The following is a 72089-nucleotide window of genomic DNA, read 5'->3' on the forward strand; positions in this document are numbered from 1 at the left end:
ATCTCATAGCAGTACGACAGAGGTAAGTTAATACACTGGCACACTGAAATGTGGCAAAATAACCCAACTTGTTATACTGTAGTTACCCTTTACCCTTTATTATTGGGTTAAAATGAGCTGCCTGAAAAACTATTACCTGACAGCTTTTTGGTACCAGCAACTGAGTAATTTCCTCCCCAGTCTTGAGTGTCACGATTCACACTGTACAGCCTGTCCCTAATCAAAGAAAACCAAATGACCATAAATCTTTATAACTTGGTCGAAGGCAGAGCGTAGTTTTGTCTGGCACTCGCGACGGCAGTGTCCGTGCTGCCTGCACCTCCAGCATTCCTGCCCCGGCGTCTGAGGAGCCCCCTGCGGGTCGTGAGCAGCGCCTGCAGTGGCTGGATCCTGGGACGGAGAGAGAACAGAGGGCGGGTTAGTGTGGCACAGGGAGAGGGAGAGAAGGTGTTGGTTGCTGTGGGCTGATGTCTTTCTTCTGCGGAGCCGGCGTTGGACGAGTGGCCGCCAGGGGTCGGCCCTTGGGCATTTGATCCCGGGAGTGGATGGCGAGGTAGTTCTCCGCCAGGGTCGAGAGCCCCTCCGCAAACTGCTCTCCAATATTTGCCCCTTGTCGGTGGCCTCTGTTTCTCTGTAGCCACGTTGTTGCTGTGTCCTTCAGCTGCTGCCCAAAGACAAAGGGCCGGTCGGCAAGGACCCAGCCTTGCGTTCCTGAACCAGCAACGGTGATCTTCAGTGGAGCAGCCTATGCGATCCAGCACAGCCCTCTTTACGTCGGGGAAGCTTCCCCGTGCAGCAGCTGGTGGGCCTTTGCAGATGGTGCCAGTAAGAAAGATAAACTGGAAGACCTCATATTCATGTTTCATGATTGGCATGCTGTCAGAAACTTATATGAAGTGTGTTGTAGAAAATAAGGATACAGTGTAGGAAATAAGCGAGGGCAAAGGACAAAATGCCTCTAAAAAATGTAATGATAATAATAATGATGATGATGATTTTTTTGTAATAAAAAAAGCAAAAAAAGGCCTGTTGCATGCTGCATTCTAGCCTGTTTGATTCTTCAGAATCAAATGGGATATTCTTCAAAGAAGGATCTGCTCGGGACCATGGTACACTAAGCCCCAACATGAACAAGATTAAATGCAGTAATGCCACGGCAGGACCACATAAAGACTACAATCCCTATGAGGAGTTGGTCAATACAGATACAGCAGCACTCCTTCTGGCAGCTACAATGGAGCAGTTGGGCCTGAAAGACGCTGATAGTAAGGAAAATATCAAAGGCTTTGTCGTTATCTAAACAAAAAACAATAAATGCATACACAGCGAGCAGTGTCAATATTCAATATTGGATTAACTGTTAAACATTACAGAATGTTTTGTACATAGGGAAATCAATTACACAGAAGGCTGGGACAAAATACAGTTCAAATGTATTATGGGTGAAATGCCCCTTTAATTAAATGAAATGATGTCATGCAAACCAATGTTTGTCTATGGAATACCCACAAACATGCACAAGATCTATGACACAATGTTGTTTACATATTTCCACATATGGTCTGATGCCTGACGAGGTGATACAGGGCACAGAGGAAGAGAAAAGGACATGGCTGCACAGGACAGTTGTGGAGGTCACAGAATCTGTTGCTATGTTTAAAGACCTTGATTTAGCAGATGGTCTTAGGGAGCCATCAGAGAAGGCAATGTTTCCATATAGGGGAGCAGGTTGTGAGAAGGTGTACACATATTACATGTCACGGTCAAAGCATGAGAAGAATATGCATGTCTTAGCACATGATGCCCCTAAGACAGAGTCAAGTACTCAGAGTGCCTGAGACCATGTGAAAGAACAAGCAAAAGCCAGGCTCAGATTTGGGTTATTCTTAGCTGACATGCAGGATGCTATAAAAGAGGGGGGTGGGGAAAGGCTCATGCACCTATACAAGGTGGCTTTGTTGTACTACAAGACCTATGGGCACACTCACTCTGCATACAGTACACTGCTTCTCACGGTGCAGCTCAAAGCCACCTTGTCACCTAGGATGGCTCATTCACTAACCTGGAACAGGTTTTTCAATGGAAAGGGAGGAAAAGGCATGAACATTCCACTAGATCTTCACCTAGAGCAGCTTAATCATTTCTTAAAATCATTCTTAAAAGGTGTAGGTCCAAACCTGACAACACTGTCCTAAGAATCAGTAAGACCCATGGGGTCCTTAGAAACCTAATGGACAAAGTTGACCAAGAAATAGGGATGTCTGGTCCATCTGGATTTCACAAAAATAGCAGAGAAAATGGGGACATCTTAGGACTGGTTGAAGTAGTGAGTCAGGAATTGTCCTGGTAGAGAGCACACAGCTTTCCCAGCCTTCAAGAGAAGGCTCTTCAAACTTAATTACAGGGAGGTTTGGCAATGGTACACATCTAAGATAATGAAAAGGCATCGTGTGAGGTAGACTTGTCAGTTGGTCACTTTTTTCCAAAGTAGAATGTAGGGAGATAATAAAACAGTATGAGAAACTGTAGTTGTAAAATAACAGTCTCAGTGAGGGATACAGTTTCCCTGTGTCCAGACCTTTGAATCCACCCACTCGTGAAACAAGTTGATAATTCTGTCCGAATATCAGTTTATCCAACATTCTGACAATTAAAAAATCAGTCACACTGTTTTAGTGTACATCCTTTCATTTCACTTTTCTCATGCGTCAGAGTTGTCACTGAGCATCTCAGGAACATCGTCATCATCGCCATTATAATCATCATTATCAAAGTAACCCATAAAATCTGACTCCAAGAATCTCTCTTCCAGGAAGCTGAACTGATCTATGTCAATGTCATCAAATGTCTCACGAATGATCTCTGTAGTATCTCCTTGGCATGGTGCAGTTAAAAACCGGAATGTTGTCCATATGTAACCAATATTAAATATATACTGACTATGTTCTAAAACAGCCTCAGTTTATACTAAAACCAGTGCATGTTGACTTTTCAGTATATAGACATGTAGCGTCTTTGGCCAATTTTGACCTGAATTCCACCAACATGTCCCTGATTAAGATTCTGTCAGATGGCTCTACCTGTCTACATTTTGTGGGAGCGGAAGCCACTTCCTCAAATATTTCATACATGGGTAGACGCTCGGCACAGTCTCCTGAGTCACAGGTACAAGTTGAATGACAATACGTACAACATAAATGGCCCGGCTCAGTGTTGAAAGTTACTTTGAAAGCAACCTCAGTAGGGTTGCTTTCAAAGTAGCCATAGAGTTTTTTTCTAATGCATCCCTGTTTATGATGGTTTACAAGTTCTCTGACCAATTTGTCCACATGAACGTACTGTGTTGTGTGATAAAGTACTGCATGCCATTTCTGCGTGCCCTGCTTGGACAAGCTCCTCTGCATCTTCTGGGGCACCAAACATCACACCATGTGAAATATTTGGAAAGTTCAAACCCATCCATAAAGAAGTTGTGGCAACAACCACTCTACAGTTTTCATTACCATTCAAAGAGGATACCACTTCTATGTACTACTATGAAATATTCCTATTAGTATGAGTTCCTTGTCACATTCCTAATCTGATATTTGGTCAATTGGGGCTAACTGTCACTTCTGTTACTCTCTTCAGTGGAATTTCTCATGGCGCTGGGACTCCAAATCAGCCGATGCCATTAATACCAGCATAGGTGTACCTGACAACATATCACAAAAGAAATCATTATGTTTTAGCCTATAAACCAAGTACACCTAATTGTCTTTATAATCCCGACATCTTGGTCCACAGAGCCTGTAGAGTAGATTTGGATTTGTCCAGTAATCCCATGCACATGCAATTTGCGTGCACAGGGAGCCTATGACACTTGGGCAGAGAAAGCGAGTAAGCAGCAGCAACTAGCACAACTTTTAGACAGACAGCTATGGAACTGACCACATCTGGTGAAGCTACCTACTGTTGATTCCGCTCCTAATGTTTTCCATGCTGTCAACATACCTTCTTTGGTAAGAGACTGGAGCTCTTCAAGTCTTCCAAAGCTCACTCAGAATGCTGGATCTCCATCCTTGCCCTCTCCTCTTTAGCACATAAAACAACTTTACTTAAACACTTGAACTCTTTAACTCTCTCTCTGTAGATTTTGGAGTTCAGCATGTTCCTCCATTTGTTGTTCAGTAGCCATGCCTTCGGGGTGCCGAAAACAAGCTAGCATTGGCTGTTTAAAATATCGCACACCGAGCCGCATCACCATCAAATCAAGCTTCGCAGCTTCCTTGATTTGGTCCTCCATTAGCGCGAGTAATGGAGAAATAAAAATCACTATTTGCTTCTCCCAACCCATTTCCTCAAGAACCAGAGGGGCAAGTAGATGAGACTCTTCTCAGATCCAGCGGGGAGAACGCAAAAAACATCTCACCTTTGAATAAATAGCTTCAAAGCAGAGTGCTCTTCGGATTTCAAAGTAATTGGTACTTAATTGATTTAGAACCACCTCGATAGCAGAGTCTAGCTTGTCGGTTGCTATTGTTGTTATTACTCTGGTTCCAGCGCACAGCTTGACAACGCTTCACAACAGCTTGACAACGGCATTAGTCCCACCCCTGGCGCTGATTGGCTAATCATTAGTCCTCCTGCGGCGCTCATTGGATCAATCGTTTTTAACTGAGAAACCGTTGTTTCATGTCACGATGCCAGACCAAAACAATGAGTCAGCTTAATGGAGTGGGTGGATTTGAAGGTCAGGACCCAGGCAATGTTCTTACTTTACTCAGCTGTACTCCCCTTACTGCACATCCGCTCTCACTAACAGCCATTCACCAAAATACCCAACTGGCGCAGAAAAGGTAAAACCTCAATGTACCAGTGAAAATGTTTACACAAAGTGCCAGACTAGAGCCCTGTATATCCAAAAGGTTTTAATAGGGCTTTTAGTAGAGAAGTTTAATATCAGGCTGTTTCAGAGAGTTTTCTAAATTTCTACATTTTCAACAGGAAAACACCACTTTTTATATTTATTTTGGCATAAAAATGCTAGAATGTACAGATATTTAGTATTGTTACAACATATCAGCTGTTGGCCTTTTCATTCCAAAAATTTAACTATCAGCCAGTTATTAACAGGTTATGTATCACTGCCTCTCCTCAGGAAGCTGCGGTGAAGGAGAGCTGTCCTATGCTTTCACAATTCCCAGAGGGATTTTTGGGTAAACTGCAGATCAGGAAGTCAGGAAAGGTGGAGCTGAAGCTGGGTGACATTGTCATGGACGTCTCTGAGGGAGCTGCATTCTCTTTCCTGCAGGTACTGAGTGTGTGTGTGTGCCATATAATGTATTATACTTGCATTACAACAGGCAGAGTAATCAGTTAGGTTCACCCAAAGTCCCTTACTATGAGCCAAACTGTCAATCACAGGGTGCTTTTCTAAATGCATTTCTCTTAACATGTCATGTCACTTTGCTTGTGCAAAAGAGCAAACTTCAGGAGGTCACACATAGAGTGGCAGGAGTATGTGGAGTTTTAATAAAAATCTATTATTTACATGGCTTGTTCATGAAACAATTTTTAAAAATAACCAGTTTTGACAGTTTCTATGTTGAAATAAATAGGAAATATCAAATACTAATACAAATAATAATCACTAAAATATCTAGCTACTAACTGGCAGCAGGAAGAAAGTCCTGCTGCCAGTTAGTAGCTAGATATTTTAGTGATTAGTTAGATGAGTTACTAACTAGATATCCAGCAAGAGGTTCAATATACTACTTAAGATTAAGATGAATTCATGTTCATTACTTTTTGAAATAATGCTGCAGTGGATTAATTTATCACTAACTCACCTCTCTAACCAACTACTGACCAATCAGTACTTTTTAAATGTTTTTGTATTGTATTTTGTATTGATAAAAATAACACACACAATATACAATTTATATAATTTGCATAGCCCGCACACCCAAAAGCAAACAAACAACACACACTTATAATAATAGACACAAAAACCCACAAAAAAATACTTGAACTTGAATTCCATCAAAATAAATGCATCAGATCCTCCTTTTCTAATCCCCATCTGAAAAGCATTTGTCTTGTTGGGAGGATCTTGTATAAAAATTTTCATTGAAAACACTGAGTCCTGGTATCAGACACACAATGAAAAATTAAGTTAATTAAAATTTAAATTAAGCTACACCATTCTCCAAAGAAGTGGTATATCAAACATACATATCTTCCCAGTAGAGTTCAAATGTAGGCAATTTCAGTTAAATCATATTCTTTTTAAAAATAAATTATTATTATTACCAATGTGTCAAACTGTATTCTATTCTATTAATACAGAAGCCATCTCTCCTTCCTTCTGCAGCAACTGGTATCTGTGCGTCTGTCTGATGGTCTGACTGGAGAGATAATGGTGTTAGGAAATGTCCACCACAAACTGGTCTTATCTCCTGACTTCCAGACTTTACTGAGACATGCTGCAACACAGCAGCAGCAAGGACCCTGATAATCTCTCATCTACTGCACAGAAACCCAACAGGGCTGAAAGTTACAGACTCTTTGACACAAGTAATGATTTGTTTGAATTCTGTAGTATTCCTGATCTGATGGGAGGCGTTTTGTTACCACACTGTGGAGTAAAAATGACTGGTAGCATAATGTCTATTCTCCATACCTCTGCTCTGAGATTTTTAAGGCAGCTATGTACGTTGCCCTTGGTAGCCTGTTTTTATTATTTGTATTCTATGAATTTGAGATGAATTTTGAGAATCCTGTGATAGCAAAACAATCTGTCAAAATATGAATGATTTTGTTTTTCTCTGGTGTGAAGACACTGCTAGAGACATGTTTTTTGGAAAGATACACATTGTGATGTGGTAAATACATGCTATCGTACTCAATCTACTGATCCACAAGGATCAGTACAGTATCAAGACAGTATCATCATTGTGATATACTTGGTAAATATAAAATGTATTGTATTAATGTAATGTAATATTAAGCTTTGACATCTCATTTTTGTATTCAGATGGCCGTTAGTGCATAAAATAATCCATAATGCTGCTCCTCCACCGTTGAAGAGCTATGACCAACTCCGCTCTGACCAAATGAGTAGAGCTTCAAAGTCTGCTTCAAGGGGAGATTGTAGCGTCCCTAAACGAGGCTCCCCCTTTGCACAATCTGCTTTTTCTTTTACAGCCATTAAGGAATGGAATAAGCTCCCCATCAATCTGAAAACCTGCACAGATTTCCATATTTTCTCCTGTGAAGTAAAAAAATGGATTTTAAGCAACCAGTCAGCATAAATTTGACATTTTGACTATCTACTTATAACTTTCGATATATGTATGTAATATTTTGATATTTGTATTCTGTTTTGTGTTCATTCCTATGAAATGTGTTATTGTGTGTGTGTGTGTGTGTACGTGTGTGTGTGTGTGTGTGCATACGCCTGTGTGGGTATCAGTAGGTTGTTGGTCCATTAGTAGTGGAGATGATAGGTTTTACTCTGTTTTATTGTTTCCTTTCACCTGCCCAGGGACCACAGATGGAAATGAGCTAATAGCTCAATCTGGTACAAACGATCTTTTCTAATTTTTGAGATTAATGTATTTTGTACATGGTCCCTGACATATATTTAATAAACTAAACTAAACTAAGCAACTTAACAGCAGCTATAAATCCAGATGTTGCTGACCTCCAGTGGGTGAAGATGTCACAGTAAAACAGTGATGTAAACGTTTTCATATTAACTACAGACCAGATTCCAAACTTCCTTCTATTTCCAAAATCTTTTCATTACAGTTTCTGGAAGCCCTTTCTATTTTTGAAACATTTCAGTCAGGCTTTCAAAGCAATACAGTACAGAAATTAAATCAGATGCAAGAGACTTTTCTATTTTTATTTTGCTAGACATAACGTGCAGCTTTTGATACAGTAGATCATGTCATCCTGATAAACAGACTTCAGCAGTGGGTTGGTATATAAAGATTACTTTTAAGGCTATTCATTGCTCCAGATCATATCTATGTGCTGTGCGCAGCCACAGGTCCTCAGACACGAACGTGTTGGGTGTTCCTGTGTCTAGATTATAGAGGGGACTGTGTCTTTGCTGTCAGGACACCGTGGCTTCTTAAAATGAATTTTTATTGACTAGTATACCAATAATAGTCTTTTATACTAATATGTAATTATGTTTTATGTGCTGTACATTTTAGCTTTTTATCTAATATCTGTTTTATTGTTTATTTGCAAAGCACTTTTTAAGATTGGTTTTGAGAGATGCTACACAAATAAACTATTATAGAATAAGTGTGCTCAGGGTATGGTCAGTACACCCTATTGTGATTGTAAATAATGGTGCAACAGATGTAAAATTCCACCCAAAAGAGGTTAGTGAAACAAGACTTTGCTACATATATGGTACAATATACAGTGCATTCAGAAAGAATTTAGACTTTTGTTATGTTGCAGCCTTATGCTATAATTGTTTAAATTACATTTTTTCACTCAACAATCATTTTTTCACTCAACAATCAACACTCAATGACAAAGCAAAAACAGGATTTAAGAAATCTATACAAATTTATTAAAAAGGAAAAAAGTGAAATATCACATTGACTTAAATATTCAGACCCTTAACTCTTGAAGCACCTTTGGCAGCGATTACAGTCTCGAGTCTTGGCTGTGACGTGACAAGCTTTGCACGCCGGGATTTGGGGATTTGCCATTCGTCTCTACAGATCCTCTCAAGCTCTGTCAGGTTGGATGGCAACCGTCAGTGGACAGCCATTTTCAGCTCTCTCCAGAGATGTTTGCTCTGGCTGGGCCACTCTAGGAAATTCACATTGTCCTGTTGGATGGTGAACCTTCAGCCCAGTCTGAGGTCCTAAGTGCTCTAGACCAGGTTTTCATTAAGGATATCTCTGTACTTCACTCCATTCAGCTTTCCCTCAACCCTGACCAGTCCCCCAGTCCCAGCCGCTGAAAAACACCCCCACAGCATGATGCTGCCACCACCATGCTTCACTGTAGGGATGGTATTGCGCAGGTGATGAGCAGTGCCTGATTTCCTCCAGACATCACGCTTAGAATTGAGGCCAAACAATTCAATCTTGGATTCATCAGACCAGAGAATATTGTTTCTCACAGTGTCACAGAGTCCTTTAGATGCTTTTTTGCAAACTCCAAGCAGGTATCATGTGTCTTTCACTGAGGAGAGGTTTCCGTCTGGCCACTCTGCCATAAAGCCCAGATCAGTGGAGTGTTGCAGTGATGGTTGTTCTTCTGGAAGCCCCTCCCTTCTCCACACAGGATCTCTGGAACTCAGCCAGAGTGACCATCAGGTTCTTCGTCATCTCTCTTTCCAAGGCCTTTCTCCCCCCAATTGCTCAGTTTGGGGCGTGTGGCCAGCTCTAGGAAGAGTCCTGGTTGTTCCAAACTTATTCCATTTAAAAATTATGGAGGACACTGTGCTCTTGGGAAACTTCAATACAGCAGAACATCTTTTGTAGTCTTCCCCCGATCTGTGCCTCGACACAATCTTGTCTCTGAGCTCTGCAGGCAGTTCCTTCGACCTCATGGCTTGGTTTTGCGTTGTTATAGGCAGATGTGTGCCTTTCCAAATCATGTCCAATCAATTTAATTTACCACAAGTGGACTCCAATCAAGGTGTAGAAACATCTCATCTCAGTGTCATAGCAAAGGGTCTGAATACTAATGTCAATGTGATATTTCAGTTTTTTCTTTTTAATACGTTTGCAAAAATTTCAAAAATCCTGGTTTCACTTTGTCAGTATTGGGTACTGAGTGTAGATTGATGAGGGGAAAAAATGATTTTAGCATAAGGCTGCAACATAATAAATGTGAAAAAGTGAAGGGGTCTGTATTCTTTCTGAATGCACTGTAAATTTACTCTTTTTGGGTATTTAACATTTATAACCCATATACAAACATTTAATATATGGTTTATAACAGACTATAATGTAGTTGAAAGCAGATATAAGGACAGTTTATTTATATAGTTGTGTCTCCTATGAAAATGTTATATTATTAGTTTTAATATATTGTCATTCATTATCTGCTTATACAGCAGCCTCCTTAACCCACTTATGGGTGCCCACAGGAGGACTTACAGTTGTTGACAAATACCAGAATGTTGTTGAAAAATAATACACTTAGACCTGCTCACAACTACATTAAAGTCTGTTATAAACCATTTATCAAAAGTTTATATTCTGCTAAATGGGGGGACTTAAAAGTGTTGCAACAAAAATCATAAAAGGTCACTTTGTAGAAAGGTGTATGTAAATGTTTATTCAGTAAACACTATACAAAGAAAACAAGCCGTAGTTAATGCTGTCTGAATACGGTAGCACTAAATACATTCTACAAGCAAAATAAACTGTCAAAACTGAAAGTGTGTCCTTCGTAATTAACAGGTATGTGACTTTACACATAAAATCTGGATTATAGGATTAACTATCATTGACTGCATGGAATGTTGTTTCATGAAACATAACTGAGCTGCTCATGGCAAACTTTGTAGAGTGAAGTCAGGACAAACAAGTATTTTTCACTTGGCATCTAAGGGGGGAATGACCCTTTATTGCCAATTGCCCTCATTTGGATGAAGGCGGTGTGAGAAAAAAGCAAATTTTATAGTCAACCATAACATGATTTTTATAGCTTTTAACAGAACAAAAAATCTCATATGAAGCTTAACTGGAACAATGCATAATTTGGAACTTTTGGTGTTTAAAAAAACTGAATGTCAGTTGATAATGTTACTTACGCCTTAAAAGACTAATAGCGGGATTTTTCACAGTTTGAGGTTGCGACTGTACAAGCTTATGCTTCACTAATATCAGCGATGAGACAAATTCAATCAGGTTGCATACATGGAACATGGTACTGTCTGATCTTTAGAAGAGGTGCTGTCTGTAAATTTGCAACCAATGGCACTTTTCTCAGAGTAGAAACTTACTGAGAACTGACCAACAAGCTGCACTGTGGAGTGGCATATACTCTGTAAAGGATAAGGCTGCTGTTGTTATAGATTTTTCTTATTGTCATCAAAACCCATGAGAATATCAAAACTAACATTGTATTAGTCTGTGGTACTTCATGTGATAGAGCTCCAATGTTGTCCAAAAAGTATTAAAAACACATAAGTGAGCCACACCGTTGCACTGGGTGACATGTTCCTTAATTACCATGAACACACACTGTAGTTTATTCTGACTTTGTCCCACATACACTGTCCTGCTGCCCCAAATACTCACTTGAACACCTAATGTGGATTAATCCACCGCTGAAAATAGTCCCCAACAAATGCAGTTTCCACCTGTTTGCTAAAACCTGCTGTGACCAGCTGTTTTAGGAAATTACTGAGCCTTTTTAAAAATGAAACTATATATTTGTGAGGTGTTTTAAAGATGTAAGTCTTAGAAAGACACACTAACACATTGTGGGTTTTGGACTTTGCTGACTTACTAATAATCTTAATGAAATACCAAAAATAGAAAAGTGTGGTTGTTTTCGGATGACACCAGTAACCTTTATATCCCCCTCAAGTAGACTGTGGTTACACTCGGGTATAGTAGGGGTTTCTGGCACAACTTCACCTACTTCCAAGGTGCATGGAGAAGGGAAAAATTCTAAAGAGGTCAAAACTGGTACTATATAGAACAACTTTAATGTTAGACCAACGCTTTTCAGCTTGAAGGCCACAAGCCGAAACGTGTTGGTCTAACATTAAAGTTGTTTTATATACTACAAGTGTTGTTGGAGTTTCACCTCTTTACACTCGGGTATGAAACCTTTTAAACATTGCAGACAAGAAAGTATAAACATTGTCTGTGCCCCACATAATCACTTTAACGCTTCATTCATATGTTTAAGCTTCTGAAATCATTAAATTTCATCAAGTAACTCACTTTCTTAGCCTGGAACAATCCCACTGTACATCATTCGGAGGGATTCTACCAACCAGTCAAAGCCAGGATGTGTATTTGTACAGAGGGTCGCATTGTGCCCTATAAAAATCCTGCTTTCAGGGTTTATTTGGTGTAATTTGCACTGAACAAAGGCATTAATGGGGTGTTGTAAAATGATCTTAATCTATCTGAATGCTGTAAAAGCTTTGCGCAGTTGAACCATAAGAAGCATTCGTGTCAACTGGGAACTTTCAAGTTAGAGGAAAAAACCAAGCAGAGCACAGCCCTGGGGCATCAGAACTTGTCATGAACACACTTTTCCCCTCCAGACTCAGTAGATAAACACATTTTATGTCTTCTTAGTAGTCCTGACAGTCTTTACGGAGCTGCTTTTTGTCATCTTCTTGGTTGTTTTTGACTTTCCTGTGGCAGTGGCTTTCTTCACTGCTTTAGCCCTCTTTGTTCCTTTCTTGGTTGCTGGAGTTGTAGCAGTAGGTTTTTTCTTGGAAGACATTGTCTGCTCTCGGATCAGGTCTTCTCGTCCAATCTCCATCATGTGGTCCTCCCACGACTTCATCTCATTCTTGTAGCGAATTTTGTCGTCCTCAGCCAGCTGTGTGTAGACCTGAGATGTAGAACAAACAGATGAGATCTGAATACTGAACAACTCTGAATTTCTTGATTCACATATGCACAGTGGCATGCAAGGCCTTATAACTACAATAAAGGATATGTAATGATTGTGTGGCCAACCTGTTTCTGATGATTGAACAGATTCCTCCAATCCTCCAACAGTGACTTCATCTTTGCCTGAATGAACAACATCAGCAGAAACATTATATCAATGACTATAAGCCATGGAAATTCTTTTTTGAAATATAAGGACAGGATTCAGTGCAGGTAATTGGACTTGAAGTAGCAGAACACTAAGTTCAACACTAAGTTCTGAATTGCAAAGAGAAGAAGTATGCAGAGGAAAGAAAATTTAGCTTTTCTGCACTGTCGTGGACAGTTGGAACACACTGGGCCTCATGCACGAACATTTTTGTATTTTCATTCGTAACCTTTCACTTTTTTCCACTGAGGTTTCCTAGAACGACTTTCCAACTCATCAAACTCTCTTAACTGCACAAACTTGTCATAAATCACTTGTTTCAACTAAATGAAAACCACCTTTTCATGAGGAGGTGCGTGTTCATGAGATTTGATGATTAGCATAATCTATACTCAAACCTGTTCTGCTCCTTTTGTTGACACATTTTTGTGAATTACTAAAATGTTACCCAAGAGTAAAAAGAACTTCCCAGTACAGAGCTTGATGTCCTGCTGTCAGAAATCAGCAGACGAAAACAGAACAAATTTAGTATCAGTGGTGGTATTAGGGGACCCAAAGAAAGGAGAAATTATGACTACAGTTGTCAACACCATGTCATCACAGAGCCATACTGTGACAGATATAAAGAGGGAATGGTTTCATTTAAGGTTAGATGCCTAAAACCTTGCTCAAGGGGAAATGACAGTCGCAGAGATGGATGAAAGAATACATTCTATTGGTGACGTGGTGATGCAGCTTAGGATGTTCCTCTAGACAGCAACCTACACTTAAGATCCTGGGGCAGCTGTTAGAGCATTTTCCTAAAAACCACCAAAATGTATTGTTCAGCCAATATACTGCCAATAAAATCAAACCTCTCAGTAAATTGGCAGCGATGATATTGATAAAGTAAATATTACTGATACTTTTTTATGTTGTGTCACAGTTTTTGTTCTGTGACCCCATGTGCAACTCATTTTGGTCTGACCAGTCACTGACAGACCAGTCCATGCATCAATCTTACCACCAGTGAGTATCTCATACCACCTTCTATCAAAAAATCTGAACTGTCCCTTTAAATGTTATGTCATGGTGCTGTGGTTACTGACCTGTGTGGTGGTTCCTCTGGCATCCTCAAAGTGCTCTGACATGAAAATGTTGAATGGAGAGCGAGGACGTTTAGGCTTCCCCAGGTTGGTTAACTCCTGTATATCACACACACACACACACACACACAGGGAGGAGGCATTTTTTTGTTTAATAATGTAACAGTTGATGTGATGGGGTTTAGCACTTAGATTGCTGATTGGAGCTTCAACAATTCAAAAATGAATTTTTTCACTCCCATAGTAAGCCCTAAACTTAAACCTCTGGTTGTGGTTGTGTGCACCCTGCAGTGTTCTGTCCTGACACACTGCTTGCTACAGTGTGGGGACTGGTGTGAAAATACTGTCAGCAAAGTCAAACGTCTAGATAGTTTGGATATCAAGCCTAAGATGTGTTTCTAAGAGCACAGAAATTAAAATCTATTTTGAAGCTCTTGACAAAAGAGAACCCCAAACTATCCCTGTTCCCTGTCTCCTACTATCTCTTACCCTCTTTTTGCGGATGGCCTTCCTTTTGGCCAACCTCTGCCTCTTCTCCAAGGCTTGTTGTTGGACCTGTGCTGGGGTCAGCTGGGCCTGGTAGCGCTGGAGGTCCACCTTAAATTGCTCCCTGGCCCGCAGAGAGGCTTCCTCAAATGGCTACAAGGGAGAGAGAGACCAACAAAAACTCTGATCACAACAGACAAAACCCATATTTGGAGAGACTGTATGGCAACAGAAGATAAAGTGTATGTGTTTAACACTTAATGAGTACCACAGAGATGATTTGTCACAACCACTGCCTTACCCTACAATGTATGCACTCAAGGCACAGTTAAAACTTAAATAAAAAGCATACAGTTTATACTGTTTAACAAATAAAGGACTGAAATACTTGTTTCTGTTCTGGGCTCATCGTTCTCCACTGCTGGGCGATCTTTCTGATGATATCCACAGATTTGATTTCTGGGTTTTGTCCAGTCATGATTGGCTGCTGTTGCAGAACATATCTCATGTATCCGTTCAGAGGTCTCTTTGGAGGGCCACTGGCCTGAGAGGTCAGACATTTCACTGGGTTGACGTATGCTGCTGGGAGGACACTGGTACACCTACAGCGTGTGTGCATACACACACAAACATGATATTATACAGAGAACACCTTAGTATCCATTCTTTCTAATGGAGAGCATGTGACACAAATCTGGCAATTTAATGATGCCTACTCAACAGAAAACATTCGTTTGAACATCTCTAAAGATTAAACAATTGGCTGATTAATCGATCAGTTGATTGACAAAAAAACAATTTTGACAGTCAAGTAAATCAATTCTATCTTTTTTTCAAGCAAAAATTGTGAAAAATGCTAAACATTCTCTGGTTCCAGCTCCTCAAATGAGACAATTTGTTTTTATATCTGAAGACGTCTCCTTGGGCTGTGGGAAGTTGTGACGGACATTTTTTTTTTGTTTTACTGTTTCTTGACATTTCATAAACTACACAATTAATTATTGATCAAAAAAAAAATCAGCATATCAATTGAAAATGAAAATAATTGTTAGTTGCAGCCCTAAACATCTCTTACTAAATGTATTCAGTATATATCCCACATACCAAAGCAGCACTTCTTTTAATCAATGTTTGAGTTTAAGTTTAAGTTTTCCACTTGCTCATGAAATGCACTGTGGAGATGTACAGTATATCGGTTTTATTCACGTAGAGTACTGCTTACTGGATCATCTGTGTTATGACCTTAAGTCATGCTCTATTACAAAAAAGCCAGACAGCATTAAACTTCAGACTAAAAACTGCTGCACCTGTTAAAGGAAATTATTATTCTATCTCTAGCCCTAACCTCTTAACACTTGCATTACTTTCAAAGTAATGAGTCCATTTTGAATATGGCTTAACTAGCCGTTTTTACTATTAATGCACAAACACCCTACATTTCCTGTTAGATATTAACATCCTAAAAGCTCTTCACAACTGTTCAAAGCCATGGTCAAATAAATGTCAATTGTTATTTAAGTTAACGCGTCAAGATGTGGCTGTAACTGACTGACTGGTTATTCAACAATATTAAGTGAGAGTCATAGAGTAACTCACCATTTTATTTAACTTACGACTAACCTATCCTAATGCTACCCTTTAAAAACACATTTCTATTAAAGTATCAAATTTCTAATGATAAAAATATGTGCTAACGTAAAGTATGCGGAATGCCAAGAGAGCCGAGCTAAAGCTAGCTTGCTAACTTAGCTCTACCACAACTCAAGCTAAGTTAGCTAATACAGTAAATTAACTTTAGGTTAGCTACCTTGCCAGACTGCTTGTGCAGGAGAAGACACTGAAGGACTTAGCCAACCAGCTCACACTTGCTGTCATTAAGTTGAACGGAGCCATGTCGGTGTTAATAAATGTTATAGTCCGTTAGGCAGAGTGATGAAAGATAAACGTATTGTCCCAAAACCAGCGTGTTATAATATGCATGCATTAGATGTCTTTAATTGAAGCTGGGCCTCCTCAAATACGGCTTGTTGACATGCAGACGCTTCGAAAGGCGCCTTCAGTCTCTCCCGGTGGATTGCGGGAAAAGAAAACAGCAGCTTCATGTAAGGCCTCAGGAAATGCTCCGGCCTTTGATCATGTATTGTAAGAACTGGATACCGAACCCCAAAATGGCGCGTATTCAATCCAATGAGAATTGCACGCCTGGCGCATATGCCAAAAAAGTTTTGTAGATTCCGGGTTTACTTCCGGGGTATGCGGCCCACTGAATATGCGCAGTAGGGTTTCTGCTTTACATTGTGATGACGTCACGGATTTTAAAATCGTATTGTATGGATCCAGGACAGTGACATTAGCATTTGGCATTGAAAAAGTTGTATTGGCACTGAAACAAGTATTGGCACTGAAACAGACTTATTGTTTGAGAGTTCCCGGTGAACTCGTAAAAGCCATTGGCTTAGGTTTGCGGTGATGCCAGGGGTTTAGTGGCTCTCCTTAGTTTGCAGATTATATGTAAATCACGCTCTCCTTGCACCTCCCCTCAGACTCAGTTTAAACTGAAGACCTGTAACACTGAAAAAAAAAACTGACAGCATAAAAAAAAACATTGAAAAATGCATCGGAATGCAAAAAAGAATCCAAATAAATTTTCATGTCTGTGTTTTATTTTTCAGTGAAACTGTGTCATTACTTGTTTCAGTGCCAATCCAACTTTTTCCAATACCAATGTTTCAATGCCAATGTTTTCCTTTTCCTTTTTTCCTTTCCTTTTTCAGTTCTGTTTTTTCTGGCATTTTCAATGCCAAATATTATTTTCGATGCCAGATGTTAAAGTCACTGTCCTGGCTCCATAGTTTTGTCAGTGCCCAATCCATACCGGCTACCTGATCTGTTCTACATGCGCACAATAGTGGTCCTGTTAGTCAACAGAGGTTACCACAAATGTGCCTGTTCAAATTTACCCGTGATGTGAATGACTGCTGATCATAAAACAATCCTACTCACACTCAAGATAACAAAATGGTTTTTAATCATTCAAAATGTAATATTTCGCTCCATGTATCATTGGATAATCTGTACTTCATTTGTAATTAAAAACAAAGAAAACGTAATTCTGTTTTGTTTTAATTCTGTGTTCATTCAATACAATTCATTCAATATATGAAAATGTTCCAGATAGTATGTCATTATGAAAGTTGTTGGAAATATACAGCAGAGTATATAAAATAAAAAATAAAAAATAATTTTGAAATCACAGTGTAATCCTCTGTTATAGAGTTCTCTATTTTTAACTTAGACTACTATAATATTATGTTGTTAATAAAGTAAAAAAAAAATAACTTGCTGGTACACCATGGATGTATAAAGAGAACTGGATACAGTTCATCAGGATTGGGGTTGATCATGCTACACCTAATATATAAGATTTAGGCTACTACATACAGAATATATGAAGACTTTGTTGTTTTCACTTGACATATGACGTTTTAAAATTAATCTATAATTTGACTAAATTCAGGAAGAAGAGCAGTGTTGAGATACAGGGTGCCTGCTGGTTTTAATAAAAGCAATCAAATAAAAAATAAATAAAATTGAAATCAATTTCAGCTCTAATGAGTAAAAGTGACAATATACTGTCATTAATTATAAGAAGAATCTTTAATACAAGAAACAACATCAACTTCAAGAGAAGCAGAGGATGTTCTGTGTGTGCCTTAAAGCAAAATGGGAAATAAATAAGAGGTGGCAGAAAAGAACTAAAGACATGATTACACAGTGGCCAGAGGGAGGCACTTATGACATCGCAAAGGGTGAAGAACTGGAAATCCTCCTAAAAATCCCAAACCCAAAGGAAAATCAACAGGGGGGAGGCACCGGCAGGTAGTGAGGGCAGGTAGTGAGGCCAAAGGTTAAAGAAAGTGATAAAAGGAAACAGAGGGCAGAAGTGGCTACACCATTAGGGGAAGGAGCCTATGCAGAGGTTAATAAGGAATTGAGGAGAGCAGAACAAGGCGTGAGAGGGAAAAAGAGGAAGGGCAGCTTATAAGGAGGAACAGATACATTTGGGAGAGATAGAGAGAAGCCTGGTGGAACTAAGACAATATGAAACAGGCAGGGAAGACCCTGGGCACCTGGGGGCTAGGTCCACAAAAAAAACAACATCTGCACCTCTGGCACGATGACCTCCCCCCTGAGATTGGAAAGAAGACTGAACAAACATATGTAATGGATGACAAGGGGTCTGGAGCTCTGTCTGCTGAAATGGGTCCATTGTTGGTAAAGGGGGCCAACCTGCTTTATGTGCCATGGACCATCATGGGCATGGAAGGATTGGTGCAGAGATTACCAAATATGCATGAGGGGGCTAACAAGACTTAAAAGGGTTTCCCCTCGGGGATCAATAAAGTATTTCTGATTCTGATTCTGATACATGCCTTTGAGGAAGAGATAGTGGGACATTTGCTTGCTGTGGGAGGCACAAACCACTATGTTGTGTGACAGTGGAGACACAGGCAACAGCTGGGAATCTGTTTAATCAATACAAATCAGGGTTACTAGGGGTGCCCAGAGGATCTGATGGGGGACACTCAGCTGCCTATGATTTCCAAGGGGGCTGATAAAGAACCTATGCTGCTTTTTCAAAAGCAAGACAACCTCAATGGTGGATTCAGGTGCAACATACACCTGTGTTAACCCACGAGATGCCTCTCATCTCCCCCGGACTGAACAATTTGTCAAGACAATCGGATTTTTAGGAAAAACGCAGCTGACTCCCACCAGTAACTCTCAAAATAGAAAAACAACAAACAAAATACCAATCTCAACAGACACTCCCATTAACTTATTAATTAACTATGTAAATTAAATTGTTGAATATGGTGTACTCCGGATGGCATTTATTTAGATTCACTCCAAATGCCTCTCATTGCATCACAATCATCTACAGTGTTCTAGTTGGGAAACAAGCAGCAGACTATACAAGACAGCGTGAAACGATGGTTGCCTTTTGTTAAAGCACAAATACCAGAACAAAGCCTCCATTGCTAGATTATCGTTGCACCCTACAGTTCTTTCATACCAGTGATGAGACTAGAAAAAGCACATGGCTGAATGAACAGCCTCCAGAGATCCAGATATCAGCAACATCAATTGTAATTGAGAAACAAGGTGCAGCTCTGAAAGTATCAATATTTAAAAGAATACTTTAAAGTCCCTCATGCTGCACCCCACATAACACTATTGATCAATCCTGATTATGAATCCAAAGATTTAGGATCTATGATGATGGAGGCACATTTTGTCAAATGAGATAAAACTGAAAACCCCAACATATGGCATAGCCAAGATAAAAACTTTATCAAAATTCTGATGTTCATAACAACCATTACTAACTCACAGTTAATAATATTACCTGAAACACAGCAGCAAGTGGTGACCACCAAAGAAAACAATAAGCTGATGGAGGAAATGTTAAAACAAGTCCCTCCACAGTTATGGTCACGATACGATATTGATGTGGGTTTGATCACCATAGCTCATCCTATTGAAATAATAATAAATATATTATGATCCAGGCACCTGTGCTCGCTCTCCCCGACTATGATAAGTCGTTTTATTGTTTGTCTCTCACAGACAGAATCACGCCACTGATGTTTTGACACAGGCCACAGGAGTAGGAACGAAAAAACAACCAATTGCCTACTACTCTACTGCTTTGTCATCTGTAGAGCAGGGATTGCCTCCCTGTTATCAGGGCTTGGTTGCAGCTCATTTGCTGTATGAGAAGGCATCTGCCATAACGATGGGTTATGATGTTTGCATTTATACCCATCATAAGCTAGCCAACCTGATAGAGCAGGGTAATTTTGTCCTCACTGGGCAGAGAATAATACTAAATTGAGGTCAGGGTACTAAAATATAATCCAGGTATCCATTTTAAACCAAAACGAAAAAACGAGAAAACAGGCCCATTTTTCCAATGTCCATGAACATTGAAAATCAAGTGGAACAAAGTGGAAAAAACTGCTTGTTTTTTGGTTTCCATTTTTCAATTTTCCCTTCTGAGACCACAGGTGACTGAAATAACTGGAGAGGGAGAACCAGAAGTAAAATTAAACCGTCAAAATAAAAGTGAAGTGTGTGAAAACTTTACTGTCAGGAGAACGAGGCACTTTGCAAATGAACTGGTTGCCTGTTGCCTAAGTTAGCTAGTTTGTGTGATATATAGTGATATTATTTTAGTTGAGTGGCATTAATTAATACTGTGGAAACTGTCACTATTACATATTCCCTACCCCAAATAAAGAGCATCTATAAAGTTACCAGCAGAAGTCCCCATGACCCACCGTGAAGGTTATAACATTGACATGGTTTTAAATACTGTAATAATAATAATAATTTAAAAATTACATTTTAAATTAAATATACATTCCTCTATTGTTATATGTGGTTTTACTGACTAATTTTACTCTAATGGCATGCTAGTAATAATAGGAAAGACCTGATTAGGTAATTTACCATACTGAAACTCCAGTACAACAACATGAGAGAGGTCTGGAGCAGCATGAAGACCATCACTGGCTTCAGACCGACTGGCAGCAGAGGAGTTGAAAGCAGCATGGACAGGGCCAACAAACTAAATCTGTTCTTTAACAGATTAGACACACCAGCTCCTGCTCATCCCCCCTCTAACTCAGCTGCTGTCTGGACTCCTCTGAGTCCACTGCTCCCCCCTCCACCATCTTCCTGGGAGAGTTCTACTACCCCCTCAACTGGCTCTCAGGCTAACGGCCCTCTCCAGACTGACGACTCCCCCCCTCCCCCACCTGTTACCTCTGCTGTGTGCCTGACTGCTAACCAGGTGAGAGGACAGCTGATGAAACTCCACTCAAACAAGGCTGCAGGCCTCAGTGGTGTTTGCCCCAGGGTGCTAAAAGCCTGTGCCCCCCAGCTATGTGGAGTCCTTCAACATGTCTTCAACCTGAGCCTGAGTCTTCAAAGGGTCCCTGTTCTGTGGAAGACATCTTGCCTCGTTCCTGTGCCGAAGACGGCGCGTCCCAGTGGCTCCAAGGACTACAGACAGGCACTGACCTCCCACATAATGAAGACCCTGGAGAGACTGGTTCTGGAACAGCTGCGGCCCATGGTCAGACCCCTCCTGGGTGAGAAGCTGGATTGTTGACTACCTGACAGCAAGACCACAGCATGTGCGCAGTACTGTGTGTTGGGCAGCATGGTCAGCAACACTGGGGCCCCTCAGGGGACTGTCCTCCCTCCCTTCCTCTTCACCATCTATACCACAGACTTCAGCTACCACACGGAGTCCTGCCACCCTCAAAAGTTTTCTGATGACTCTGCTGTGGTGGGATGTGTCAGCGGTGGTGATGAGACTGAGTACAGGGCTGTGGTGGGTAACTTTGTCTCATGGGGTGAGCAGAACCATCTGCAGCTCAATGCGACAAAGTCAAAGGAGCTGGTTGTAGACTTACGTAGGGCCAAGGCACCAGTGAGTCCTGTCTCCATCCAGGGGGTCAGTGTGGGCATTGTTTAGGACTACAAGTACCTTGGACTACATATGGACCATAAACTCTATAGGAAGGGCCAGAGCCGCCTCTATTTCCTGTGGAGGCTGAGGTCCTTCAACATCTGCCGGACAATGCTGAAGATGTTTTATGAGTCTGTGGTGGCCAGTGCTATCCTGTATACTGCTGCATGCTGGGGCAGCAGGTTGAGGATAGCGGACACCAACAGGCTCAACAAACTGATCTGTAAGGCCAGTGACATTGTGGGGGTGGAGCTGGACTCTCTGTCAGTGGTGTCAGAGAGGAGGATGCTGGCCAAACTACATGCCATCTTGGACAATTTCTCCCACCCACTCCATGACGTGCTGGCTAAACTAAGGAGTACCTTCAGCGGAAGACTCATCCGCCCAAAAGGAAGTCATTCCTGCCTGTGGCCATCAAACTCTTTAACTCTTCCCTCTAAGTGTCAGTGAAACTGACACTGATGTTACTCAACTGGACACTGGATCATTACCATTACTGCAATACCTGAAATATTGTGCAATATTCTCAATATTCTCTTACTCCTGTGCAATATACTCTGTTCTCAGTTTGTTGATATTTATTAAACTATATTACTGCTGTGCAATATCCACCGCCTAATAAGCTGGTTAAATCTGCTACACTCAACTTGATAGTTGATTGCATTGATTGCATTACTATTACTTATATTATTACATTGTACTATTATAGTGTATCATATTTTAATTTGCTTGCAGACTTATTTATTATTATGTCTATTTCTATTCTCTTAGTACTTCTTCTCCTGTGTGACGTGATAGTGAGCAGCTGTAACAAAGAGTTTCCCCTCGGGGATCAATAAAGTATTTCTGATTCTGAAACTAATACTTCTGAGGGGCATAGCATAGACTTTTCCCTAGATAAAATAACAAGTGTTATTTTAACTGATATTCTTTCATTTAAAATAATTTTGCCTATTTTGTTATCTTATACAGTTCTCTAACCCTTTGTTTTTCTCGATGGCAAACACATGGTTTAAGAATGAGTGTAACATGTTTATTGAGTAAAGTTATGGTTATGAATACATGATTTGCTGAGAAGCAAATGTTACATGAACAAGGGGTTAAATTTCGTTAAATTGAGTTGCATCCCCTCTGTATATATATATAAGGATTTAAGATATATATTTATATTTGTATTATTATACATTATCAATGTCAGTAGTGTCACTATAGTTTTGCGAGTGGGACTCACTGTGAAGCTAGCATCCAATCACAAGGAGGCGTCAAAGTAACGAGCTAGGAATGAAACCTCATCTGTATGCTGCTTCATTGTTGTTAGAAATTAGAGCTACCAATGTGGTATCATCTGCAAACTTAAACAACTTAACAGACTGGGTGTGGGAAATACATTCATACATTCATTTGTGTAGAGTGAGTATAACAGTGGAGACAGAACACATCCCTGTGGGACTCCAGTGTTAATAACCAGAGACTTGGAGAACTTATTAACTCTGAAAACCTGCTTCCTCCCCTGCAAGAAGTCCAAGATCCACTAATACAGGGATGTTTGGACTCCCAATTGGAAAAGTTTATCATACAACCTGGATGGTAGAATCATATTCAATGCTGAGCTGTAATCAACAAACAGAACACTTGCATAAGTGGCAGGTGCCTCAAGATGTTGAAGAACTGAGTGCAAACATAATGACACTGCATCATAGACAGACCTGTTTGACCTACATGCAAACTGATAAGGTTCAAGGGCAACACTGGACAAGGTGTGTAATCATTCAGTTTGGGGTTAATTTTTGTTTTTTAGGCACAGGAACAATAACACAGACTTAAAACATGCCAGGACCCTTTACTCTGAAAGAGATTGGTTAAAAATCTGAGTTAGAATAGGGGCAAGCCCATCTGCACACCATTTCAGGTGGCAGCTGAGATTAAGTCAGGGCCTGCATCCTTTCTGCTGTTTGCCTTACACGGAAGGTTCCTAACCTCATGTTCAGTAATTAAAAATAGAGGCATAGCAGGGTCTGATGAGGAAGGAGAGTGAGACTATGGGACCAAGCTGGTGAAAATTGGATTTTTATCCTTTCTACAGCATAGATATATAGACAGACTGGATGTCAAACAGAAAAACATATTGAACCCTTAGATGGGATTAAAAATCTGATCTTTGTGCTTGTGTAAATCCAACCAAAAAGCCAACATCACAGCTATTCTCAGGGGGAAAAGAGTACATTGTCAATATTTATTTGTTTTACAGACGTGTCAGAATGAGGAAGTTCCATATTTGGCATTCACCATTCCACATTTCCATGCTTCAGTGTTTCTTGCTGGCTGTTGATGGACACAGCAGGTGCTGAACCTGGGATTTTCAAGTTATGGAGCAGCTTGTCTAACATGTATGCTATCCTGCTGCACTATTACTCAGCTCCACTGAAAACAGTTGCTTGTTGCTGAATGGTATATGGTGGGATTTATGTCCTACGATCCACTAGTTTTACTTAAGAAATTAAGAATTAAGCACTTACCAAGTTACCCAAGATCACTTCATGATTCCATACTATAATTTACAGTGTGTTGTGACTTTAAAAAAGGAAGGAAAAAGAAAATTTCCTAAATTGTTTTTTATCTTTGATGGGTTTCTTTCTTTACATGGCATACTTTTGGGTCCATTCTTTTGCTACTCTGTTGTATCTGAGGAGAGAAAAGAAGAGAGTGAAGTGAGTGGATGATAACCACTGACAACATCAGGTACACACGTCACCTGCAGTAAAATCTATTCAACTCATCCGGCAGGTTGGAATCAGAATCTGTGATGGCAGGTCGCAGGTATGTGGGTAATAAAGTGTTTGTAATTGTGCAGCCACATTGTGTTCATAAAGCTCTGTTCTGGCAACCCAGTCTACACATTTGTTTCCTGTTCTAACAGAGTCTATATGTCATGCATGCTTATGTATTATTTTTCCCTGTGTTTTGAGCAAAGGCTTTGCCTGAATATTGCCAACCAGGAAAAGCAGGCAACTAACCCAGGGCCCCAAAACCCCAGGGGCCCTGAATTGACCAGGCTTAGCGTAAGTGATATGTGCTAATCTAACTGGAAATTTATTTCAGAATATGCACAACTAAGACACAATATCACCTGACATCATATGGTCTTAATGTGGATCCTGATTTATTATCTGATCTTGAGACCCTGCCAAAATCAAAGTCTAAGACCAACATTATTTCAGATTTGTGCTTATATGTTACATATTCTTGAATTTATTTGGTTTTAATCAAAGCACCATGCAGCAAATGTGGAGCCAGGTAGTTTTCTATATGACCCTATGTCATTAAACTGGACATTGGACCATTAAAATCAATGCAATACTTGAAATAATTAGGAAATATATTTATACTTATATCCACTTTGTACTTAATTGATGTTGCCTGTATTATAGTGTATTATATTTTGATTTGCTTAGAACTTCTATTTCTGTGTGCACTGAGGTGATAGTGAGCAGCTGTAACAAAAGAGTAAAGTGTTTCTGATTCTGATTTTCTACCATAGAGAAACTGGAGGGGCAATGGGTTATGCCCAGGACCTTATTTTTGCCCCATAGACCCCCCAGCAGGTTAATCCAGCTATGGTTAAATTTTCTGCCACTAAAAGCTCTTTGTCTGTTATGTATAAATTTATTTATTTTTTTGTTTGAAACATTTGTTGTTAATATTTTAACATATTAAATTACTACCATAGTGTTGTTTAGTGATCTGACATTTCTTCAATTTCTCCGTAAAACATTTCAAACATTTGTTTTAAAAGTTTAAAACGGTTATCATTCTTTGTTTGTAAGTGATAGTTATTGTTTACTATCCTCGTTTTCCTTAGCGTTTATGGATATGCTTTTGTACCATTTAATGCTAGCTACCATAGGCTATTTAATGATCACAACTGAATTAGACCATATTAATAGCAAATAATATGATCACTTAATTAGAACATGTCAACAGAACAAGATCACAAAAGATACAAACTGCCTTTCCACACATCAAAATTAAGCTCTGTGATAAATACTGAGCTAGACCATAAAGTCATGATAAAAACCGTACCATTCTTTAATTCAGTACAAAAGGTGCCACACAGGCCTCAGACACGAGAGACTGTTTACAAAGGAACAGAAAATTGGATTTTTATCCTTTCTACAGCATAGATATATAGACAGACTGGATGTCAAACAGAAGAACATATTGAACCCTTAGATGGGATTAAAAATCTGATCTTTGTGCTTGTGTAAATCCAACCAAAAAGCCAACATCACAGCTATTCTCAGGGGGAAAAGAGTACATTGTTTTACATTCTGATGACGAATTTAAACGAAACTGAGTAAAACAATAATATAGTTCCAGAGGACTTTTAATACTCTACAATTAATAATAATAGTAAGAGATGAAGAACACAGTAATACATGACTTAACTTGTAATTGCTACCATTTTCAGGGCAACTACAACAGTACATTGTTTCATTCAACTTTGTCTGCTACAAGATGCAAAAGAACTCAACAAAAACCTCCATCACCCACTACATGAAGATGAGGTGAAGTTTAATGTTAAAAGGGATATTATGACATTGTCAGTATTCATTTGTTTTACAGATGTGTCAGAATGAGGAAGTTCCATATTTGGCATTCACCATTCCACATTTCCATGCTTCAGTGTTTCTTGCTGGCTGTTGATGGACACAGCAGGTGCTGAACCTGGGATTTTCAAGTTATGGAGCAGCTTGTCTAACATGTATGCTATCCTGCTGCACTATTACTCAGCTCCACTGAAAACAGTTGCTTGTTGCTGAATGGTATATGGTGGGATTTATGTCCTACGATCCATTAGTTTTACTTAAGAAATTAAGAATTAAGCACTTTGTAATAAACTTGTGAGTTATAAATACAATTTCCTTGATGCAAAAACAACATGCCAAACTTTAAAAAGTCAATTTATCCATTAAAGGACCATAGGCTAATCTTTCTCATCTGCTCAAAGTAGAACCCTCTGCCTCCTTTCAAAAACAAATAATGTATATGTCATGGTCTCAGATTAATAATAATGTTGATTCAATTCAATTTATATATATAGTGCCAATTCATGACAGAAGTTATCTCATTGCAATTTTCCTATAGAGCAGGTCTAGACCATACTCTTTATAATATTGATGTTGATGACAGTTCAGTTTGATAAAGGTTACCCAAGATTATTTCATGATTCCATACTATAATTTACAGTGTGTTGTGACTTTAAAAAAGGAAGGAAAAAGAAAATTTCCTAAATTGTTTTTTATCTTTGATGGGTTTCTTTCTTTACATGGCATACTTTTGGGTCCATTCTTTTGCTACTCTGTTGTATCTGAGGAGAGAAAAGAAGAGAGTGAAGTGAGTGGATGATAACCACTGACAACATCAGGTACACACGTCACCTGATATTGATATTAGTGGACAATAGAGCACCACCTGAGCCTGTGTGTATACTCACTTTTCTTTGTCGTTCTTGTAGATGTGTGCTATGTCTGGAACTAAGGGGTCGTCTGGGTTTGGATCACAAAGCAATGAACATATGGACAATAAAACTGGAATGCAGAGGAATTAAAAAGATCTCATTAGTTACCATGTAGATGAAGGATGTTTAAAATGAGTCTACTCCTGATAGACCCCTACATGTAGTCACCAGGAGTGATGGCTTCTGTGTCCTATGCACCCTGTCAGCATTGACTGGTAGGTGGGAGGGAAGGGTATGCGTAACGAAATTAAAAATTTAAATGCTGAACAGCACTGTATTCATTACCTATGTAAGAGCAAAGTTATTCCCACAAGAAAAACAAGAATCAAATGCTGACATTTGTGGATTGAAGCATCTATGAAAAGTATTATGTTGATCAAATAACAGTAGTTTTCAAATTCAAAAACCAGGAAGGCTACATTTCCAAAATGGCTGTAAAATGTTCCATTTTCAGTTTTAAATGTCACATTACTGCTGGCACAGTACCTCTATTACTGCACATTACAGTGGCACAGTACCTCTATTGCTGCTGTTTACTGCTATGCAATATCCTCCGTCTCATTATAACCTTAATAAGCTACACTTAACTTGACAGTTCATGCACTATTACCTTATACCGTATTATTATCATCAACCGGTAAACCTACTTGGTACTTCACACTTATTTTATACTTGGTACTTACTTGGTACCCACTTGGTACTTAATGTATTTTCTGACCTGTATTACAGTGTATTATATTTTTTGCTAGTATTTCTATTCCTGTGTGCACGGATGTAAAGGTGAGCTGCTGTAACAAAAGAGTTTCCCCTCGGGGATCAATAAAGTATTTCTGATTCTGACATCTTAATTTCCTGTCTGGATAGAAGGATGTTGGTCAGTATAGTATAGTATAGTATAGTATAGTATAGTATAGTATAGTATAGCATAGTATGTATATCCATCCATCCATCCATCCATCCATCCATCATTGCCAGTTTATTTGGTTGCACCTGGCTAAAACTAATGCAGTGTATATATACAGTATATATGGAATTGCTACCACTGCCTGATCTATATCATACAGCCATAATAACACAGAAAAGAGCTTTACACAGTGGTAATGACATAAATCTGGGTATTTGAAAACTATGGTAAAAAACAAACAAAAAAGCACAACAAACCCATATATATAGTTTCCCCAAAATAAATACATGCTTTAACATTTTGGAAAAAACTCTAAACATGCAGGTAAATAAGGATTCCAGTGTATTATTGAATTGATTTTACCGTAGACTGCGGGAAAGCACCACAACAGTTTCTTCAAGTATACTGAAATTTGACCGAATTTCATTCAAAACCGAGATAAGATCAAAATAATGACATAGTGGAGTTGTTTCAGTTAAATTTGACAGTGATAGCAACAGGAGAGTGGAGTTACCTTTAGACACTGTTAGTGCTGGAGACCACTGTGACCGTAGAATATCCAAACAGATACTCCCATTGCTGTTTATATTTGGGTGATAGATCTTTGTTGTAAATGCTACCTGTAAAAAATCGTAGAAAAGGTTTCAATTGTAGTCATCTGGACATTGTTTTCAGAATCAAGACGTTTCGGCTCCCATCCAGAAGTCATTCTCAATTGTGAAAAATGGTCTGAGAACTCAGAACACCCATCTTACCTGTAAAAAACACATTTTACAGATTTCACATTTTATTCACACAGGTCTGACTGAGCAGAGAAGATGCACTTCCACAGTTATTGTACTAGTGTTTGCATTGTAGCAAACAAGCCTTTATTATGGACATGTCAATTTCAAACAGCAATCTTAATCTACTTCAGTAAAGTATACTGCTTAGTGTTTTTCTTTTCCACTTTTTCTCTGGTGGTAATCTGTAGTGGTACCACTGCTGAACAAAGAAAGGAAACCTGGGTGCAGAATTGATTGCTGTGAACGCAAACTAGTAAAACCCTGCAGTCAGAATGACTTCAAGTTCACTTTTTAAAACTTTTTTCATTGCAGTTTGAATGAAATATGAAATTAAACAAATGTGTAAATGACAACAGTCAACGACTGCAACAAACATTATGTATCATGTATTCCTATAGCCCTCAGTGATGTCTATTTAGTAAATTACGGCCCCATTTAGAGTAAAATAGATGATAAACCAGGGAATGCTCTAGGGCGCACTATCTTGTGATTGACAAATCGCTACCACGGCAACCTGTAAATCAGGATAGAGGCGTAGCAAAGCATATCCACAATTAAATAGCCGTGAACTTGTTTTTTGGGTGTTGTCCATGTTTTCATCTTAGAAGTTTGACCCTTTCACAGTGTGTTTTCAGTTCATGAAAGTTAATTTTAATATTTTGGTCACCTAAAAATGTCTTGTTCAGTGTTTGGTTGTACTAAAAGGCACTAAGGAGTTGGCTATTCATTTTTTCCGGTAAATACATTTTGTTTTAAGCCTTTTTTTCCCAAGCCAAAATTAGCATCCCAGTTAATATCACAGTTAATGTGAATTACGACTGATAATTTAGTGTTTCCCTTGCTCTTCCTCAGCTCCACCCTCTAGTCCAAATATGGCTCACTATGTCACTTCTGACTCCAAAAAACCAAGATGGCGACGGCTTCAAAACAGTTGTCCACAAACCATTGGGTGACGTCACGGTGGTTATGTCAACTTCTTTTATACAGTCTATGGTATAACCAGACACCTGTGACACAGGTGTTTGTTTGCAGTTCTAAATTAATGCATCAATATTAAACTATAAGCAAAGGCAGCAATAGTGAGGCTGAGCTAAAGATCTCAGAGCTAAAAACAACCCCAGGTTTCTTTTCAGCACTGTAGCCAGGCTGACAGAATCATAGCGCTATTGAGCCATGTATTCCTATAGCCCTCAGTAGTAATGACTTCATGAGCTTCTTTAATGATAAAATTGTAACAGAACCAGACTCAATGGTGGGCGGCAATCCGCTGCTGCCGTGTTAGGTTTTAAGCAGCCTACTACTCATCATTAATAGAGGAAAATAAGAACAATCCCAGGTTTCTTTTCAGCACAGCTGACAGAGAGTCACATCTCTATTGAGCCCTGTATTCCTATAGCCCTCAGTAGTAACGACTTCATGCTTCTTTAATGATAAAATTGTAATTATTAGAGACAAAATTAATCACGTCCTGCACTCAACCGGCAACAATTTATCCTTAAAGAATAAAGCTGTAAAACCTGATATATATTTAGTTTGCTTTTCTCCCATTGAGCTTCTTCAATTAACTTCAACGATTTCATCATCTAAGCCATCGGCCTGTCTCTTAGACCCCATCCCAACTAGGCTGCTTAAAGATGTTTTACCCTTAGCACTTCTTTACTAGATATGATCAATCTGTCTTTATTAACCGGCTATGTACCACAGTCCTTTAAAAGTAGCTGTAATTAAACCTCTCCGTAAAAAGCCCACTCTTGATCCAGGGGTTTTAGCCAACTATAGACCTATATCAAACCTTCCCTTTCTCTCTAAGATCCTTGAGAAAGCAGTCGCCAATCAGTAGTGTGACTTTCTAAATAATAGTTTATTTGAGGACTTTTAGTCAGGATTTAGAGAGTGCATCATAGCACAGAGACAGCACTAGTGAAAATTACAAATGACCTTTTAATTGCATCAGACAATGGACTTGTCTCTGTACTTGTCTTGTTAGATTTTAGTGCTGCCCAAATTGCTTCCGAGGGCTGTGCCTTCGGTGTGTGTGTGTGTAAATGATTAGTTAGTTTCTTTGGACTGATGAGCAGTTAGGATCTGGCATCAGTGGGTGAATGTGATATGTAGTGTGAAGCACTTTGAGTGGTTGGAAGACTAGAAAGTCGCTATACAAGTACAGTCCATTTACATGCAATTTTCTGATGTTAAACTCTGACAAAACTGAAGTTATTGTACTTGGCCCCAAACACCTCAGAGACACATTATCTAAAGATATAGTTACTCTAGATGGCATTGCCCTGGCCTCCAGCACCACTGTAAGGAACCTCGGAGTTATCTTTGTTATCTTTATCATGTTTCCCACATTAAACAAACTTCAATGACTGCCTTCTTTCACCTACATAAAATTGCAAACATCAGGCACATCCTGCCTCAAAATGATGCTGAAAAACTAGTCCAAGCATTTGTTACTTCTAGACTGGATTGTTGCAAATCCTTATTATCAGGCTGCCCGAATAAGTCCTTTAAGACACTCCAGTTGATCCAGAATGCTACGGCACATGTACTGACAAGAACTAGGAAAAGAGATCATATTTCTCCAATATTAGTTTCTTTGCACTGGCTCCCTGTAAAATCCAGAATAAAATTTAAAATCCTTCTACTCACCTACAAAGCTCTTAATGGTCAGGCACCATTGTATCTTAAAGAGCTCAAGAGCCTATTACCTCACTAGAATACTGTGCTCCCAGAATGCAGGGTTACTTGTGGTTCCTAGAGTTTCCAAAAGTAGAATGGGAGCCAGAGCCTTCAGTTATCAAGTTCCTCTCCTGTGGAATCAGGTCACAGTTTGGGCTCGGGAGGCAGACACCATCTCCACATTTAAGAGTAGGCTTAAGACTTTCCTCTTTGATAAAGCTTATAGCTAGGGCTGGCTCGGGTGAGTCCTGAACCATCCCTTAGTTATGCTGCTATAGGCCTAGACTGCCGGGAAACTTCCCATGATAATCAGAGCTAGATTGGGTGACATCATTGCTAGAGTGAGGGGGCAGCTGTAAAACCTTAAAAATTTCTGTTCTACCTCTCAGGCCCACAACTTTTCAGTTTTATATGTGTTTTACATTAGTGAACCTGGACATCAAAATGAACTAACAGTAGGAGGAGAAAAGAAAGGACTTTTGAAAGAAGGTTTGCTGTGGTGAAGCTGGTAGTCTGAGTCTGAGGGACAGCTGCAGGGAGAGGACCAGAGAGAAAATGTGACCAAAACTGAACAGAAAAGAGATGTAGAGAAGTCTCAGGTAAGAGTGAGAGAAGGAACGAGAGGCAGCAATAGAGACCTAACACGCACGTGTGAGAGAGCGCTATGTAACGTTATCTCCACTGGAAAGACAAGCTGTGTCTCAAATCCATACTACATACTAACTCTGTACAGTACGTAGTACATTATAATTGTCATAGTATACCATTTTACTAGTGACTATACAAAAATATCCACATACTTTCAATTTATACTAACAGGAAATGATACAATACGTGTGACATTGGATGTCAAACTGCAACTTTGGAAAGCTACTGCCAATTAAACTTCACAAACATTTAATACTTATTTTTTGTTTTCCAAGATTTTTTTGGACCAAAACCCACTATTTATTTATTTTTTTTCAAGCGTGAGCAGGTCCTCCATTTCCTTTGTGCACTGCATTGTAGGAGAGTAGTGTACATACTCAAAATGTGCTACGAATCAGTATGTAGTATGGAATTGGGACACGGCAACAGTTTTAATAATATCTTGTAGATATAGTGGATGCAATGCTATTCTATAGTCTTACAGGCTGCATATGTTCAAGATTTGAGAGCACCTACTTTATCTATTTCTCTCCCAACTCTGAGCTGAACCATGTGAACCCCTTCCTGTTTAGGTAGATGTTGTCTAGCAACGCAAATGGCAGGAATTCTGAGGCTCAGGAACTATATTTTATGATGTTTTAAACAGAAAAGCGAGATCAAAATTAGTTATATATGAACAAATGATATTTATAATTTGATGACATGGTTCCTACTACTGCTATGGCAACGGCTGTGCATGTAGATGCAGCGGCAGATAGCTTCTTCAAACTTCGCTACATTTTTGTTCTAATCTATTTTTTCCAGCTTTAATTCTGAAACATTGAATGATTTGATTTGGTTTAAAGAGCTAAGCCAAAATTGTTCAACTCAACTGGAACAACTTTGCCCAGCCAGATCAACCTTACCAGGCACAACAGCAGGTAATGTGATCGCCCCAGGAGGAGAGAAAGAGAGCCGGGACAGGAGCCATGCTTGCCCAGCTTGGACTTAAGCCTGCTCCTGGCTAATGTCTGGTCTGGACGAAATGGGACTCAGTCTGGCCAAGCAAGAGGAAATCAGATACTGTTGTCCCCACATCTTTACAGAGACTTGCTCCATCAATGTCCCAGATCATGCACTCGACAAGCAGACCATGTTCCAAGCTGGCAGAGCGCAAGACTCCAGCAAGATGAAAGGAGGAGGACTCTGTGTTTACATCAATGATGCTTGGTGCTCAAACGCTAACAAAGTGGACAGACACTGTTTCCCAAATGTCAAGCCTGTGAGGAGAGAGAAGCTACTTGTACATGAACTTCTAAAAGAGGGTATCATGAGGGGATCTTCATGGCTTCACGTAGACATGACGGTGTTAGGAGAGACAAATAAATCTGATTGACAAGAGCTGTGACACTGTTTACAAAAAAGGTTTGTCAACTTTTTTTTTCTCCCAGGTTAATCGACCCATCACACAGATCATAACATCCTCAGGGGCCATTGGTTTGCAGTCCAACAGTGCTTGTTTGGTGGGTCATTTTCATTTGGCCCATATGTCCACCAGCCACAGTCACTCAGCAGTTCCTTAGGATTTTGATTACCTCTCAGAGAAAAGTAAGATGTTAAGATGAAAAACCATATTATCATCACTATCTCTATCTGCTGTTTATTTCCATCAGATGCAAATTAAAAAAATGCACTGCAGAATTATTTCCTGGGTGTAATACGTATATGTATGTATGTATGTATGTATGTATGTATGTAAATAACTGTATATATTGTTTTATTTTATATGTTACCCTATTCTAATATAAATTAAATGATCTGTTATGTTCTATGTGTGTAGCATAAAAGGACTACAGACTCATTTCGTTGTAAAGCCTTGTGTTGTAAAATGATAAATAAATTATCTTGTACTTGTATATGACATTTTCTTAGCAAGATTCCTGACTGCACAATGACCATGATAAATTCCACAATATGACAGGACAAAACTTTGAGTAACCAAACCAGCTCTTACCTTTGGTGGCTTGAATGGGTAGTCAGTGGGGAAGTGGATTGTGAGAAAGAAAACTCCTCCTTGGTAAGGACTGTCACCCTGACATAAAGACATGTGCAACATTGCTGTCAGTAAAACATTTCACACCGAAAAGTATTAAGCTAAAACCAAATGACATAGCACATTACAGTTACCTTGAGTGAAAACAGGGGCCTGTGTCACAATAGAATAATGTGAACAAGAAATACTAGAAACAATACATATCCTATAAGTAATAGGTGTCACAGGTTGTCATTTGTGTTTTCATTGGTTGCCAAGCTTCAAGAGAGCAGATCTTATCTAATATGAGTGCCGACGAGTTCTGATGAGTGCTGCTCCTGCGGAAAGCCAGTTGAACTGACCAGGATTCAGGTAAAGCCTGCATCCACAGAGCGCCACAGGAAGTCATTCCTGCCTGTGGCCATCAAACTCTTTAACTCCTCCCTCTAAGTGTTAGTCTGTATGACCCTAAGTCATTAAACTGGACATTGATCATTACATCTCTGCAATACTTGACAAAATTGTGCAATATTCTGTGTTAATACTCCTGTGCAATATACTCTAAAATTCCCTATTTATTGATATTTATATTTATTCATACCTCTATTACTGCTGTGCAATATCCTCCGTCTCATTGTAATCTTAATAAGTTACACTTAACTTGGCAGTTCGTGCAGTATTACCTTATACCGTATTATTATCAACCGGTAAACCCACTTTGTACTTCACACTTATTTTATTTTATACTTATAAGTATAAAAGGGTGGTACTGGTACTTAATGTATTTTCTGACCTGTATTATAGTGTATTATATTTTTTTTTGCTTAGTACTTCTATTCCTGTGTGCACTGACGTGATAGTGAGCTGCTGTAGCAAAAGAGTTTCCCCTCGGGGATCAATAAAGTATTTCTGATTCTTTCTTGTTGTTACCAATCAAAGTATTCAGTGTATGTTGTGGCCTGTTAGTAGCTAGTAGTTAGAAAATGCTGAAGAAAGGAAACTTTGATTATTATGATCAGTTCTGTCTTACCAAAATCATGTTGTGAATCATATTGAAAATAAAAGAATTTCAGCTTAATTAATGGAAAACTACAGTTTTTAACTTAGGTTTTATTTTTGTTGCTCAGGCCATTTATTCTATTTGTTATGATAATGTTGTACTCACCGAGTTAATTGCTGAAATCTCAGAATGTAGCAGCATCACTATAAAAATTGGTCCAAGGGGGCAACCGACATGAGTTGATCATAGAGGTTATGCTCACTTTTAGTTTGACTCCTAAATAAAGTGATTTAGATAATCTGGATAAACTGTTGGTTTGTTTCCAAAATGTTTGATCATGTCTGACTGCTCGTACTTGCCTCATCAGACATTCGTTCAGACGTTCGTTCTCAAGATCTCAGTAATTACTGTGGTGACTAAAATGTATTGATGGAACCAGTGACCCAAGTTCTTTTATTAACCATAGATTTCTTTTAATATTCACCTCTAAATGTAATTCATTATTAGTAACTATATGGTTAACTACTGTAAAAAAAAAACTACTGTAATAAAAGTCCTGTTTTAAGAATCAGCTACATCATCTGCTACAAATCTGCCATTTATCTTTATATTATAATGGACAGCAAAGTGATTCTGTTGGTCTGTTAACATGTTGCTGTATGTAAATGCATTAATTTAGACCATGTATGTGTATCTGGTCACAAATATTCCAGATTACATTTCACCTTTTTTAAGTCTCCTTTATCTTTATAGTTTATACTCACCTAATGATGAATATGCAAACATATGCAAGTATACTTTTAAGCTCAAAATCAATTCAATAGCTTGATCCCGTGTCACACTTTGTGTTACACAATGTAACTGCATAGAGCCAAAGTAATATGAGGGGATGCAAAACTATTGAAAGGAAATGCAAAAGTAGAACAAACAAATCCACTGTGGTCTTAAAGGCATATGTAATGGTAAACAATGTAAGTGCACATAGATACTAAGAGACCATTTCTAATGTAGCACAAGCATAGGAGTCTGTGTGAGAGGACTGAAAGCCTTAAGTGATGGCGTGATACTCACTGGACCCATTATGGTTGCCTGCCAATGAAACACTAGAAGCAATTATGGGAGAAAGAGAAAGACACAGGAGAATGTAAGCTGTACGTCAAAGACACAATGTTCATCACTCATCATCAGTTACAACCATAGACTGTATATAACGATAAAAGACATGACAGCTCCCCAAAAGTAAAGCCAAAACATCTCGATTGCCACCTGGTGGCTGGCTGCAGTATAGGTCATAAACCCCGCCCCCTCTATGTTAGCGGATTGGGACATGGTCCAAACTAAAAAAATCAAAGTACATGTCAAATAAATTTCTGTTATTTTAGGTAGTTCTGATCACGCTGATTATGTTCAAGTTTGGTTCTAATTAGTTATTTAATGCTATAAAAAGGGGGTTTCACATCATGATTGACAGCTGAGCCCTGCTCACGCCTGAGTTGGCCGGGTGTATGGGCAGGACCTCGATACCGCTCCAGCTCCAACTCTGATCACTACTGCGCAGACCCTGGCGCCAAATGACGTCACCAGCGCAAGATAGCAGCACCTGTATCCGGGATGTTTTGGCTTAATTTTTGTACATCTTTAACACACTGTGTCCAGAGAAGCTCATAGTTCTGCCCAGCATTCTCTATGTTACAGGTAAAGCTAACCATCCATCCATCCATCCATCTTCTTCCGCTTATCCGGGGCCGGGTCGCGGGGGCAGCAGTCTAAGCAGAGACTCCCAGACTTCCTTCGCCCCAGACACTTCCTCCAGCTCCTCCGGGGGGATCCCGAGGCGTTCCCAGGCCAGCCGAGAGACATAGTCCCTCCAGCGTGTCCTGGGTCTTCCCGGGGCCGCCTCCGGTGGGACATGCCCAGAACACCTCCCGAGGAGGCGTCCAGGAGGCATCCGGATCAGATGCCCTAGCCACCTCAGCTGGCTCCTCTCGACGTGGAGGAGCAGCGGCTCTACTCGAGCTCCCCGTGTGACTGAGCTCCTCACCCTATCTCTAAGGGAGCGCCCAGCCACTCGGGCGGAGGAAGCCCATTTCGGCCGCTTGTATCCGCGATCTTGTCCTTTCGGTCACTACCCAAAGCTCATGACCATAGGTGAGGGCAGGAGCGTAGATTGACCGATAAATCGAGAGCTTTGTCTTTCGACTCAGCTCCTTCTTTACCACAACGGTCCGATACAGCGCCCGCATCACTGCAGGCGCTGCACCGATCCGCCTGTCAATCTCACGCTCCATCCGTCCCTCACTCGTGAACAAGACCCGAAATACTTAAACTCCTCCACTTGGGGCAAGGACTCCCCACCCACGCCAAGAGAGCAAACCACCTTTTTCCGGTCAAGAACCATGGCCTCAGATTTGGAAGAGCTGATTCTCATCCCAGCTGCTTCACACTCGGCTGCAAACCGTCCCAGTGCATGCTGCAGGTCCTGGTTTGAAGAAGCCATCAGAACGACATCATCTGCAAACAGCAGAGATGAGATCCTGTGGTTCCCAAACCGGACACCCTCCGGCCCCTGACTGCGCCTAGAAATTCTGTCCATATAAATTATGAACAGAACCGGTGACAAAGGGCAGCCCTGGCGGAGTCCAACATGCACCGGGAACAGGTCTGACTTACTGCCGGCAATGCGAACACAGCTCCTGCTCCGGTTATACAGGGACCGGACAGCCCTTAGCAAAGGGCCCCGGACCCCATACTCCCAGAGCACTCCCCCAAAGCGCCCGGGGCACACGGTCGAATGCCTTCTCAAGATCCACAAAGCACATGTGGACTGGTTGGGCAAACTCCCATGAACCCTCGAGCACCCGATGGAGAGTATAGAGCTGGTCCAGTGTTCCACGACCGGGGCGAAAACCACTCTGCTCCTCCTGAATCCGAGGTTCGACTATCGGACAATTCTCCTCTCCAGTACCCTGGAATAGACCTTACCGGGAGGCTGAGAAGTGTGATCCCTCTGTGATTGGAACACACCCTCCGGTCCCCTTCTTATACAGAGGGACCACCACCCCGGTCTGCCAGTCCAGAGGCACTGTCCCAGACCGCCACGCGATGTTGCAGAGACGTGTCAGCCAAGACAGTCCCACAACATCCAGAGACTTAAGATACTCAGGACGGATCTCATCCACCCCAAGCCTTGCCACCAAGGAGCTTGCCAACAACCTCAGTGACTTCGGCCAGGGTGATGGATGAGTCCGCCTCGGGTCCCCAGCCTCCGCTTCCTCTTCGGAAGACGTGACAGCGGGATTGAGGAGATCCTCAAAGTATTCCTTCCACCGTCCGACAACATCCCCAGTCGAGGTCAACAGCTCTCCACCCGCACCGTACAAGGTGTTGGTGAAGCACTGCTTCCCCCCTGAGCCGTCGGACGGTTTGCCAGAATTTCTTTGAGGCCGACCGATAGTCCTCCTCCATGGCCTCTCGAACCTCTCCCAGAGTTTTTGCCTCTGTGACCGCACGGGCTGCAGCACGCTTAGCCTGCCGGTACCTGTCAGCTGCCTCGGGAGTCCCACGAGCCAACAAGGCCCGATAGGACTCCTCTCTTCAGCCTGACGGCATCCCTTACTTCCGGCGCCCACCACCGTGTTCGGGGATTGCCGCCGCGACAGGCACCAGAAACCTTGCGACCACAGCTACGAGCCGCCGCATCGACAATGGAGGTGGAAAACATGGTCCACTCGGACTCAATGTCCCCAACCTCCCGGGATCTGGGAGAAGCTCTCCCGAGGTGTGAGTTGTAGACCCTGCTGACAGAGGGCTCCGCCAGACGCTCCCAGCAGACCCTCACGATACGCTTGGGCCTGCCAAGTCTGTCTGGCTTCCTCCCCGCCAGCGGATCCAACTCACCACCAGGTGGTGATCGGTTGACAGCTCCGCCCCTCTCTTCACCCGAGTGTCCAAGACACGCGGCGGGAGAGGTCAGATGATACGACAACAAAGTCGATCATCGACCTCCGCCTAGGGTGTCCTGGTGCCACGCGTGCACTGATGGACACCCTTGTGCTTGAACATGGTGTTAGTTATGGACAAACTGTAACTAGCACAGAAGTCCAACAACTGAACACCGCTCGGGTTCAGATCAGGGGCCGTTCCTTCCGATTACCCCTCTCCAGGTGTCACTGTCGTTGCCCACGTGGGCGTTGAAGTCCCCAGTAGAACAACGGAGTCCCGGGTGGTGCACTGTCTAGTACCCCTCCTAGGGACTCCAAGAAGGCCTGGTACTCTGCACTGCTGTTCGGCCCGTAGGCCGCCACAACAGTGAGAGACCTGTCCCCACCCGGAGGCGGAGGGGCGCGACCCTCTCGTTCACTGGGGTAAACTCCAACACGTGGCGGCTGAGCTGTGGGGCTATGAGCAGGCCCACACCAGCCCGCCGCCTCTCCCCGCCCGGCAACGCCAGAGAAATGGAGCGTCCAGCCCCTCTCGAGGAGACGGGTTCCAGAGCCCAGGCTGTGCGTGGAGGCGAGGCCGACTATATCTAGCCGGTATTGCTCAACCTCCCGCACAAGCTCAGGCTCCTTCCCCCCAGCCGGTGACATTCCATGTCCCTAGAGCCAGTTTCTGTGTCCGGAGATCTGGTCGCGAAGCCCCTGCCTTCGACTGCCGCCCAGATCTCTCTGCACCGGCCCCTTACGGATCCTCCTGCGGGTGGTGGGTCCACGGGAGGACGGCCCCACGTCGCTCCTTCGGGCTGTGCCCGGCCGGGCCCGATGGGGAAAGGCCCGGCCACCAGGCGCTCGCCGTCGGGCACCCACCCCAGGCCTGGCTCCAGGGTGGGGCCCGGTAGCGCCAATCCGGGCGACGTAACTGGCCTTGATTTTAAATAATCCATAAGGGTCTTCTGAACCGCTCTTGGTCTGACCCGTCACCCTGGACCTGTTTGCCATGGGTGACCCTACCAGGGGCATACAGCCCCAGGCAACATAGCTCCCAGGGTCATTCGGGTACTCAAACCCCTCCACCACGTTAAGGTGGCGGTTCAAGGAGGGGTAAAGCTAACCTTACTACTGTAACCAGCTGATCACAGGGCTACTAACAGCTACTCCCGTCTCAAGTCACTGTCTGTGCCTGGATTATTTAAAAGGTAACCCGTCCAACTGACTGCAGAACAGGTGGAATAGGAGATATATTCGGCTCTGTGGTGTATTTCCCGTTCTAGTCCCACTATCACTTCCAAAATAAGTTGCGATGTAAGAATGGTGCATAATTGACCCTTTGGTAAACCCCTCGCCCAAATTTTGATTGTCCAATCATAGCTGTGCAACTTCAACTAGGCACTTCATGACTGTCAAGTGTTCTCGCTGTGCTGAAGCAGGTTGAAGAGGTGGATATCATGTATCACTTTGCTGATTCGAATCACTTTGTTCAGTTCAAATATTCGTAGTCACTGACTATGTAGTTCATTCACTTTTTTCCTGAGCTAAGTGGTTGCATCACTGTTCAAATGCACTTCAGTACATACGCATCACCACTCATAGGTACTATGAGGTAAGGTAAGTGCAACAATAAGTGATGACTGTCTTCAGTTCAGTAGTACATTTGGTCTGTTTGAGTTCCAAGCCGTTTTGCTCAGTTCAGTACAAAACTAGTCAATACAAGCACTGTACATGAGGTTAATAGCGCAGCAGCCTATTATGTGTGATCAAAATGTGTTTGTTTCTGCTTTCATGGTCTTTTAATATGCTTTTAATGATGTAAAAGTAATGTACTGTAAATCATAGCTGAGCTGACAACAGCGCTCTCAGAGACCAGAGAGCTGCTCCACTACTAAAAGTTACTGATTCGGTCAGTTACAATGGTGATTCAGTATAGTCAGTTCAGTTTACAGATTTGTTGATAACGATTCATTCATACATGTACTGAACACCTCTCGCAGTGTGCATGGGGCACTAGCATGGTGTCATTTTATGCCTTTCCAAAACCAAAAACAGTCCAAATATGAAATTAAAAAACTCTAAACTCTGTACATGTCACACTAAACATCATTAAACAGAAATTAAGGGGGCAAAGCTTATCGAAGTGTCATCATGATACATGGATGAACACAGTAGCACCTGCAAGCAGATAACTTCATTGTGTATCTCCAGTCCCACTAAAACTAGTGGTGTTACATAACTGGCAAATATTTAAACTTTGTAGCATTTATGGGCAGAATTTCCCAACAATAGGTGTAAAAAATAAAATAATGGGTATCTGTGACATTTCACATTTGAAGTGCACTCAAAGTAGTTGCTGACAAAGCTTTGTGGTGGCTCAATTAGGATTGGAATCTTCTAGCCCCTCTTCCTTCCCTAGCTATGACTATCCCTCTTATCAAAAAAGATAAAAACAATCATCTTGAAAAACGTTCATGCTATTGTCTATTTCTAGGACAAAGTGTATTTCTATAATTGCCTTATTTGTTGGTTTTATATAATTCAGTAGAAACATTTTGTTTCGAGAAAGACACGTTTGTGTACTATTACCACCTATTAACTATAAAATGTCCCACAGGAAGCTGCCACTTTCGTATACACTCACATGAGAAATTGTGACATAAAATGTGTGTGTACTCACAGTCATCACCCACTGGTCCAGCAGAGCACTGTGCTGGAGGGTCTCTCTGCAGGTCCTGGAGCTCCTGCTCAATGCAGCAGAAATACTGTTGTTAGTTATTCAGCTAAACAGGTACTTATCAAGTGTAATACTCCTTTTTACTTGAGTAACAACTTGAGATCAGTGACCTCTCTCTATGAGCTTAGCCACAGTGACTAATGCTGATAATATCTATACAGTTTGGTTTCTCTATTTCACACAAACTTTACCTCATGTGTACCACATGTTTTTCCAGGAAAGATTTCTGGACAAACACGTGGTACAGACTGACAAAAATTTGCCAAAAAAACAAAATCTTAACTCAAGGTGAACTAACTAGCTTTGTCTGGTGCTTTCCAGTGAATGGAATAGTAAGTGGACCCTGAGTTAAGATTTTTTTTTGTCAAAATACTGGTTCCAAGGTCAGCGTTCACGTAAAAAAAAAATTGCTTCTTTTTCTCCACTACCTTCTCTCTTCTTCCAACTGATGTTAGTGCCACCATAACAACATAATTTTCTTAATTTTGTAGCTATTTTTTCAAAATTCTTGGACAGCATTTGTGGTATTCCATATATGGCGCTAATGAAATAGAAGATTACATTTTTCCTTATTAAACATTTTTTTTCCTGTTTTGGTAAAGAATGTCTAATATATGGAGCTTATTTCATCATCCATTAACAAAAAAAAGATGGTAAAACACTTGCATTGCTTGAATAAAGTAATTGTTACAAAATATTTTTATTCATTCAATTATGAAAAATGAAACATATTAATGTATATGAGGATAACTTTTAACCTAAGATAGTTTTTAAATTCATCAAATTTAACGTAGAAAAGGTTTCAGTCGTAGTCATCTGGACACTGTTTTCAGAATAAAGACGTTTCGGCATGAATACTTTAGCACTTGTAGTTGTTGAGATTTCAGCTTTCAAACATTACTCCCATATACATTATACATTTTAATACTTTATATAAAATCACTGAAACATGTTAGAATAAAGAAATGTCATAGCATAGTACATGTCCCTTAAAGAGCTGAACATTTTGATATTTGAATGGTTTCTGTAGCTGAAAGTATGTAGCAGTAATTGTTGACCGGAAAATGCACGGAAGACGGAATAATAACTAGAAAAGCAATATCTAAAGAACTTGCAGTGTGAATGCTGGATGTTGAAACGCTGACACTAAACTAGACTGCTGGATTTAAAAGTTGAATGCTACCAATAATGTATGAAAGATGTGGAATATTTTAAGGATTGTTGAAAAGCTAATGCTACGCTGAACTGCTGGCTTTAAAAGTTGAATAATGCCCATAATGTGTGAAAAATGTGGAGTGCATTTTAAGTTTTGAATGTAGTTTGTAGTTGAACGTATTAATAAGACGGTGTAGTCCCGTGAAAAAAGTGGACGGGAACTGCAATTGAGAATGACTTCCGGATGGGAGCTGAAACGTCTTGAATCTGAAAACAGTGTCCAGATGGCTACGACTGAAACCTTTTCTACGATAGAACACTCCTGGACGAATGAGGGACTACACCTTCTCATCAAATTTAAGTGGACCACTAGATTTTGGTAGTATTGTACACTAAGTCACACTAAACATTTTATCAATATGTATTTCTAATGTATTTCTGTTCCACTTATCAACATAAAGTGTAACTTCATTAAGCTTTCCTTAACAAATTTCTGCATTTAAGAAAATAAAAAACACACAGAGAGAGGAGAGAGTTAACTGTGATAGAAGAAACTAACCATAACAGTAAGATGAAAGAAGACGTCTTTATAATTAACATATCAGGTAGATTTGTACAATGAAAATAAATGATTTTTTTTTTTTACCTATCACAAACACAATCCTTTATTTTTGCCCAGTACAACTATACAACAAATTTCATGTGGTGCATGTGTCAAGAATGAAACAACATACATAAATCCTATGTATACATTACGATAAAAATAGAATCACCAAGGTCTGGATATTTACACAAGCTATTGACAAGAATAGACATTCAGCATTTAAGTTGCACCATGAACATATACAGAAACAAGCAAAAATAAAAAAATATATATATTTTTTTATATAACATTGCTATCGATGTGAAGATTATATACAGGTGTCAGGTAACAGTAATACTAATACAACACTGGCAAGAAAAAATAGTATAAGTATTCCTACAAATGACGACAGAAGGCAAAAGAATCCATGATAACAGGCGAAGAGAATTTGGAAATGAAAATGTAATTCCACAACAACATTATAATTTTGCACATATGTGTTATTTAAGTAAAAATGAAAATGCAATAATCCAATTTGCATTTTCATTTCCACATGCTCTTAATGGAATTCTATGACCATATTAAAATGAAAATGGAAAAGCTGTTTGAATTTTTTTTTTAAAGTTGTAACCCGCTGTATACTGGACAATATTCAAATGTTAAATATGAAAATGAAATATAAACAATGTAACCTGATTTTCCATTTATGCAAGCAATATTTAAGCAAAAATTTAAATGAAATTTTCTAACAATTTGAAAATGAAAACTGCATTTGACATTTCATTTTCAAAGACTTAACCTGCTGTATAGTGGAAAATATTAAAATGTTAATTCAAATTAGAAAATTAAAATGCAATATAAACAATGCTGCCTAATCTTCCATTTGTGCATGCATTATTTAAGTCATAATTAAAATTTAAATGCAATTTGTAAATATAAATGCATTAGACTGGGGGCACTTTGAAAATGCAATGTCAAATGCCATTTTCATTTTCTTTTTTAAATTGTATTTTAATTATGACTTAAATAATGCTTGCACAAATGGAAAATTAGGCAGCATTGTTTATATTGCATTTGCATAATTTTTCAATTTGAATTAACATTTGAACATTGTCCACTATACAGCAAGAAGTCTTTGAAAATGAAATGTCAAATGCAGTTTTCATTTTCAAATTGTTAGAAACTTGCATTTTCATTTTGACTTAAATATTGCTTGCATAAATGGAAAATCAGGTTACATTGTTTATATTGCATTTTCAAATTTGAATTAACATTTGAATATTGTCCCGTGTTCAAATGTCAAACAGCTTTTCCATTTTCATATGGTCATAGAACGCCCATATAAGTATGTTGGAATGAAAATGAAAATTTGATTATTGCATTTCCTGCATCCCTGAGCAGGAAATCATCCAGTTTTTGCATGAATAATTTCATTGCGATATTGCTGAAAGCATGAAAAAATATGGCAGGGTATTGTAAGATTGTAAAGGGAAGTAAAATGTTAACTTAAAGGTTCATGATAATTTGTCAGAAGCATCAGGGTAAAGGGGGCACAATGATTTAGATGCAGTGGGTAAAAGATTGACTAGCTAGATAGGGATATTGGCCTGTATCAGTTTTCACAGTGCCACTAAACCAATTAGCAGACATCCCTTCTTGATGTTTCACTAGCAAATAACTTGTCCCAAGAGGCCCACACTTTCCCTCAACCCTACTCTGTTGTCCTCCTCTCCTCAGGTCAGGCCTCTCTCTCTCTCTCTCTCTCTCTCTCTCTCTCTCTCTCTCTCTCTCTCTCTCTCTCTCTCTCTCTCTCTCTCTCTACCCAACAGGCAGTGGCAGATGGCTGCCCACCCTGAGTCTGGTTCTGCTCGAGGTTTCTGCCTCTTAAAAAGGAAGCTTTTCCTTGCCACTGTCACCAAAGTGCTTGCTCTTGGTGGGAATTGTTGGGTCTGTAAATAATATTATAGAGTACGGTCTAGACCTGCTCTATAGGAAAAGTGCAATGAGATAACTTCTGTTATGAATTGGCGCTATATAAATACATATGTAAATAAAACTGAGGTCACTTCTTTGTTGGATAGGAGTGGCACGAGGGAGACGTAGAGCTTTCAAGATCTTCCCTGAGAGCTATACCCATGTTAAAGCTTTCATGGAGGAGACAGCTAAATCACCTATCACAATATTAGAAACCCTACTTTCCAATGAATACGGAATGGCCTTCATGAGGACTTGTGGTTGTTAAGAACTATATGACGCTTTCAACATACCCCAGATCTCTTTTCATTATCTGGCTTCACTAATTCTAACAACCGCAATCAGGATAAGCAGTCACGCGACGCTGGTTATCAACCGGAGTTGACTTACCAAGTCAACTCCGGTTTTCCCAATCTAGTGACAAGCACATACACATAAAACGGGCGGTATTAGCAGCATATGACCAATCGCAGACATGGACAAGTCTAAAGGCAGCAGAGCGGCATATTTTACGAATGAAGAGCAAAACTATAATATTAGAGAAATGCGAAGAAGTTAAACACACTACAAGACTACACCACAGACTACAAGCAAACAGTTGCAGCTGCCAAATGTGGGAAGGGTAGAAGGCATAAAAATAAATAATAATAATTGGTGAGTGTATGAATGCTTAAATTAATTAATGGGTTTATAATATCACTGCCCTATCATTAGGGCAGAGATCTGACTATAGGCTTATTACATTTATAATAATAAAACTTATTTGTATAGCACTTATCAAAACCAGTGTTACAAAGTGCTTTTCTCTAAAAAACGCAACAATAAAATACACAGTAATGTATGAATAAACAGGCAGGCATAGGGAATAAAAGGAATAAAACTTCAACATAATGGATGATTAAAAACCATAAATAAAACACCAAGGATAAAATGTAAGACAAGGGTGAATTAAAACTTAAAATAAAGCAGTGCAAGACTTAAGTGCAGCTTCAAGAATAAAGTATAATGTACAGAATCTGAGGCTTACTTTCATATCTTATAAGTACAAGTACAAGGAATCGGAAGACTAAAGTACAGGGGTTTGTCGGTCTTTGAACACTCTTGCCCTCCTAAGAGATCCCCTCACGATCCGCGCACCAAGCTTGTATTTCTTTTGTTTTTAATATTACGCGCACCGAGCTCCACGGGATCTTCTATCAATGGTGATGCCATTTTCCAAGAGAATTGATTGGTCGTTAGCCTATATAGGTGGTGCTTTTGTAAGCGTTGATCTGTTATCTCCAACATAACCTGCTCCGGAGTAGGTTAGGTGTTCAGCATACTGTAAGTTACCATGGCGATCTGCCCCGGAAAGAAGTGAACCACCGTCGTAGGACTGAAAACGTAGGGTTAAAGCTGAATTTACCTCGCTAACCCCAAATCCTGCTTCGTAGTGCAGGCCCCTGGTGTCTATCCACGTCTAATATTATCTTAACGTTAAGGCAGTTACCCCTGACAGCACTTACTGAATAGCGTGGGTATGACAGCAAAAACAAAAACAAAAACGGAGAAACAGCTATAAATGTATGGCATTGTGTTATGAAGTAGTTAACTTTCCTGGTCACTGCAGTACTTGTCCACCGCCAAGAGGACAACAGTACAACAAGTACAACAGGGCTGTTGTCCGGTTAACGTTACTTAGACAAGTTAAAGAACACAAGGAGCAAAAGCTTCGAAAACAGTGACAGATTGACAAAGATGCAGCCAGAGTAGTTACTAAGCTAACTTGGCTATTTGTTAGCGAGCTAACTGGCACGAAACTTTGAAGTTGTCATTGGCTGCTGTATCTGTTCTAGGAGGTGTCAACAAATATATTTAAAAAACGTTACACAGTTCACCAGAAGCTATTTTAATGTAGGGATAGCATTGAAATCGTTGTTAAACCTTTTTGTTGAAATTAATTCTAACGTTAGCCTCTGCTGGACTAGTTAGCTACCAATAGCTGGCAACCATAGCTAGTCAAATTTACCTTCTGTATTCTTTTCAGTGCCATGTTGACTGATGCAGTTCGCTCCTCAACTCACTTCGCTCTTTATTTGAATTTCAATATTATTGCTGGCGAAGTCAATTGCTGTTTATTCCCTGAGTACTTCGACAGCCGGGGTTGTGTTTATGTTTTTATAAAACCTCTTTTGTTTCCGCTTTCTTCTGTTTACGGTCGCTCGTCTGAAGTGAATCATGGGAAAAGTAGTTCTGAATACTGCAATGGAGAAATACATCCATGGGAATGACAATAGAAGTATTGCATTGACATAAGTTCTTACATAGCTCTGTTTCTGACTCGTTTGAAGCCCATTGGAGTTTTTTGTGTATGTTGGTTGCAAATTGTCAGCATTTTTTTTTATTATTTATTTTTTACACACGTAATAATTGATATGTCAACCACAAGTACTCATTGTGTTGATTTTGAGTACATCATGTTGAGAAATTATCCAGTAGCCTATATTTTCTCTCATCTGTTCTAATTTACATGCATGTCCACATGTTTATTACTTAATGCGCACTTCATACAGGCCTGTCTCAGAACAAGTTCTTCAGCTGCTATTTTGCATCATTGTTTGTGACAATAAGATTTAGGGAAGTTGGTGTATATTCTTTCCTCCTCCTGTAGCCACCTTGAATGCAGCATTAAAGGGCCATATAACATACAGTATACTTTACATCACAGCAAACCGCTTTGCAAACCATGCAATTTTTTATATATTTTTCAAGGCATCCATTGGTTTACATTTATTTCTTTATAATATGCTAATATTAGAAGACTCTTGATAATTGCTTGAGCTTTGTAAATTCATCACAGTTAACATCAAGTCTGCATTAAGTTTTGTCAAAGTTACATTATCACTGCCGTAGTTTAGTTGCAGATTAATTTGAAAAGTCGATCTGCACTGATTTGTCTGCGCAAAGATAATGCAACTTTGACAAAAAAATTCATGTAGAGTCAGTGTTCACTATAATGGATTAGACAACTCAAGCAAGTTTCAAGAGTCTGACTTCTGATTTTCATGCCATATAGAAATTAATGAAAATCAATGGCTGGAAAAATACAATCTCAAACTACACAGCATGTTTGTTTTTAAAAAGTATACATGATTTGTAATTAAGAAGCTAAAACTTGAAACACCTGGTTCAGCACCCATCATACTTTAAAGTCATTGGAGTTGAGCACACCAGTTACTTTGTTTGAGTGTCTTTTAAGTGCACTGTTGCTTTTCTTTACAAAGATTAGTATTGCTTCCATGATCCCTGACACTAAAATAGAGAATCAGTCAAAGCTGACAAGTTTTTAAGTATTTATTATTCTTTTCAGGACACTTATGTCTACACTACAGGCAGTATGAAGTGATGATTCATCCACAGGCCTCTGACCTGAAACAAAACTTTTCAGATACTTGCAAAAAGGAAAAAATAATAATAATAATCTGGATCACAAACCAATCCAATCCATCCAGGTAGAGAACCACCCTGCACAGATCAGCAGTCTATCACATTCACATGATTTGACCTGAGGACATACAGAATAGGGAGAACATTAAAATACAGAAAATGCTAGGGCCCTTTCGTCAAATGTGGCTTAACTAATTCAGGCTAAGATGCTGTTATCGGGCAAAAATTATCCTGTTAATTCTCATCCAGCTAATTTGGTTCTTTGAAAGCAGTTTGAGGATTGATTTGTTAATCCTGGATGAATTTATCTAGAATTACAGCGCACTCTGGGGCAAAATGAGTAGAGAGTTGAAACCATGAACTGTGTTAATATGATTGGCTGAGGGCTGATCATGTGATTGCAGTTACATGAGGTGTGTTGGGAACCCTCCCAGCATACACTGGGGCAAGATTCATGGACATAAGTCTGATTTTATATGGCCCTGCATTTTTACTGAGGGTATTTTGTTCTACATTGTGCTTCACAATGTTTCCACTGTTAAACAATTGGATATTACCAGTGAATGTGGTTAGACTATGAGTGATGCTGGGTGCATGACTGATAGGGGTTCCCAATGAGAAAGAAAGACTATTTAATCCTCATGTATCCGTTATTATTACACCAACAGATCATAATGATTATACATAACTTGCATGTCCTGAAATTTCTGGAAATTAGTTGATATATGGCATTCACCCAAAAAGTTCATTCTTGATCTCAGAAATAGTCAGCCATAGCTATGAACGAAGTTCCATACTTCTAACTGAGCCATCTCCATCCACTGATGAAGATCATACAATGTGATTGAAAGCTCAAGGAAAAGCTAGTATGTGGTCCTTTGTCAAATTGCTAGAAAGTACTTTTCAGCATCCAGATGGTAGATATTCCATAAGAATGAAGGTTGCCATTTGGTTGGTTGATTGACTTAACATCCGTAAAAGGAAGTAACTGTTCATAAAACAGACAGACGATTATCATGCAGTCATTTGTGATCGCACTGATTTTGGTGTGTGGTTGACATTGCAACATTCAGTTTACTATTAGTAGGGCTGGGTACCATCCATCCATCCATCCATGTTACAGATACTAAATTAATGTTTTCTACAAAATTGTTTATTATTTACCAAAAGAAGCTAAAGTTGTTAAATGTTTGATACCCAGCCCTAATCATCACAAGCTGCATGCATGTAAAATGACCACACACAAAAACAGTTCAGGAGCACAAAATTCTACAGAAACCTTCTGGTCACAATGACTGATTCACATGAGGTTTAATGTGTTATTCCCACAGGACATAAATGCAGTACGACTTGACAAATGGCACACCCCACCCTTCCTGTGATTCCTTACATCAGGTAGAGAAAAGGTAGTATCTTACAGTAGTTGTCATATGATGTGTAGTGGTATGTGGACCCAAATGCAGAACAAAGAAAGAGATCCAGACGAAATACCCTAGGGGAGGTGAGACAACGAGACACAGGTACAAACAATCAAGGAAGGACCAACAATCAAAACTGGACGGAAAACAAAGGCAGGAAGTAAAAACACAAGACACACAAGGGAAGGAGAATACTACAAAATAAAACAGGAAATGAAAAACCTTAAACTACCACAGTAGTTTAATAAGTCTAATCAGAATTTATATTAATTTAAAGTGGAAAATCCAATGAATGATTATCCCAAATATAACAAAAAAGGATTAATATTACCTGCATAGACCTAGATAAGGGCAAATGTTGCCTTTAAAAAACAAATAACCTACTGCATATACTGTAGACTCTTGTCAGTGTGGGTGTAATGTATTGGTGTATCTGGTTCTGGTTGATAATCTATATCAACAAACTTCATCATTTGGTGAATGCAAGTCAAAAACATTTTTGCATATAAAGACATGTTTTAAAAGAAAGACCGCTACATCACCGCTACATTTTGCTGCTCTGATTGATTATAGGTCTGGACCTGCGTCCAGTCTGCAGGTCCATCCAGCGCAAAGCACCAGTCTCACGAAACTTGATCAAAGGCAGTGCTGATCAAATATAAATCAAGATTCTGTTACTGCATTGCCTATTTCAAATGTCTTAAATGTTTTCAGAAACACATTTTAGTGTACTGTTTAGTTGTAATTTGAGAAAGTTTGTGACCAGGCCACCATTTTTTTCCTGCTTGAAAACGGACCAAGCACCGCCCCAGCTTCCATTTGTCGTTCAGCGCTACATCACACGTTTCATTGCTCTGATTGGTTGTAGGTCTGCGCCCGCTGATGTCACGGATATGCCAGGCTCCAACTAATCATCCACACCTGCATCCTATCACACTCCTGCTCCCCATCAGCTCCTAATCACAGCCAGCATATAAAGCCCAGCACTCACCTCAGCCATTTGTCCGCCCTCGTTTGAAACTAGGATGCTCCATGTTACTCGGCATAACCCCTAGCTCCCTCTCCAGCAATCTCCTTCTCCAGTGATCTCCACACCAGAGAGTCTTCTCCCCCATCTCCATACCGGCACACCTGCCTGTCTGTCCGTAACAGAAGGTCGGACCAACACCGAAAGGATTACAGCCATGAGCTCCGCTGACCCCTTCCAGGACCGGGTCTCCGACAATATCTCTCTACCCATCCACCACCAGCCATTCCAATCATCACTTCTGGCACTTCCTCCGTCACTCCTTCACCACCGATGTATTCTAGCATAATTGCCCAACTAGCACCCTTCTCTGGCTCGGCAGAAGACTGCGAGGGATTCTTGATACTGTGTTCCCTGGTCATAGAGATGCATCCGCACCTGTATCCCAATGAGCGATCCAAGGTAGCCTTCTTAATCTCCTTACTCCATGGACCAGCACTTCGCTGGGCAGCATCCATATGGTCATGACAGGGAACCGTCACCCAATCTTTTCACAGTTTCGTAACACACCTCAGGAAAGAGTTCGGCACTCCAGTCGTTAATTCGTCAGCCATTCATCAGCCTGCACCCCGACCTGCCAGGCAAACCATACCGGCAAACCTGTCATATCTGGCTGTAACCAAAAAAACAATCATCTGTATCCATATTAGTGTCCCCTGCCTGTCTTTTCGTAACAGTTGACAATGCCCCTTAGAAATCACAAATGAACTGAGAGGTTCCAGACTGATACACATTTGCGAATCAGTCTGGCAATGCCAGGTTATGGCACCTATAGATAGATGCACAGATTCACTGTAAATGTAAGAATGTATGGATGAAGTGGGTGTCTAAAGATCACTCAATTTCAATTCGATTTTATTTATATAGCACCAATTCATAACAGAAATTATCTCATTGTACTTTTCCTATAGAGCAAGTCTAGACCATACTCTTTATTATAAAATTGTTTACAGAGACCCAACAATTCCCACCAAGAGCAAGCACTTGGCGAAACCTTGAGCAGAACCAGACTCAGGGTGGACTCAGGCGGCCATCTGCCACTGCCAGTTGGGTTGAGAGAGAAAGACAGCAGGAGGAAAGAGAGCATACAGTAGCATAATGCAAATTCTACATATAATTTTAAAATAATAATAGTAGTGGTAATATTAATAAAATAATAAAATAATAATAGGAATAATAATGATAATGATAATAATAATAATAATAATAATAATAATAAGACAAAAAATATATACTTTTAGTAGCGGGTGTTGAGCAGGAACATGGGGATAGTAAGAGGCCTGCAATCGTAGATCCAGACTCTGCACCTCTGGAAGCAGAAATACCTGCTGAAAGCAACAGAAGGAGAGAGGAGAGAGACGAAAAAGCACAAAACTACGGGACAGAGAAGATGTCAAGTTAGTAACATGCATTAATGGGAAAAGAGGAAAGTCTTAAGTCTAGTCCTAAATGAAGAGATGGTGTCTGCCTCCTGAACCCAAACTGGGATCTGATTCCACAGGAGAGGAACTTGATAGATGAAGGCTCTGGCTCCCATTCTAGTTTTGGAGACTCTAGGAACCACAAGTAACCCTGCATTCTGAGAGCACAGTATTCTAGTGAGGTAATAGGCTCTTGAGCTCTTTAAGATACGATGGTGCCTGACCATTAAAGGCTTTGTAGGTGAGGAGAAATATTTTAAATTCTATTCTGTATTTTACAGGGAGCCAGTGCAGAAAAGCTAATATCGGAGAAATATGATCTCTTTTCCTAGTTCTTGTCAGTACACAGCATTCTGGATCAATTGGAGAGTCTTAAAGAACTTATTTGGGCAGCCTGATAATAAGGAATTGCAATAATCCAGCCTAGAAGGAACAAATGCATGGATTAGTTTTTCTGCATAATTGCCAGGGCAATGCCATCTAGAGTAACTATATCTTTAGATAATGAGTTTCGGAGGTATTTGGGGCCAAGTACAATAACTTCAGTTTTGTCTGAGTTTAACATCAGAAAATTGCAGGTCATCCAGGTTTTTATGTCCTTAAGGCATGCTTGAAGTTTAGCTAACTGACTGGTTTCATCTGGCTTGATCGATAGATATAATTGGGTATCATCTGCATAACAATTAAAGTTTATGGAGTGTTTCCTAAACTCACCTCATCCAGAGGAAGCATATATAAGGTGAATAGAATCAGTCCAAGCACAGAACCTTGTGGAACTCCGTGACTAACTTTGGCGTGCATAGAGGATTCACCGTTAACATGTACAAACTGAGATCGATCTCATAGTAGGATTTAAACCAATTTAGTGTGGTTCCTTTACTGCCAATTGAATGTTCCAGTCTCTGTAATAGGATGTGATGGTCAATGGTGTCGAATGCAGCCCTAAGATCTAACACAGAGTAAAGAGACAAGTCCATTGTCTGATGCAATTAAAAGGTCATTTGTAATTTTCACCAGTGCTGTCTCTGTGCTGTGATGCACTCTAAATCCTGACTGAAAATCCTCAAATAAACTATCGTTATTTAGAAAGTCACACTACTGATTGGCGACTGCTTTCTCAAGGATCTTAGAGAGAAAGGGAAGGTTTGAAATAGGTCTATAGGTAGCTAAAACCCCTAGATCAAGAGTGGGCTTTTATGAAGAGGTTTAATTACAGCTACTTTTAAAGGACTGTGGTACATAGCCTGTTAATAAAGACAAATTCATCATTTCTAGTAAAGAAGTGCTAAGGGTAAAACTTCTTTAAGCAGCCTAGTTGGGATGGGGTCTAAGAGACAGGTCGATGGCTTACATGATGAAATCGTTGATGTTAATTGAAGAAGGTCAATGGGAGAAAAGCAGTCTAAATATATATCAGGTTTTACAGCTTTATTCTTTAAGGATAAATTGTTGCCAGTTGAGTGCAGGACGTGATTAATTTTGTCTCTAATAATTACAATTTTATCATTAAAGAAGCATGAAGTCGTTACTACTGAGGGCTATAGGAATACATGGCTCAATAGAGATGTGACTCTCTGTCAGCTGTGCTGAAAAGAAACTTGGGATTGTTTTTATTTTCCTCTATTAATGATGAGTAGCAGGCTGCTTAAAACCTAACACGGCAGTGGCGGATGGCCGGCCACCATTGAGTCTGGTTCTGTCCAAGGTTTCTGTCTGTTAAAAGGAAGTTTTTTCTTGCCACTGTCGCCAAATGCTTGCTCATGGTGGGATTTGTTGGGTCTCTGTAAATAATATTATAAAGAGTATGGTCTAGACCTGCTATAGGAAAAGCACAATGAGATAACTTCTGAAATCAATTGGCGCTATATAAATAAAATTGAATTGAATTGCTCTGGCATTAAGAAGGGCTTTCCTATATGTTTTAAGATTATCTTGACAGACTAAACAAGATTTTTCCAAATTGGTGGAACGCCATTTCCTTGCAATTTTTGCGATGTTTGCTTTAATTTGCGGGTTATACCATGGAACAAACTTTTTTTGTTTTTATTATCTTCTTTTTTAAAGGGCGATAGAGTTGAGTGTTGTTCGCAGGGAGCCTGCAGCACTATCAACAAGATGATCAATTTGGGAGGGGTTGAAGTTAGCATAGGAGTCCTCTGTTATATTGAGACATAGCATTGAATTAAATGCAGATGGGATCGCTTCCTTGAATTTAGCCACAGCACTATCAGATAGACAACCAGTGTAGGAGTTTTGCCTAATGGCGTGTAGTTCAGTAACAGGATTTCAAAAGTTATTAAATAATGGTCCGATAATAAAGGATTCTGTGGAAAGACTATTAAATGTTGAATTTCAATGCCAGATCAAGGTTGGGAGTGCAGTTAAAACAGTGAGTGGGTTTATGTACACTCTGACAGAAGCCAGTCAAATCTAATAATGAGATAAACGCAGTACTAAGACTATCATTATCAACGTCCACATGAATGTTAAAATCACCTACAATAATTACTTCATCTGTTTTAACTAAACTAAACTTTTAGAATTTAGATAAAAATTCAGAATAAGGACCAGGAGCATGGTACACTATAACAAATAGAATTGGCTGTAGTTTTTTCCAGATTGGGTGTGAAAGACTAAGAACAAGATTTTCGGATGAGCCATTTCTTATCGTGTGTGTGTGTGTGTGTGTGTGTGTGTGTGTGTGTGTGTGATACCATCTATCTTGTCAGCTTCCTAAAATATTTTTTATTGATTGTATGTTTTAATAATTCAACTTTCTATATATTAGTTCTAACTTCTTAGTTCTTAGTCTCCAGTACCCTGTTAGACATGAAATGCCTGTCTCCATCTTGATAATGGTTGGTGGACTGTGAAAATGCAGAGATCGTTATTATCATTATTATTATTATTATTATTTTATTATTATTTTATTATATAAAGATAATATGTAGAATATAGCACATTAAGGTCTGGGCCTCTATATTCAACTTATATAATCCAGAAATCATGTGCCAAATCACAATAGTAATACTGCTGCTTGTATATTATGCAAGAAAGATGTAGGCCTACAGCATAAACACTATCATTATGTTGTTATGAGGAAGAGAACGGACTGGACAGCACTTAATTTCACGTAAACAGAGCTGCAATCTGTTGACTGATCCCACTATTTGTGTTTATGGGACTTTGGGCCAATAAGAGTGATAGCATGCACTTTCCAACAGATAAGTATAATTGTCAGCGCAATTAGGGACATGGGCCTGTCTGGAGAAGTTCTCAGGGGGGATAATTTGATGTCAGACCCTCAAATCCATTTCAGTTCTTACTAGACTGTCATGCTGTATTTAGATAAAACAGCATTCCACAGTCATTTTGTCACACATTTGTATGTGGGAGAACCCAAGAAAAAATCCAATATCCTACGGTTATCCATTAAAACACTAACATGGGGCACCCTGGTAGCTCACCTGGTAGAGCGCGTACCACATATCAAGGCTGAGTCCTTACCACAGCAGCCCGGTTTCAAGTCCGGCCCAGGCCCTTTGCTGCATGTCATCCCCTCTCTCTTCCCTGCTTTTCCTGTCTCTTTCTACTATTACTGTGAAATAAATCAGAAATGCCAACAAAAATTATCTTTAAAAACAAAACCTATCACTAACAATGAGGGTTATATTGTAAGAAAAGGTTGTTTTTGATTCAACAGATTTATTATTGAAAGGTCATGCAGAACAACACACTTCAAATCAATTGTTTTACAGTCAAGCCGGAGGCAGACAGCTAAGAAGATTTAATTCCTGTCTCCTACAAATTATGTTCATATGCAGCTAATTTGTAGTAGAGATTTACGTAAGTAGTGTGACCTTCAAATGGCACAGACCCATCTATGGCCCTTTGACAACTGGGCTGTGTTGGTATTAATATTATGAATGGCAACAAGAGTAAACGGCATCAGTTATTATAGATAGGATGCACAGACTGACTATAATATTGTAACGATACTCTGGCTGATATAAAACAAAACAGAAGAAATATCATAGGAATGTTCTAAAATATTAACATTAGAAATTACACAAGTAATTCAAGTATGTTAAACTCACTGTGAAGTCAATTAACACTATCAGATATGTTCGGTATAAGGATATTAATGAAATATAAATTTTACTTCCTAATGGGATTTTACTGCCATTTGAGGCCCAATGGGGCTGGAGCCTCACTGCCCAGTGAACTGCCATTATTTCTCTCTTAAACCTTTTGAGGCTTTTGTCAATACAGCAAGTATAAGTATCAACTGGCATCCCACTTTCCTTGGGAACCACTAATTGTATTGCTCCCACCTCTACGAAAAGGCTCAGAGACTGCTGCACCCCTAATGCCCCACTGTTGATAGCGGTGCAGATGTAGCAGCCAGTAGCTCCTTCAAACTTCGCTACATTTGTTTTAATTTGTTATTTTTTCATCTTAATGTTAAGATAGTATCTGCCCAGAGAGTTTTGTTGCTGCTGTTTACATTCCCCCAGATGCAAATTTAAAAAATGCACTACAGGAACTGTATGAGGTCATCAGCAGTCACATGACAAAACAACTGGATGGTATTTTTATTGTATCAAACAGACCACAGAACAGTTTTATCTAAGCTGCGTTTCCACCGCAAGACCTTTCCCCAGGGACTAGGAACCTTTGGTGGAACGCCACCACAGGGACCAGGATCTAAATTAAGTTCCCGGGGACAATATTTTACTCCCCAAACTTTCCGAAAGTTTGGGGAGTTTACTTCTGCGACCACCAGCAGCCCTTGTCACATGTCTCCTGCTGAAGCACACAAATGCTGTATTTTGCACATTTATATTTCTGCAGATAAATAAATAGTAGTGGAAACAAATATGTGTATAGTGGCACTATATATGTAAAAAAGACACGTAATGCTTATGTTACCATATTCTAATATTTACAACGCTCTGAGGAAGCAGTGGCTCTCAATTTCACTATTATACACCGATAAGCTCAGTATTTAAAACAGAGTGCATAGTGTAAAATTTGTTATGCAACTGTGTAATGGGTGTAACCTAATGGGTGTAATTTGTCTAATCTTCATGGGTCTTCAGACCGTGGTGGAAATGTAGACAACAATGGGGGGGAAGGAACTTTTTAGTTCCTTGAAAAGTAGCTCCTGGGAATACAAGTTCCGGGTACTGTGGAAACACAGCTTTAAATTCCATCAGCATGTCCACACCCCCACAAGGGAAGGGATACTGAACCGTGTTTATACAAACATTTCTGCTCTTCCCCACCCCATGTTAGTCAACCATATTTCCCTGCTTCTCCTGCCTACTTACTCCCAGCTGAGTAAAAGGGTCAAATCATCAGAAAAAAACGGTTAAATGTGGACAGATGAAGCTACAGTAGCTCTACAGGACTGTTTTGAGTGCACAGAATGGCACATGTTCAGAGATGCTGCCACCCAGGAGAACCACATCACTCTTGAGAAATATACATCATCAGTGACATCATACATCAGCAAATGTGATGATGATGTGGTGATCACAAAGACAATAAAATCATTGCTCAACCAGAAAGCCTGGATGAATGGAGAGAGGTGAGGGCTCTATCCAGAGTCAAAAAGGTGACTTTCGGTGAGGTGACAAGGAAGCTTACAGCACCGCCAGAGCGAGACTGAAAGCTGGCATCAAGGAGGCAAAGTGGAGACATCAAGTGAGACTGGAGGGAGAGCTCAACACCAACAACACCAAAGATATGTGGCAAGCAATCCAGACCATCACAGGCTACAAAAGCAGGAGCACCCACATCATGTGTGAGGCTGCGTTACCAGATGAGCTTAATCAGAATCAAAATAAATCAGAAATCAAAATCAGAAATACTTTATTGATCCCCGAGAGGAAACACATTTTATTCAATTCATTTCTATTTTATTTATATAGCGCCAATTCATTACAGAAGTTATCTCATTGCACTTGTCCTATAGAGCGGGTCTAGACCGTACTCTTTCCCACCATGAGCAAGCACTTGGCGACAGTGGCAAGAAAAAAAGTCCTTTTAAGGGGCAAAAACCTCGAACAGAACCGGACTCAGGGTGGGCGGCCATGTACCGCTGCCGGTTGGGTTGAGAGAGAAGGAGAGAGAGAGATAGCAGGAGGTAAGCGAGCATACAGTAGCACAATGCAAATTTCACATTTTAGAATAATAATAATGTAATGGTATTGTTAATATTAATAAAATAATAACAGTAGTAATAATGATAGGGATAATAATAGTAGTAAGACTAATAATTATTGCAGTAGCAGTTGTAGAGCAAGAACAGAAGGTGCAATCATAGATCCAGACTCTGCAGCTCTGGAGGCAGAAATACCTGCTGAAGAGAGACGAGAAAGCACAAAACTATGGGAGAGAGAAGATGCTGAGTTAATAACATGCAGTAATGGGATAAAAATGCATACAGATGGAAAGGGAGAGGAGGAGAGAGGTGCATCATGGGACGTCTCCCGGCAGTCTAGGCCTATAGGAGCATAGGAGGATGGTTAAGGACTCACCTTAGCCAGCCCTAACTATAAGCTTTATCAAAGAGGAAAGTCAACTCTTAAATGAAGAGATGGTGTCTGCCTCCTTAACCCAAACTGGGATCTGATTTCACAGGAGAGGAGCTTGATAGCTGAAGACTCTGGCTTCCATTCTACTTTTGGAGACTCTAGGAACCACAAGTAACCCTGCCTTCTGGGAGCGCAATGTTCTCGTGGGGTAATAGGGTACTATGAGCTCTTTAAGATACGATGGTGCCTGACCATTAAGAGCTTTGTAGGTGAGGAGAAGGATTTTAAATTCTATTCTGGATTTTACAGGGAGCCAGTGCAGAGAAACTAATATTGGAGAAATATGATCTCTTTTCCTAGTTCTTTCGACCACTTAGATTAATAAAACCAAAAGTTAACAGAAGAGGAGTTATACATAAAAACAGTGAAATAGCACAACAAAATAGGATAATTAAATGTGGACTCTTTAATCATCGGATCTTTGTCATCTAAAGCTGTACTAGAGAACGATTTAATATCAGAGTATCATATTGACTTATTTTGTCTTACTGAAACCTAGCTTTGTCATGAAGAATATGTTAGCCTAACTGAATCCACCAGTTATATTAATACTCATGTTCCTAGAGGCACTGGTCGAGGAGATGGATTTGCAGCCATCTTCGACTCATGCCTATTAATCAACCCTAAACCTAAACTAAATTATAACTATTCGAAAGCCTTGTTTTTAGTCTTTCACACCCGACCTGGAAAACACGACAGCCAATTCTATTTGTTATAGTGTATCGCGCTCCTGGTCCTTATTCTGAATTTGTATCTGAATTCTCAGACTTTTTATCAAGTTTAGTCCTTAAACATTGTAGGTGATTTCAATATTCATGTGGACATTGAAAATTATAGTCTTAGTACTACATATATCTCATTATGAGATTCGATTGGCTTTTGTCAGAGTGTACGTGAAGCCACTCACTGTTTTAACCACACCCTCGACCTTGTTCTGGTATACGGTATTGAAATTGAACATTTAATAGTCTTTCCACAAAATCCTTCATTATCGGACCATTATTTAATAACTTTTGGGCTGTTATTATTGGACTACACGCCATTAGGTAAAAACTCCTACTCTAGATGTCTATCTGATAGTGCTGTGGCTAAATTCAAGGAAGCGATCCCATTTGCATTTAATTCAATGTTATGTCTCAATATAACAGAGGTCTGCTATGCAAATCACAGCCCCTCCCAAACTGACCATGTAGTTGATTGTGCTGCAGGCTTACTGCGAATGACACTCTATTCTATCTTCAAACACAGGAACCTTAGAAACAAATGTAAAACCTGATATATATTTTGACTGCTTTGCACCTATTGACCTTCTTCAACTAACTTCGACGATTAATTCATCTAAGTCATCAACCTGTCTCTTAGACCCCATTCCAACTAGGCTGCTTAAAAACGTTTTACCCTTAGGTAGCACTTCGTTCCTGGAAATGATCAATCTCTCTTTATTAACAGGCTATGTACCACAATCCTTTAAAGAACTGCACTAAGCTGGTTTAAATCCTATCTATCAAATCGATCTCAGTTTGTACATGTTAACGGTGAGTCCTCCGTACGCGCCATGGTTAGTCACGGAGTTCCGCAAGGTTCTGTGCTTGGACCGATTCTGTTCTCTTTATATATGCTTCCTCTGGGTAATATTATTAGGAAACACTCCATAAACTTTCATTGTTATGCGGATGATACCCAATTATATCTATCGATCAAGCCAGATAAAACTAACCAGTTAACCAGACTGGATGACCTGCAATTTTCTGATGTTAAACTTATTGTACTTGGCCCCAAACACCTTAGAGACACATTATCTAAAGATATAGTTACTCTAGATGGAATTGTCCTGGCTTCCAGCAGCACCATAAGGAACCTCTGAGTTATCTTTGATCAGGATTTATCCTATAACTCCCACATTAAACAAACTTCAAGGACTGCCTTCTTTCACCTATGCAACATTGCAAAAAAAAATAATTAGTGCATGCATTTGTTACTTCTAATGGTCAGGCACCATCGTATCTTAAAGATCTCATAGTACCATATTATCCAACTAGAACACTGCGCTCCCAGAATGCAGGGTTACTTGTGGCTCCTAGAGTCTCCAAAAGTAGAATGGGAGCCAGAGCCTTCAGCTATCAAGCTCCTCTCCTGTGGAATCACATCCCAGTTTGGGTTTGGGAGGCAGACACCATCTCTACATTTAAGAGTAGGCTTAAGACTTTCCTCTTTGATAAAACTTATAGGTAGGGTTGGCTTGGGTGAGCCCTGAACCATCCCTTAGTTATGCTGCTGTAGGCCTAGACTGCTGGGAGACTTCCCATGATGCACCTCTTTCCTCTCTCCTTCTCTCCCTCTCCGTTTGTATGCATTTTTATTCCATTACTGCATGTTACTAACTCCACATCTCTCTCCCGTAGTTCTGTGCTTTCTTGTTTCTCTCCTCTCTCCTTCTGTCGCTTTCAGCGGATATTTCTACCTCCGGAGCTGCAGAGACTGGATCTGTGGTTATAGGCCACTTGCTGCCCCAGTGTTCCTGCTCGACAACTGCTACTACAGTTGTTGTTATTGGCTCTATTACTAATACTGTCATTATTTTTCCTATAGCTGTCATTCCTATTATTATTATTATTGATTAATTAATATTACCACTACAATTATATTATGGAAATGGACCACTGTGACAGCAGTGAAGAGTTTCTTGACATAGGACAGAATGGGGCTTAGATGTTCCCATATGGCTGGTGGCCCCTTCAGTTGTGATGGCGAGATGGTGCTGAAGCAGACTGGCTCAGTGTCTGGTCCTACATTTAAAACTCCAGTGTGCAGCATTGCTTGCTCATGGGATGCTCCAAAGTGCACTGCCTGGATCTCAGATGCATATTTACATATGTAATTCTCAGAGAAGTCCACATGTATGATACATTCATTCTCAGCCATGTTCCTCTTCAGTTCCCTGCAGTATCTGTACTGTTCCACTGCATGTATGCTACCTGGGTAGAGCCTTCATACTCCCTGAGCAATGGGAAGTCCTTCTCTTTGCAGTTCCCACAGTCATTGTACATGCACTCTTTGTTGATTTGGTCACAACAGATTTCTGCCATCAACGTTTCCAGTTCAGGGGTGTTGAGCAACTTCATGCTACAAAGCTTTTGAGCTACCTAGATGGCTTACCTAGATGTCTTACAGGAACTGCTTCAAAGCTACAATAACAGTTATCATTCGGCTATAAAAATGACTCCTATGCAGGTGACATCAGAGAACACCCTTCAGGTTTTTCAGAACCTGTACGGTAAACCTCGTCACAAAGAAAAGTTATCTTTGATTGGAGGAAATAACCCAAAGACCCTGACTCGGAGAGTCACCGTGAGGTCCACCATCAAAGGTTTAAAGGAGGTTATTACGCTACCCTGAATCACCTCAGGATAGAGCTAGACTCCTTTCTTAGAAAACTTGGTACCGATATATTTATACACTTTAGAGCCATTCAAAAGAGATTTGAATTTCAGGCGGAAGGTCAATATCATCTACACTTTTTCTCACCCCCAGCTTACATGTTGGGCTTTGAACCGGGAGAAGTTTGAGGAAAGGATCGCTCCCTATTCGGCTGATATAAAGGCGGAGATTGACCACCTTTTCAACAATTTTGCAGACGAATTGGCCAGAAAGGCAGCAATATAATGATACTGGTATTAGCTGAGGACCCAGGTCTTGCGGTGACTTGTCATCTCTCATTCAGTAGTGCGCGTGCGCCGACGTGCATGCTGCCTGTGGCCGTTGCTCCATCTCGCCGTCTTACTTTTTCCAACTTTTAGCTTTCCTTTCCTTCAAACTTGAGTAAACTTTTGTGTAAGTGTAATTTAAACTATGCTCTCTACAAAAATTAGGGCAGCGTGGTCAGCAACACTGGGGCCCCACAGGGGACTGTCCTCTCTCCCTTCCTCTTCACCATCTACACCTACAGACTTCAGCTACCACACAGTCCTGCCACCTTCAGAGGTTTTCTGATGACTCTGCTGTGGTGGGATGTATCAGCGGTGGTGATGAGTACAGGGCTGTGGTGGGTATCTTTGTCGCATGATGTGAGCAGAACCATCTGCAGCTCAATGCGACAAAGTCAAAGGAGCTGGTTATAGACCTACGAAGGGCCAAGGCACCAGTGACCCAGGTTTCCATCCAGGGGGTCAGTGTGGATATTGTAGAGGATTACAAGTACCTGGGAGTACACATGGACAATAAACTGGACTGGGCTAAGAACACTCAAGCGCTTTGCAGGAAGGACCAGAGCTGCGTCTATTTTCTGAGGAGGCTGAGGCTGAGGCTGCCCCAGCAGGTTGAGGGTAGCAGACGCCAACAGGCTCAACAAACTGAGCTCCCACTCACAAACTCTCCCACCCACTCCATGACGTGCTGGTCAAACTAAGAAGTACCTTTGTTTGACAGCGGAAGACTCATCGCCCCAAAATGCACCACAGAGCGCCACAGGAAGTCATTCCTGCCTGTGGCCATCAAACTCTTTAACTCCTCCCTCTAAGTCTATATGACCCTATGTCACTAAACTGAACATTGGATCATTAATGTCAGCAATATTCTCTGTTTAATACTCATGTGCAATATACTTTCAGTTTAAAATTATTTATTGATATTTATTCATACTTCTCTTACTGCTGTGCAATATCGTCGTCTCATAATCATCTTAATAAGCTACACTTAACTTGACAGTGCTCATTATTGCACTATTACTTATTACTTATATTATCACATTGTATTATACCATACATACTTATCAACTTCTAAATCCACTTTGTACTTACACTTATTTTAGCTTTTATACTTATATCCACTTTGTACTTAATTTATCTTACCTGTATTATAGTGTATTATATTTTGATTTGCTTAGTACTTCTATCCCTTCTATTCTCAAGTGTGCATTGGCATGATAGTGAGCAGCTGTAACGAAAGAGTTTCCCCTCTGATTCTGATTCTGATTCAGTCACAACAGGCAGCCAGTATCAATGAAAAGGCGTCTGGCTGAAAAGAGGGGCAGTCAGTACACAACAAGGGCCACACTAGGACCTGTGGCCTGGACCACATGGTAATTTTGTCAGCCCAACCTCTGTGGTTCACACCTTGATTAAAGATGCGCATGGTCAGGGGAGGGGTGATTAAGAAGATTCAAAACACATGGTAGTCACCATATTTGGCAACAATGGTAGATCGCGCAATTCATGATTGTACGATATGTGCAGCCTACAACATCAGGAAGGCATTTTCAGCACCAATTGGAGATATTCCAGCACTGGATGGTCCGTTTCGACATCTGCTTTTGGACCATGTAGACATGTTAGAAAGAGTATGAGGTAAGCGCTATATGCTGGTCGTGATTGACAGATATAGCAGATGGGTGGAGGCAATACCAGTGGCAGGTCCAGACGCTGCCTCAACAGCCAAGTTCCTGTGCAGAGAGGTGTTTACTAGATTCGGAATCCCAGATAAGATCAGTTCCAATAATGGTCCAGCTTTTCATTTTCATTGGCAACAATTTCAAAGGCACTAGGGATTAAGCACAGGCTAGGTTGTGTGTACCCTCCGCAGAGTCAAGGAATGGTCAAAAGAGCCAATGGTAGCCTGAAGGCTAAAATAGCAAAAATCTGTGCAGAAGGCCAGGAAGGCAGTAGAATGAAATGGGTAGACACCTTACTTCTGGCACTAATGAGCATGAGAATGCAAACTAACCGCAGCACGCATCTAACGCTGCATGAAATGCTTACGGGTTGACCCATGCCAGTACCATACTTAAGAGGTCTATACAATGGTCCTCCACTTGAGTAGCTTGAAGCAGAACTGGCTAATTATGTGCAATACTTAACTGTCATACACAAAGCCATTTTCCAACAGGTAAAAGGAGCCACAGAGGGAAGGACGAGTGAGATCCCTGAGGACCTCCAGAAAGTACAGCTTAGAGACTGGGTGCACATCAAAACCTTCAAGAGAACGTGGGATGAGCCCAGACGGACGGGACCATACAAGGTGGTCCTAGCAACACCAACAGCTCTCAAGGTTGAAGGTAAAAACGTTTGGTTTCATTTGAATCACTGCTGCAGAGCTGAGGAGCCAGGACGAACTCTAGGTGAAATCAGAGACACGCTACGTGGAGACAGTTTTCGGCAACAGTTTGAGAAGGTGCTCTCCAGATAACAGAGGACGAGAGCTCTTTTGTGCCCCAGATAGTGGTAGTGCCTGAGGACGTAGTGTTTCCACTGTGCATTGTGAGACACAGGAACCAGTCAGCCTTACAAAGTAGCAATACCGGAGTACCTAGGCTCAGATGCAATACAAAGAATGATATAAGGAAAAGGTGTGCGGAAGTGATTGAAAATGGGACATTTGTGCCCACACGTAAAAGAGTGAACAAGTCTAAGGGGACCATGACCACAAAACTAACTGATAGCATTATGACCGTTATTCACAGAGGGTTTGCCCTACCAAGTAACTCAATGGATCACTCCCAATAGTAGATGTGTTTTGGTACTGTGGAGAACATCTGTTACTTAAAGCCACATTGAAACCAGGATGGACAGGAATTTGTACACCAGTCATGTTGACAGGGAATTTGGCTGTAATCAGACTTGATCACCAATCAACCAGGTCTAAAAGAGCATTGATAGACGATTCTGACATTTGGATTACGACCAGTGGCTGGACTGCAGGAGTACCAGAGGAACACCACATCATGACTATAGCTGACATAGATTATGGCGCCATTTTTCCATGGACCAAAACACACAAGAATTCTCATTGGATCAAGCTATGGTACAACCAGCAAAAATTTATGAATAGTAACTATCAGCCTTAGCTGGCATCAAGGCGTAGTTACGTACTACCTCCACCATGACCATGCAGAATAGATTTGTTTTAGACCAACTATTAGCTGAAGAACAAGAAGTTTGCACGTGCATTGGATCTTAGTGTTGTACAGTCATTCCAATGCACACAGATGAGGATGGCAATATAACCAACGCCATAGAGAGCTTAAGAAACCTAAGAGACGAACATGTGAATATCACTCAAGGAGCTAAAAGAGCAACGTCCTGGTGGGATTGGGTGATGTCACAGTCATGGAGAATAATATTGACTAAAATAGGAACTATTGTGGGAGTTGTGTTGGTGGTACTGATGCTAGCCACGTGCTGTGTGATCCCCATGATCCAGTGAATGATCAGGAGAATGGTAGGCGCCATAGCAGGATAGAATGTCATACTGTTAGCCAAAGACCCATTATCTCAGAATGGGTCCACAGGGAAAGATGAAATCTTCATTACACACATTAATGAGCAAATGTGCAAAGATGTGGATACTGTAGTACCATGGCAAATTCTTACCTAACTCAGACCAACCATGAAATACATGACTGATGTATGGCACACCGACCCACATAGCATGACGGTAATCATAGAAGAGATTGTGTTAAATGACAAATTTGGGAAATGGGAAAGAGGTAGATTTAGACCATTACCTATACTAGATGCCAATGGACCCTTTTTTGTAAGGAGTCAACCGTGGCGATTAGACAAAATAACCCACATGATCACACCAAAAACACCTACACAACCCAAGACCACTAATAAAGACGACCTTCCCACTCTATCAACATTTGACCTATGACAACATGGTATGGAATGACAATTACCACGCTGACAGCTACCACGCCGTGTATAAATTAGACAGGACAGTTTGGACAGAGGTAGTGGTTGTCAAGATGATGGTAGGAAACAATGTCATCTGGTCAGACACATCTCAGTTGGAAGCAATGGTGGAGCAGCTTCCTACGTCGTATGTTAGCACAGACACTGTTGGCATCAGCCTTATATTGGTCTCAGCCAAGCCCCTGACAGACTGAGGGTCCCTAATTGTATAATACAACACCGCCCAAAGGTCACCAAAAATCACTTCTCAGGAGTCATATCTCTCCTGTTTTATTTTCTCACTAACAACCTTATCCTTATATTTTCCCAATGTATTCAAGGACTGTCAAGGTAATTGTGTTTTTGTGTCTTTAATCAGAAGTTTCCTTGTGAAATGGCACCTTCACACAGGTAAAAGAATAATGGAACAATAATTCATAACCAGTCAGAGACTCTTAATGATTTCTGTGTTTTGATTATGGATCAATAGGGAACATCCCAACAACCAGCCAGGAGGAGCATGTTTTGGCTACCAAATTAACTTAACAGATAAATACGTCTACCTCTATTTTTTACTAACCCTTTACTTTGTATTTTTCAATTTTGTTGCAGACAGCAGTGGTTCGGACAGCAGGTCTACGGCTAACTTACGTACTAAGACTCCCTCACAGACATACACAACGGAGGGCCTCTCAGCCTCTCTGAGTCGCTAACATTAGTTCAGCTACAACACAGGTACCACACAGAAACTTGAGGGCCATGAATGTGCTTCCAGTGACTGTCAAAACTCCAACAGACTCTCTGTGTTTCCAACGCATGTTTAGACCACTTCTTTTTGTTGGACTGATTATGAGAGCTGAAGGTCTCAACTGTTCTCTCCTCAGGCGGACAATTTTCTTTAACATATACTGTATGTTTTGTGAATGTTGTTGTGAAATGCACTTATCGAATTTGGACAGGTTGGTAAAATATTTGTAGTAGGCTGTCAGGGAGCCTACATAGACTCCCCCGTCTCCACCCACCACAGTCGTCAGATCCCAATCACCAGACTACTAATTACATTCACCTGTCAGCAATGACCCACCTGCACTATAGAACAGCACTCATCCGGTTCACTCACTGTCTGGTCTCAACCCTACCATGTGGTTATTCCCGACTCGCTTTCCCGCTGAATAGCAACTTGTCCACTAGATTCCCCTCTGCCCATGTGTATCTTCGTCTCCTGGCTCTATTGCTCGAGAAATGCGAGTTCCACCGCCCCACAATCCAGTTCCTCGGATACGTCATAAGCGCTGATGGCATCAAAATGGACCAGGGGAAGATCCAAGCCATCCAGACTTGGCCTCTCCCTCAGACAGTCAAGGAACTCCAACGTTTCCTAGGTTTCGCAAACTTCTACCGTCGATTCATCAAGAACTTCAGTTTCATGTCCTCTCCTCTCACCTCCATGCTACGTCGCACGCCCAAGTCTCTGTCCTGGAGCTCTGGAGCTCAAGCCGCTTTCCAAACCCTAAAGGATGCCTTCTGCACTGCTCCCATTCTCACACATCTCAATCTGGAACTCCCTTTCATCGTTGAAGTTGACGCCTCCATCACCAGTGTGGGAGCAGTGCTATCCCACCGTCACGGAGAGCCTCCTCAACTCCACCCTTGCGCTTTCTTCTCGAAGAAGCTGTCCCAGGCAGAGCGGAATTATGACATCAGCAACCGGGAGCTGCTGGCTATCAAGTTGGTGCTGGAGGAGTGGAGGCACTGGCTGGAGGGAGCTAATCTCCCTTTTACTGTCATCACCGACCATAAAAATCTAGAAAACCTCTGTCCTGCCAAAAGACTCAACCCTCGCCAAGCCCGCTGGGCCCTATTCTTCACTCGTTTCCAATTCACCATCACCTATAGACCTGGAGAGAAGAATGTCAAGGCAGACTCACTCTCAAGGATCCATGCCCCCGAGGAATCCCCAACACCTGAGCACCTTCCTCCCTCCAGCCATACTCGTCAGCCCCCATCCAATGGGACTTGGATGACCAGATACGGGCCGAACCCGCTCCGCTGGGAGGCCCAGAGGGTAAAGTGTACGTACCGACCATCTTACGGAAAAACCTTCTGGGCTCTTTGCATGCTTCCCCGGGGTCTGGACACCCAGGCAGCCAGTGAACTCTCTCGCTCCTCCAGGCTCATTACTGGTGGCCCAGTATGGTCCGAGATGTCTCCCAATACGTCAACGGATGCTCAGTCTGTGCCATCTCCCGGACTCCACATCACCTTCCCGCCGGCAAACTGGTTCCACTTCCCATTCCATGACATCCATGGTCCCACGTCGGAGTTGATTTCGTCACGGACCTAACAAAATCGGATGGGTTTACCTGTATCCTCGTAGCGGTAGACCGCTTCTCCAAAGCCTGCAAGCTAATTCCCCTGTGAGGGCTACCTACCGAATTGGAGACCACAGAAGCTCTTTTCCACCAGTTGTTTCGCAACTTCGGAATTCCTGAAGAGATTGTCTCCAACCAAGCTTGATTGACATGATGCAGAGAAGGAAGGTGGACATACTGTGTCCAGGAGACCAGGTGGAAAGGTAGCAAGGCCAGAAGCTTAGGAGCAGGGTTCAAGTTGTTCTACCATGGGTCAGATAGGAAGAGAAACGGAGTAGGAGTTATCCTGAAAGAGGAGTTTGTGAGGAATGTTCTAGAGGTGAAAAGAGTATCAGACAGGTTGATGAGTCTGCAGCTGGAAATTGAAGGGGTGATGTTCAATGTTGTGAGTGGTTATGCCCCACGGGTAGGATGTGAGTTAGAAGAGAAGGAGAAATTCTGGAGTGAGTTAGATGAAGTGATGCAGAGCATCCCCAGAGGTGAGAGAGTGGTGATTGGTGCAGATTTCAATGGGCATGTAGGTGAAGGGAACAGAGGTGATGAGAATATGATGGGCAGGTTTGGTCTTCAGGACAGGAACGCAGAAGGACAGATGGTGGTAGACTTTGCAAAGAGGATGGAAATGGCTGTAGTGAACACTTTCTTCCAGAAGAGGCAGGAACATAGGGTGACATATAAGAGTGGAGGTAGAAGCACTCAGGTGGACTACATCTTGTGTAGACGTTGTAATCTGAAAGAGACACTGAGAGACCAGTGACTGTAAAGTAGTGGTAGGGGAGAGTGTAGCCAGACAACACAGGATGGTAGTGTGTAAAATGTCTCTGGTGGTGAGGAAGATGAAGAGGACAAAGGCAGAGCAGAGGACGAAGTGGTGGAAGTTGAAAAAGGAAGAATGTCGTGTAGTTTTCAGGGAGGAGCTGAGACAGACTCTGGGTGGTCAGGAAGTGCTCCCAGATGACTGGACCACTACAGCTACTGTGATCAGGGAGACAGGTAGGAGGGTACTCTGTGTGTCATCTGGAAAGAGGAAAGCGGACAAGGAGACTTGGTGGTGGAACGAGGAAGTTCAGGAGTGTATACAGAGAAAGAGGTTAGCTAAGAAGAAGTGGGACACTGAGAGGACTGAAGAGAGTACAGAGGACAAAAAGCGAGTACAGGGAGATGCAGCGTAAGGTGAAGGTAGAGGTGGCAAAGGCCAAACAGAGAGCATGTGAGGACTTGTATGCTAGGTTGGACACTAAAGGGGGAGAGGTGGATTTGTAAAGGTTGGCCAGACAAACAGATAGAGATGGGAAGGATGTGCAGCAGGTTAGAGTGATTAAAGATAAGGATGGAAATGTATTGACAGGTGCCAGGAGTGTGATGGGAAGATGGAAGGAGTACTTTGAAGAGTTGATGAATGAGGAAAATGAAAGGGAACGAAGAGTAGAAGAGGTGACTGGTGTGGAGCAGGAAGTAGCAAAGATTAGCAAGAGTGAAGTGAGGAGGACGTTGAAGAGGATGAAGAGTGGAAAGGCAGTTGGTCCTGATGACATACCTGTGGAGGTATGGAAGTGTCTAGGAGAGATGGCAGTAGAGTTTCTGACTAGTTTGTTTAACAAGATCTTGGAGAGTGAGAGGATGCCCGAGGAATGGAGGAGAAGTGTACTGGTGCCAATTTTTAAGAACAAGGGAGATGTGCAGAGCTGTGGCAACTACAGAGGAATAAAGCTGATGAGCCATACAATGAAGTTGTGGGAAAGAGTAGTGGAAGCTAGGCTAAGAGCAGAGGTGAGCATTTGTGAGCAGCAATATGGTTTCATGCCTAGAAAGAGTACAACAGATGCAGTATTTGCTTTGAGGATGCTGATGGAGAAGTACAGAGAAGGTCATAGGGAGTTGCATTGTGTCTTCGTAGATTTAGAGAAAGCGTATGACAGGGTGCCGAGAGAGGAGCTGTGGTATTGTATGAGGAAGTCTGGAGTGACAGAGAAGTATGTTAGAGTGGTGCAGGACATGTATGAGAGCTGTAAGACCGTGGTGAGGTGTGCTGTAGGTGTGACAGAGGAGTTCAAGGTGGAGGTGGGTCTGCATCAAGGATCGGCTCTGACCCCCTTCTTGTTTGCTCTGGTGATGGACAAGTGAGGTTAGACAGGAATCTCCATGGACTATGATGTTTGCGGATGACATTGTGATTTGTAGTGAGAGCAGGGAGCAGGTGGAGGAAAATCTAGAGAGATGGAGGTCTGCTCTGGAAAACAGAGGAATGAAGCTTGGCCGAAGTAAGACAGAATACATGTGTGTCAAAGAGAGGGACCCAGATGGAACGGTGAGGTTACAGGGAGCAGAGGTGATGAAGGTGCAGGACTTTAAGTACT

At 40.8% G+C, this 72089-nt stretch overlaps 3 protein-coding genes across 6 annotated transcripts in view; 1 reads left to right on the forward strand and 2 right to left on the reverse strand.

Annotated features, from left to right (window-relative positions):
• The window catches only part of zgc:171971 (uncharacterized protein LOC569690 homolog), a 14956-nt gene extending 6543 nt beyond the window's left edge, over positions 1–8413 (forward strand). Inside the window, exons 7-8 of one of the 2 annotated variants that reach the window (XM_044178332.1) lie at positions 5141–5293; positions 6331–8413. In XM_044178332.1, the coding sequence (XP_044034267.1) occupies positions 5141–5293; positions 6331–6381 (204 nt within the window). In that variant the 3' untranslated portion in view covers positions 6382–8413. The remainder of the gene's footprint in view (positions 1–5140; positions 5294–6330) is intronic. The other variant, XM_044178331.1, reaches the window with a different exon arrangement.
• A 1869-nt stretch (positions 8414–10282) lies between these two features.
• On the reverse strand, positions 10283–16588 carry tfam (transcription factor A, mitochondrial). Its single transcript, XM_044178333.1, has 6 exons — positions 16141–16588; positions 14722–14935; positions 14337–14486; positions 13851–13946; positions 12681–12737; positions 10283–12552 (listed from the first exon to the last, which is right to left on the reverse strand). Exons 1-6 carry the CDS (start codon positions 16224–16226, stop codon positions 12277–12279), a joined length of 879 nt encoding a protein of 292 aa, XP_044034268.1. The 5' UTR covers positions 16227–16588; the 3' UTR covers positions 10283–12276.
• Positions 16589–25938: 9350 nt separating this feature from the next.
• ube2d1b (ubiquitin-conjugating enzyme E2D 1b) lies at positions 25939–48006 on the reverse strand. Of its 3 annotated transcripts, XM_044178334.1 has the most exons (7): positions 47808–48006; positions 42031–42094; positions 36496–36527; positions 34407–34484; positions 28813–28918; positions 27371–27464; positions 25939–27244 (listed from the first exon to the last, which is right to left on the reverse strand). In XM_044178334.1, exons 1-7 carry the CDS (start codon positions 47829–47831, stop codon positions 27199–27201), a joined length of 444 nt encoding a protein of 147 aa, XP_044034269.1. In that variant the 5' UTR covers positions 47832–48006; the 3' UTR covers positions 25939–27198. The 3 variants fall into 3 exon arrangements, with proteins under 3 accessions (XP_044034269.1, XP_044034271.1, XP_044034270.1); XM_044178336.1 differs by lacking the exon at positions 36496–36527 and having other exon boundaries at positions 47808–48003; XM_044178335.1 differs by lacking the exons at positions 42031–42094; positions 47808–48006 and adding an exon at positions 37131–37181.
• Positions 48007–72089: the final 24083 nt, after the last annotated feature.

The sequence above is a fragment of the Siniperca chuatsi genome, linkage group LG20, assembly GCF_020085105.1.
Source record: "Siniperca chuatsi isolate FFG_IHB_CAS linkage group LG20, ASM2008510v1, whole genome shotgun sequence".
Taxonomy (NCBI): Eukaryota; Metazoa; Chordata; class Actinopteri; order Centrarchiformes; family Sinipercidae; genus Siniperca; species Siniperca chuatsi.

Excerpts from the sequence above, each read along its gene's own strand:
- tfam (XM_044178333.1), bottom strand. The coding sequence starts at position 16,226 with ATGGCTCCGTTCAACTTAATGACAGCAAGTGTGAGCTGGTTGGCTAAG. Across the intron at positions 14,487-14,721 it reads TGAGCCCAGAACAGAAACAA|CCATTTGAGGAAGCCTCTCT; the intron begins GTATTTCAGTCC and ends TCTCCCTTGTAG. Across the intron at positions 12,738-13,850 it reads CCAGAGGAACCACCACACAG|GCAAAGATGAAGTCACTGTT; the intron begins GTCAGTAACCAC and ends TTGTTCATTCAG.
- ube2d1b (XM_044178334.1), bottom strand. The coding sequence starts at position 47,831 with ATGGCACTGAAAAGAATACAGAAG. Across the intron at positions 27,465-28,812 it reads AGCACTAACAGTGTCTAAAG|TTTTATTGTCCATATGTTCA; the intron begins GTAACTCCACTC and ends TCTGCATTCCAG. Across the intron at positions 27,245-27,370 it reads TACAAGAACGACAAAGAAAA|ATACAACAGAGTAGCAAAAG; the intron begins GTGAGTATACAC and ends TTCTCTCCTCAG.